This window comes from Alosa alosa, chromosome 9 (genome assembly GCF_017589495.1).
Source record: "Alosa alosa isolate M-15738 ecotype Scorff River chromosome 9, AALO_Geno_1.1, whole genome shotgun sequence".
Classification (NCBI taxonomy): Eukaryota; Metazoa; Chordata; class Actinopteri; order Clupeiformes; family Clupeidae; genus Alosa; species Alosa alosa.
In genome coordinates this window covers 27,279,238-27,346,564 of record NC_063197.1, presented here as the reverse complement: position 1 = coordinate 27,346,564, position 67,327 = coordinate 27,279,238, and the positions used below count along the sequence as shown (strand labels likewise).

The following is a 67,327-nucleotide window of genomic DNA, read 5'->3' as shown; positions in this document are numbered from 1 at the left end:
TTTGGAATCTGATCCCTTATCATACCTGTTCATTCTTACTCGTCGCTCGACTTATCGTGACTAAATTCAAGATGGCTGCAAACGCTAAACTTCGTGAAGATACTGTCTGTATAAATCGTCTTGTAAGTAAATGACCAGTGCTTTTTCAAAGTTCTCAATGTCTCGTTTTAAATGTCAGGGCCCTCGAAGTCTACCAAATGAAGTGTGGAGATACATTGAGCCTCGTAAATGGTGTAAAAACAGTGATTTATTTGCATGGCTAGCCCGATGCGAAAGCACCACCATTGAAAAAGCTGTTGGTAGCATCAGCTAACTAGCCAGATTTTTGGAGTGCAGGGGACAAGCGAGATGGGCTATGAGACATACGTTCACGCTCGGTATCATGTTTCAACACACTTTAGGTCAATATCACACCGGAATTATCCTTTAAGCTTGTTTTAAGTTGGCAAAAGTTTGAACTAGCCAACTAGCTCCGCTGGTGGGAAAATGCATGGGACTCAGCGCTGTCCTATTGTGTGCAGAGGGAATTTGAAAGACAACCGATTATCCCGCCCCTCGGACTGGAGCACTGCGAACGGTGAGTGCCCAGACTGGCTCGTCAGGCTAGTTCGCGTTAGCTGCCAGTTCGCAAAATTCGGTTTACGTTGTACCAAATGCTGTCATTCTTATATCTACCAGCAGCACTCGGTAGCTTTATATGCTAAAGTTTCTTTTAAGGCTTATATGTTTTATTGTAGTTTAACATTTTGCATCCCGTGTCACTACTGGTAGCATAAGCCAGTACCTGGAGCCTACAAATGTTGCACAGGTAGTCCAACCCCTCCAGAATGGCACACCAATATGTTCCAATCTCCAGAAGGATTGCTGTGTCTCCCAGCGCAGCATGGAGAATTTGTACATTTGTATTCAACAATGTATACATAGCCATAGCCTACCGGGAGTCCTATGAATTAAATGGGTTTGGAAGTGTTGTTTAGAGCTACTACCCATTTTCAGTTCAATTGTCCACATGAAACATCTACTGAATCTTCAGTGAGGTAAAGAAGAACCCAGGGGTACAAGCAAAGACTTGAAGGAATCATTGGAATTTGCCATTGCTTGTTTGTGAGTTTTATGAAAACATTGAACAGGTTGAACAAGTAGGGTTTCCATGACAGGACACCATAGAGGAAGCTGCTGCTTCATTTTTACTGCATGTGAAAAAGTAGACATTTGACATATCTGTCCAAATACGGGTGCTTGAAATAATTGAAAATGCTTGATTTTTAATGTTCCTTCAAGGTTGAATCTGTGGTTCCGTTCTTTCAAACAATCTGTGGTTCCATTCTTTCAAACATGTTTAAAACTCGAGCAGAGAAAAATCAATTCCGGGGATGTTCGTGGAACGTTCTTTTAACCATATTTAAAACTCGAGTAGAGAAAAATCATGTAGCCTATTAAACAGGAACTGAGTAGCCTATGATTTGATTTGGGAGATATCTCAGCTCATAATAGGAGAGAGATCAAGTGCATGTAGCCTATCAAATCTAATTGTCATTTATTCATAATTAATATTCATCATGCCCTTTGCGTGTAAACGTTTGTACTTAGGCTACCTCATGCCTGTGTGGCAGGATGGACTGGGGTTGAATCCATAATATGAGGTGCCGAATGTAAAAATTCGGTTACAATTTTTTAGATGATACATTCAGGGATGCAAACGGCGCGCCTTTTGGCGGATGCCGCCTTTTTCACGGCTGTCTGGGGGACTTGTGTGAATCATGCAGATCCGATCAGTTTTTCTTTGGGGGGGGGGGTTGAAGTGTCTGATTATAATTTCATCAAAGTTAATTCTGTATTAAAATGACTAAATAAACACATAGCCTACCGTTACAGTCCATGAAACATAGGAAGTGTAAGACAACACTAAATCAAAAAGCTGCGCACGTAAAAATCCCATTGGCTGCGCACCATTATCTGACTGCTACGGGCCGGCACTTCACTGCAAGGATTTAACGCTACATCTATCAGTCCAGGATCCAGTAATTTTATTTAAAAAAAAATAATTTAATTTTAATTTAAAAAAGACCAGTCGCGCCTGGTCTTTTTTGCAAGAAAGGTAAGGTAACCTTGATGTCTTCTAATCACATAATTTCTACCATTTGCATTGTGTAATGTTTAGGTTGTCCTAATGTGTCATTATAGTCTTTACAATAACTATGCCAGGTTAGTGCTAGGTAGCACACTAGCGCTACATTTTACATGACTAGCAAAAATACAGTTGGATTTTTTTTTAACCTTGTTTGTTGCGTCAGTCAGTTTAGTAGTATTCCGGACAGACTAGCAGTATTATTACAGGTTGAAACGGAGATTGAGGTCAAGACAGCCAAACACAAATTCAAAAATGTCAGACTTTTTTTTAAAAAATTGAGGAAAAAAAAGGGACATGCCAAATGTACTTTCTATGCTAACAAGGGAGTGCATGCTCTGTTGAATCACTGCCAGAGTGCTATACACAGAGAGAGTGGCTACCATCATATCTACCCAAAGTGTGGCCCAGCTCCTCTGTCAAGACAAGCCAGCTACCAGCCGAAGTCAGGCAGACAGAATAAGGGAAGGAAAAATACTATTTTGTAATTGAAACACTTGAAGCGAACACTATCATTAACTTGTTCAGAAAATTGAAATAGTCTGGCGAGGTGGGGCCACGGGTTGGCACATTCCCGGGATGGACCTGCTGCGTCTTCACCCATTGTTTCGTCTCTTATCTAAATCTGACCATGGAGCTGCACAATCCAATCACGTTTGAGAGGTAAACAACAAATTAAGGGGTTTCCGAGATTTTTCCTTTTTTTTAGAAGGGTACTCACGGTTATGGATAGAAATGTAGTGGAGTAAAGAGTACAATATTTGCCTCTCAAATGTACTTGAGTAAAGTCATGAGTACTCCCCAAAAATGATACTCGAGTAAAGTACAGATCCCTCAAAATTGTACTCAAGTAAATGTACTCCGTTACTGTCCGGCTCTGCCGACAGTAATGTAGTGGTTAAGGAGCTGGGCTAGCATTCAGTAGCCTGCAAAGTTGCAGGTTCAATTCCCTAACTGTGACCACATTGAATGTTGCAGGAGCTCAAAAAAAAAAAAACCACGGGAGTGAGCACAGAGTCGGGGGAAACCACTGCAGGCACCTGAAGTGGTACAGCCTGATGGATGAGGCGATGGGAGGAAAATCCTCCATCAGCCCCCCAGTCCTCATCACATCCGCGGGGGGTGACCACTTAAGTGTGTCTGCAGTGGTTCCACCTGAGCCGAGAGGTGAGGAAGAAGAGGAGGGAGAGAAGGAAGTGACCCAGAGGAAGAGGACAGGGAAGAGAAAGGTGGACCCTGTCCTGGACTTCCTTGAGAGGGATGCAGAGAGAGCGGAGGGGAGGCTCCTCAGTATCCTGGAGAGACTTGTGGAAAAGCTGTAATGTTATTTTATGTATTTTACTATTATTTTTTTTGTTTAATTAATAAATTATTATCTTAAATTACATTTTCAGTATTATAATTGCTTTATGTTTTACTGTAGATTTTTATATTGGCTTTGCATAAAGTAGAAACAGTGTTCCATACAGGGCTTGAAAACAAAATTATTTTTCAAACGTTCCGTGTCACGGTTCAGGTAGGCCTATGTTAACGTTTTCGTTCTTGCATGCGTTCCGCCACCAACATATCGGTCCTGAACCGGTTCGGAACGCAAAATATCGTTCGTTCTTAAAGTTCCGGCAGTGTTTGGCGGGCCTATCAAGTCTATTTTTGTAACTTTACCTTAGAACAGACGTACTCATTATTTCCCCTTGATTTAGCCTATACCGTAGCTATGCCCAAAAATAATAAATCGGCATCCAAAAACATTCAGATGGGCTATCCATCCCATAGCCTACAGACTTACTGTAGGCCTAACCTATGCCTATAAATCATTTCTTATCAAAAATATTTCTGGATACGTGCTAAACTCCTTACCTGGTTGTAGCCTAAGTTTTATGGGTGTGGACGCTCACCTGGTAACCTGGATTACAGATTACCTGACCGAGCGACCACAGTTCGTCAGACTGAAGAACTGTCTCTCTGACACTGTGATCTGCAGCACCGGAGGACCACAGGGAACTGTGCTCTCTCCAGTCCTGTTCACCCTGTACACATCTGACTTCTGCTACAACACAGAGTCATGCCACATGCAGAAGTTTTCTGATGATACTGCAATTGTGGGGTGTTTCAGGAACGGGCAGGAGGAGGAGTACAGGAGCCTGGTGGAGGACTTTGTGCAATGGTGCAAACTCAATCATCTTCAACTTAACACTTCAAAGACCAAGGAGATGGTGGTGGATTTCCGCAGGTCTAAGCCCACTCTGCTACCAGTCCACATTGATGGGGTCAATGGTGGTTAGCACCTACAAGTATCTGGGTCTCCACCTGGACAATAAACTGGACTGGTCAGCCAACACTGATGCACTCTACAAGAAAGGGCAGAGCAGGCTGTACTTCCTGAGGAGGCTGCGGTCCTTCAGTGTGTGCAGTAAGCTCCTCAGGATGTTCTACCAGTCTGTTGTTGCCAGCGTCCTCTTCTATGCAGTAGTATGCTGGGGAGGAAGCACAAAGAAGAAGGATGTGGGGCAAATTGACAGGCTGGTAAGGAAAGCTGGCTCTGTAGTGGGAGCTGAACTGGAGTGCATCACTTCACTATCTGACAAAAGGACCCTGAACAAACTGATCAACATCTTGGACAATGAGTGTCACCCACTCCACAGCACTATTGTTAAGCAGAAGAGCCTGATCAGCTGGAGACTAAGCTCACTGCCTTGCACAACTGACAGACTGAGAAAGTCATCTGTCCAGGGCCATTGAACTGTTCAATGCCTCACTTAAGGGAAGAGGAGAGATAGACTTCTCTGCATAGTCTGTCTGCCTCTTCACCCCCTCCATGTTTGGTACTGTCTGTCCACTAGCCACTTGTACCACTGTCTTTATGCCTCACTGTTTGTGTGCTATATTAGCACATATGCATAACCCCCTCCATGCCACAGCCGAACTGTGGCCACACTTATACATTTTCTTAAATAGTTAAATATATAGATATATTTACTTTACTTTATTTCTGCATTGTTGCACTGTTGACTTACTCATTTGCACTATCATCATGATCACTATCACCATTGCACTACCACCATGACACTCATTCACACAGAGCACCTTAGAGCACCTTACCATACCTTACTATGCACAGAGAATCACAGGCTCAGTCATTGCAAGCGCCTCTGATTTATTAATCACCACTATGTGGATACTGTTTTTAGAATTGATTTAGATTAAGTGTTAGTATAATTTGTATTTTAGTATATTTAGCATATTCTTTATCTTCTACTGTCCTTACTGCTTAGTTGTGTTTTTATATTATATACTTTAATTACTCTTTCTGCTGTTAAAGAATGTGTTTGTGTTGTATGTATGCTGCTGAGACCTTGAATTTCCCCTGGGGATCAATAAAGTATCTATCTTTATCCATATGGAGATCTTCAAAGGCTTGCGCTATAATTCCAACCCTGTTTATAAACGAACCTGTCTGATGCTGACAAGGCCTATCTCAAATTTCCCGTTTAACTCTTCTACATAGAATAGGCTATAATTGCGCAAACATTTCAAATTCCGACTTTAAAACGACAAGGCGTGGACAGGCAAAACAGGCTATTACGCATAGGCTACAAACAATTTCCAAATCAGTTTCAGTAGCCTACGCTACGAGCTGGCCTAAGATCCGAAGTGGCAGACGGATAGGTAGTTGGCTACATAGCGGCTTGTTAGCTCACATTAACAGTGTAGATGTGGGCTTGTTTTTCGCACAACCGGAAATAGTCTCCCTGACATAGGATATGCTTTTGTGAAATTTTATAAAATATATAGAGAACGAAAAAAAAACCTTATTAACCGGTTTTGTGGATTTCAGAATAACGTTTCTGTTCCGGAACAGTTGAAGACCATTTTGTTTTCGTTTCCGTTTCCGCTCCTCGTAAAATTCCGTTCGTTTTCAGTTTTCGTTCCTTGAACCGGTTCGGAGCCCTGGTTCCATATACTCAAAGCACATTGGGGTAAAAATATATGTTTTAATTTAGATGTAATCATGCCCTTCTGGAGCAACAGCCTGGATTGGACCCATCACAGCAGCTGCCAGTTGCCTCCTCACTTCCTCCCCACTAGGATCCCAGCTGCTGTTGGTGAGGCTGATCCTGGTCGTCATCCCTCACTATGATCACCTCCTCCAAGGGCAAGTCATCCAAATTCATAGCGATGTTGTGCATAATTGCACAACATGCTATCACCACCGGAGCAAAGGTGGGCTTCACCTCCAGGGCCTTGTAAAAGATTGTCCTCCAACGCGTTTCTAAGATGCCAAAGGCCCGCTCAATTATAGAACGGCTCTTGGCGTGATGGTAATTAAACCGTCTTTCTATTGCTCTCACCACTGGTTCCCTGTATGGGGTGATCAGTGATGGTGTACAGGAGTACCCGCCGTCCCCAAGGAGAAGGTAACGCTGTGGTGGGTAAAGTCTGTCCGGAAAAATAGGGCTGTTCCTGTACACACGGGCATCGTGGACTGACCCTGGGTAGCCAACACAAATGTCCAGGAACAGCCCCTTGTGGTTGCATACAGCCTGCATCTGCACTGAAAAAAAAAAAGTTTTCTATTTAAATAGCATGATTGGTTTTGTGATGGAGGCTTGATGCGAATTTGGCAGCCATCAATGCTTCCCACAACCTTTGAAAAGGCTGGGGAACGTGCCAGTTGCGCAAATCCAGCACCGATAGTGTCCAGCTCCATGTCATGGGGGAAGGAGATAATTCTTTCCTTGAGCCCAAGGATTTTACTTGACACCCTGTGGACTATATCGTGGATAGTGCTGCATGGCATGGCAAAGGCCCGTGACGCCACTCTGTAAGCGGTGGGACTGGTGAGCCAGAACAGAAATACTAGGACCTCTAGTTCAAGGCCCCAGCCAGAATACCGCCAGTCGTCAGTGCGCAAGAGCCTCATTATTGTTGGTTGGCCAAGGCGTATATCAGGTCAGAGGTCCCATCCAAAAACACTGACACAGTATCTTGCAGGCTCTGGCTGTAATGAGCACCAAATAAAGTGTCACTACTAAACTACTAAGTGTATTTTATTTTTGTAGTTTTTAAGTTTTCATAGTGAACTACTTAAACAAGAAGTAAGATGGTAATGTTTTATGTACAACACTTGAAATATAAAGGTTGTCGACACCTCATTGCATGGCAATTAAAAATATATTTGCTGCAAGCCAATTATGTGAAAGGCTTCTTGGCTCCCCACGTCAAGAGGAGAATCATGAGAAATAGGTGAGAATTCTGCAATATATTAGCAATATAAAATATTTGTTTTAACTTCTAAAAGGCACAGTCTGTTAGTTGTGGGATAACACATTTACGAACACAGTTGTTGAACCTAGTTGTTCCTATGGCTCCACCTTGTGGATATTTTAAAAAGAGGTGTAGGTCTATCGTTAAACCAACTTCACTGCAAGCCAGATCCCTGGCTCGTGAGATATTACTGTAACCGTAGCCTAATACTAACGTAACAGTTTTGTTTTTATCGTTTTTTTTTAAAAAAAAATCAAACTCAGAAATGACAAAGGGTGTCAACAGACTTTCTATAAAAGAACAAGCAGTATTAAGCTATATTGAATGAAATCGTCCTGCCAAGAAGGGCGCTAGCATTAACAGTAACGCCACTAATAATAAATGTGATATTTACCGTTGCCATTTCGTTGACATTATGTCTAGCGAGCAAAATACGGAGACGTCTCGCCCTTGCCGTGTTATTTCGCCTTAACCTGAGCACCAACACTTTGACCAACAGAGTCACAACTAAGGCCTGAATCGGATCCAATTCTAAACACTGTATCAATGTTAGCTCACGTTAGTCAAGACAAGACGCATACATGCACGAGAGCCTATGGAAGTTTTAAAAACGTTTAACTAACGGTTATATCATGTTATATAGTTGATAATATTTTTAGGATTACAAATGTGTAGCCTATAGGCCTATATTTTCGTAGGCAAATTCAGCAACGTAACCAATGTAACTCCCATCATGTTGTGTTACCCTAAATAAAGTTAGGATGAACACAGATCTAAGTTACACTGTTTTATTTCAATAATCAAATGTATACATATATTCAAATATTATTTCAATGCAGCTGAGAAATCCCAGCCTTATAGTCCGGCAGTCATGGGGTCAGACCTGGCGTTTGTTTATGCGACCGAGATAATTGACGAAAATCCGGTACATGAATATGTGGCAACAGCAACATTCTGAGTGTCCGAAATTAAAAATCGACAGGTTCACTTGTTCCCTAGATAGCCCCCTATATAGTCCTCTATATAGCAAACACTATATAGTGAATGAGTGAACTTTTCGAAGCCCTAAAGCTAAATATTTCGGAAATATTCAAATCCCCAAGGAAACCACGCCCACTGCGGTGGCTTCAATTTGCGCGGCACCGATTGCACGTCATCGCCTCCACCCAACATTTAACATTGTGTATCGTCCAGCAGCAGCCGACCCACAGGCACACACACTTTGCCTTCTTCAGCTTGTGTTCATTTAGTCATAGAATGCTGTTCTCCAATGTTCTGTAATGTTTTGTATCGCTTAATTTATTAACAACTTTTATTACTTTTTAGAGATGATTTTATCACACACACACACAGGCGCACATACACCTTCACACACACACATAGGCTTAGACACATACGTGCACACACACTGCCTGTCACGTACACACACAAACACACACAGAATGCTGTTTTTTTTTTTTCAATGTTGTTCATAATAATATAATATAGAATAATTATTTCCAATGTCTTCCACTCATTTTTTTCATAATGTTCCTGACGGGACTCGAACCCGTGCCTTTAAAGCAGGGGTTCTCAAACTTTTGTGGGCCGGGGACCCCTCGTGTAGTGGAAAATTCTCCAAGGACCCCTCATAATCGCAACACATAAAACTAAAACTTAAGTTAATCATGTAGCTGTATAGCCTTTTTTTTCTGTTAGATGCTTATGTTATATATATTTTAAAAACATAGAGTGCTAATACCACAATAGTTATGTTAGCAAATTATGACAGTATGTAAGATTTTGTGTTGAACACATAGTGTTTGCTTCACATAACTTTAATTTTGTTGGCGGTTAATTAATAGTAAAGTGTTTTGACATATTGATGTAACGTATCAGCAGATCAATTGGCCAAATACTGATTTTTTTGCCATATAAGACAATTTCATATTTTGTAGCAAACTTTGTCACTACACTACAGATGCAATATACTTTTGGACTGACTTTTTACTCTCCGGTAAGTTTGGTATAATTACGTACTATCCAATGAATGCAACTCGATATATCTTTGGATAATTTGTCTGATATTCATGATTTTACGAGATAATATCTTGTTTACATTAAAGTAGCTAGGTTCCATCTCTCTGAAATGTGTTTAAAATGCGATCAGACTATTGATTTTACATGTTGAGATCTTTGAGAATGTACTACTACGGTGTGGACTCGAAATATAAAGCTTAAATGTGCTTTAGATGCATTAGAATATCAACTGCGATTAGCATGCTAAATGCATTGAAAATGAATAAGCTACCAATCGCCACTGTAATGACCCGACGATCCCTGGAAATACTTTAAAAACATGATCAGACACCCTTGCTCACTTCTTAAGACCATAGAGATGGTGTTACAAATAATAATAACAACTGCAAAGAAATAAAATAAATAAATAATATTAAATAGGAGGAGGTTACTAACATGGACAAGGGCCATCACCTGAGTTGAGTGCCTGAGTGGTGAGAGCAGTAAAAGAGTTTTAGTATATTTAAGAACCATTGGAGTGCAAAAGTGTAAGGTGGTAACGGCATATATTCTCCATACTGTACATAGGTTGAGTGGGGTCCTTGCATATAGACATGGGTTTCTTTAACATCTATCTGCTTGTTAAAGGAACCACTCGGTGAGTTGCACAGTTTTGAAAACGAACGTTAAGGGTTGTTTTAGGACATGTTTGAGCATGCCTGTTGGCAGCCACTCTGAGTAGTCAAAGGCGATTCAAAACGAGTCAGAAAAGTCGAGACAGGACCAATCGTCAAAATTTCGGTGTCCACCACTCTAGTTCATCCAAAACAAACCAGAAAAGGGACTCAAAGTGCTAAATACCGGAATTTTCCTTTAAAAATGTCAGTAAGGCTACACACCCACTATCTTGCTGGCCACATTCACAATTTTTAAAAGTATAAGTAAGTATAAGTATATATACTCTTTTGATCCCGTGAGGGAAATTTGGTCTCTGCATTTATCCCAATCTGTGAATTAGTGAAACACACTAATCCTGGCACAGTGAGCTGCCTACATCAACAGCGGCGCTCGGGGAGCAGTGAGGGGTTAGGTGCCTTGCTCAAGGGCACTTCAGCCGATCCTACTGGTCGGGGCCACGGCTGCCCCACAAAAAAGTGAATTTTTGTCTTTGGTAGTGAGGTTTCCGTACCAGTAGATGATAGAGAATGCCATGCAGGACAGCCTTGATACAAGCTCTGTAATCATGCTTAGATACAGCCACAAGTCCAGTTCAAGGGGCAGATCTTTTGTAAATGGGTGACTTGTGAAGATAAATGAAGTCAGCAAACACATTACCACATCAGGATAGAGAGCAAAAGTGTGTGTGGTCAGTAGCGATGTTAAAAGACACTGCCGAAATGCAAGCTGTTGGGAGGTTGTTGGTTTTGCCAGACGCCACTGCTGAGCCTTCTGAAGATGTTGTGGTCTCACTCAACAGAACAATGATGAAGTGATGAAGGTGCTTGTGTGAACTGCAGTAAAATGCTCACAACGGCCGTTCTGTTGGTGATGTTGGCTGCTGGCAGCACATGTTGTACTGTGGAGGGCCCTGGCGGGTCCTGGGTGCAGCATGCGGTGTGTGTTGCAACTGCCACCAGCCAGTTGTTTGTGGTATCTGTTGTGTTATTAACTTAATTAATCGACTGGTTACCGACGATGTGTGTTGTGAAGGAAGGCCTGTTCAGATTGCAGGTGCAGCATGCAGCGCATATTGCAGTGCTCCTTAGAGCCGCCCATGGACGTTAAGACTCGCGTGTATTGTATTGCTTATGTTTTGGTACAACATAAGCACTCATCTTTAGGTGCTTGTTGACAGCCATGTCAAATGAACAGGAAACTGGTTTGCCGACTTCAAGTGAGCTAGTGCACAGAGCCCACAGTATTAATTTGGTTTGGTTGTTGCTCAGACACTGATGAAATAGCACAAGGAATTTATCATCTTTACTGTGTATGAATTTAATGGATTTATTGTGTCGAGCAACATACAACTCCTAATATTATAATCACCAGGCAATAGACAATAGACTGTTGTAGAATGTTGTAGGCAATAGAACTCTGAGCTTCACTCTTGCTCATTAAGTCCAACTGCACGCTACCAGTTCAGCAACATTGTCGTATTCATCAGCGTTGTTAATTTTGATGTGTGACTGATTGCACCTGAAAAAAAGTGATAAAAGTAATGTGGGAAAATGTGTTTGCCAATTCGTCCACATGGTTCTTCCTTCAATGGAAAGATGAATAAACTATAAGGGTCACATGACAAATGTCAAACAGTTCACCAAGGCAAGACAATCAAACAACCAGGTCAGGTTATTCCTGTGTGTAGCACAAACGATTACATTTTGCCAGAGGTGAATAGTAACATACTTGATTATACTGTATGCAGGTATGATAAGGGATCAGATTCCAAAAATAATTCTGTGGAAATGCATGAATTCTAGTTGCTTCCAGTAGCAGCAACTGGAATCCATGCATTTCCACAGAATTATTTTTGGAATCTGATCCCTTATCATACCTGTTCATTTGTACTCGTCGCTCAACTTATCGTGACTAAATTCAAGATGGCGGCTAACGGTAAACTTCCTCAAGGTACTGTCTGTTAGGTAGGGATGGGCAGAACGAGGCTTTGTGAAACAACGAAACGTTCGAAGCAATTATGCGGAATGTGTCGAGGTTTGAAACAATCCGACACCGCGTAACTCCATGGTGACATCTAGTGGCCAGTTTTGCTAACATCACATTTTGACCGTGAAGCACAACTGCTTCAGATGAAGAATATAAATAGCCAACATGGAACGCAACATTTCGTCCACAGCCACGTGGTTCAGTGGTTAACACACTTGCATTCGGCCGGAGTTCGACTCCCTGCTGGTGCTTAGAAATTTCAGACTTCGTTATATGCGTTCAGTAACTAGAACATTTTTATATCTGCCAGTTAGATGTTTTGTTATTTCAGTTTCATAGTACATTATCCTTTGGAATATGCTGGAGAGGAAAATGCTACAATGGTTTTAAAATGTAGGCTATGCTTATGGCCCAGGTTTTTTTTTGGGAACATGTTGTAGGGAAATAAAGGATACATGTGAAGCAGGTTAGACTAATCAGGTACAACATGGGAAAAATAAACAACACATTTTTTGTATGTCAACATACATTTTTATTTAGGAATAACAGTTGTTCTGCCGTCTTGGCATTTAATCTGTTTCTTGTTTTTGAATAAACCTCCCCAGCCTTGGAAAAAATTCTTTCACAAGGCACACTTGTTGCTGGCATGCACAAATATTTTTTTGCCATCACAGTTAGGTTTGGATAAACCACTCTCCTCTCCTGCCAGTATTTCAAAGGGTCAGCTGTTCTTGAAATAAAGGCATCAGTCATATATTTTTTTTACTTCTGCTACTATCTAAATATTAACGTCACTAGACTATATCTATCTAAACTATCGCTTACTGTCTGTCTCTAGCCTGTCAATTAATCTAGATCACTAACCTATCAAGAATGCACTATAAATCGCTATATCTCTTAAAATCTCTCTCCTCACAAAAAAAAAAACACGAAGATAGGATGTGTTTGAATGACTTTTAAGCATTCTGGGACTTTGTAATTTAGATCAAACAGGTGTTTACTCGGGTAATTGGCAAGTGTGCCACCTGTCCAAACCAAATTGAAACACCACGAAGCCTCACTAAGCCATGGTCACGTGACATGGGCATTTTGAACCACACTTCGAAACACTGTTCGAAACACTTGCGTTTCGGAAGCTCGACACTGTTTCGAAACGTCAGCTTCGAGCGTCACATCCCTACTGTCTGTATAAATCGTCTTGTAAATAAACTACCAGTGCTTTTTCAAAGTTCTCAATGTCTCGTTTTAAATGTCAAGGCCCTCGGAAGTTTACCAATGAAGTATGGAGCTACTTTGAGCCTCATAAATGGTGTAAAACAGTGATTTATTTGCATGGCTAGGCCCTCCTCCATGATGCAATCACCAACAGTCTACAAAAGTAAGAGAAAATACAATGTTACACTGCATATGATAATGTGTCATGTGACTTACAACTGTAGATGTACGTCTTTGTGCTGTTTTGTGGGTCATGTAGCGCAGATAACCTTGTCTTCAACAATGCCTGACTCCAGGTAAACATCAATTGGTTCTGCTGTGGGTGAAAGAGGCAGGGCCAGTGAGATGGTTGGTTGGAGACTGAAGACAGGACAGGCAGAATTATTTGCTACACCGAGTCCCCTGAGCGCAGCGGTGAACTCCCGTGCACTGGGGTTATACTTATGGCCACCTTTTCCCCGGACCAAGGAGAAGAGATTCTACCAAAAAACAAAAGGGGGAGAAAGTAAGCTGTTTATGATTTTGATTAGGTGAGGGATTTCCAATGCATTAGTTCACAGGGAGTCCCACGTGAACCACCGTAAATTCAGGTAGGCTTTGACAAACACAGGAGCACATACGTTACCTATTTTCGTCCTTGGGAAATGTGAAATAGGACAACCCTTGCCCACTATTAGAGCAATTAATCACTGCACACATGCGAGGCATTGATTTTACATGTTGAGACCTTGGAGAATGTACTACTACTGTGTGGACTCGAAATGTAAAGCGCAAATATGCTTTAGATGCGTTAGAATATCAACCACGATTAGCATGCTAAATGCATTGAAAAGGAATGAGCTACCATAATCGCCACTAATGACCTGACGATCCCTGGAAATACTTTAAAAACGGGATCAGACACCCTAGCTCACTTCTTAAGACCATATAGATGGTGATACAACAGTGTGGAGTTGGAATTTGAGGTGTAGATATGCTTTAGAAGTGTAAACATGTCAACCGGGAATTCCATGCTAAAAACAGAGTGATGAATGAACTATTTTTGTTTACTGCTTTTACAAGGGCTGGGGGTCTCTGTAAATGTATTTAAGCCCTCATCTGATCATCTGGCTAGCATGTTTAGACCCTCTAGATGTTTTTACTACAGTGTGAAGTCGAAATTCAAAGTGGAAGTATGCTTTAAACAGAACACCTGATTTTTTTAATGTGTGTTAATGAGTACACCACTATCAAACTAATAGTAATAGGCTATTATTACAACTCCAGGGATCTGTGTGTGTCTTCAAAATGGATTCTGTATGGTGTGATTAAAATTGTTTGTCTTTTCCTCGTAGAAAGGTTTGAGCCCTCAACCTCAAAACTGACCCTGTGGCCCTCCGCTGCAGCAGAACTGGTCCTTGAGTACCGCCAGAATGGGACCACTACCTAGAAGATCAAGAGGGTGGACAGGGTGTGCATGGAGGCAAGGGACACAGTGGCACTGAAAGGAGGCGACACCAGAGCGTGATGTGCGCAGGCTGATTGGCCGGGCGCCGATACAGCTGTGTGAGCTAAATCAAAGGATACTCTCCCAATGGTAGGTCAAATGTTTTAGCACAAAGGACTGTACTGTATTCAGTTACCCGCTTTAAGGACTGTACATAAATGGTGACACAGAGAGGACTGTGGTGGCACCTTGACCAGGCACTGCAGACGGGCTCAGCAGGGTCGACCCAGAACCCAGCAGCATCGGCAACGTATCGTCCAGCAGCAGTGAACCCACAGCCCAGCAGCAGTGGCGGTGTATCGTTTGACAGCAGCGGCCGGTTCAGCAGTGGCGGTGTATCGTCTGACAGCAGCCGACCCAGGGCCCAGCAGTGACAGCAGCGCACCCAGGACCCAGCAGCAATGGCGCTGTATCATCCAGCAGCAGCGGACCCAGGGCCAGCAGCAGTGTCTAAGTGTATCGTGCAGCAGCCGACCCGCACACACACACACACACTTTGCCTTCTTCAGCTGGTGTTCATTTAGTCATAGAATGCTGTTCTTCAATGTTCTGTAATGTTTTGTATCACTTAATATAATCCTTAATATAGTCTTCCCATGTCATTGTTTTTTTTTATATATATATTTTTTTTTAAAGTATATTTTTTGGGCTTTTTGCTTTTATTTGGACAGGACAGTGGAGAGTGAGACAGGAAGCAAGTGGGAGAGAGAGAGATGGAGTGGGATCGGGAAATGACCGCAGGTCGGATTCGAACCTGGGTCCCCGTGGGCACTCGGATATGGTATGGCCGCTGTAGCCTGCTGCGCCACAGCACCCCCCGTTTTTTTATATTACTGATTGAATGGACATTATTGTTTATTTTTGCTTTTCCCCTCATTTTCATTACTTATTTTATTAGGCTATTGATTGAATTGTTGTTTAGTATTGTTATTTTCCTTATTATAGTTTGACCAACATTCTAATCTGTTCCCTGTTAAATTTGAAATATTATGTTGTTTTTGTATGTGTGTGTCGCTTTCCAAGGCGTCTGCGAAATCCCATATTCATAACCATAACTTAATTCTTTAATTTAACAACTTTTATTACTTTTTAGAGATGATTTTATCACACACACACACAGACACTCACACACACGCTGTCACGCACACAGGCGCACGCACACCTTCACACACACACACTGCCTGTCACACACAAACACAGAATGCTGTTGTTCATAACTGTTTACTATCTGTGATTTATAACTTGTAAATAAAATGGAACCTTTGTTCTGAAATACTACACATAGCCTTTCTTTTTTCTTCTGGAAGACATTAATGATAATTAAACAAAAAATAAGAGAATAACCGGAAAAGTACTCTTCTCTGCAATGTTGCATTATATTATTATTATTATTATTGCAGTATTTTACTGTGCTGAAGGAGCAGCATTTCTTCCATCAAAAACAAATTATATAAAATATAAAGTTACATTTTACATATACAGTTGCAAATTTATTTAAAGAATAATTATTTCCAATGCCTTCCACTCATTTTTTTCATATTTCATAATGTTCCTGACGGGATTCGAACCCGTGCCTTTCAAGTAAATAATTAAATAATAAAATAGATGATGATATGATATGCACAGGGCAGAACAAAGCTTCAATCTGATTGGCTGTTTCTCCGTAACATCTATACACGGCTGGCCCCCGCATGGGAGCCGAGAATAATTCCGCTAAACGGCCCTAAACACTTTCCCATTCATTTCCAATTGTAGTGCCAAAGATCCTTAATATACCTTGAATTTAATATATCAGAAACCCTGTTCATGGCCTCAAAGAAGTCAGCTGTAGGGTTTGCCTCACTTGGCAGCCTCTCCAGCTCTATGTAGTCTTCATTCCTATTGTGTTAGCATATAAAGGGTCATATTAAGCAGTGAAATGTGCAGGTGTACTGACTTAATTTTAAGAACATAATTCCTTACCAGCAGCCACAGTGTGACTGAAGACTTGCGTAGCAAGGCGCACGCGCATGTTACTGAATGGTGGCAGTGAAACATGCTTGTCTGTGATTTTGGGGGCCAGTTGTTTTGTTTGTCAGTGCTGTAGAATGCAGCAAAGTGTTTCCACTGCACCTGATGTGGTCCGATCTGTAACATGACAGTGTAAATGTATGTTGCCATTTGGTTTGTTGGTGTTTTCTCAAACGATACAATTATTAGATATATGGAGAATTAAACTAACCTTCAGGTCACGTTTTTTAAGATTGACTTCACTAGGTGAGGTACGACAAACATTGTTTCCATATTGTGGAAACATTGTTTCCATCCACAGATATGCAGTGTGCACTCTCACTTGTGTCTTTTATATCGAGACTGGCTCCTAACAACTTCAGTGTTTTGTGGTTCGATGTTGATTGGTCACAGACCACAGAAAACACCTGTTGTGAGAGATTGGCTGTGTAAGCATGACCATCTCATGTAGGGATGTATGCAGAGAAGTTGCACTTTTCTATTATTTCATTGCATTCAAACTCACAGTGAACCCAATCTGTCTCAGCCTTCTCACTGCTATTGATATACTGCAATAGTTGCTGTCTCCTTCGAGGAGAGGGTAGCTTTAGCCAAAAAGTATCCCAGGGCCTGCAGAATGCACAGTGTTGATGGTGCAGGTTATGTATGAGTCTCTTGTTCATTTTCAGCCTAGGTGTAGTAAAGGTATGTGTAATGTCAGAATTGTCAATCTGTCCAGTCACTAAAGGCACAAAGCTCACCTGCTTCCACTTAGAAGCTGCTCCTTGAGCCATCAGCACCATTGCCTGATTGGCTACCTCACCTTTGGAGGTCAGCCCATCTACTTTATCGAAGGCACGGTTGTAATCAATGTGCTTTTTAATGGCCATTTCATCAAAAATGAATGACACTACCAGTTGGGATGGCTTCATCGTTTTTGCCATTAATGCCATCTGGTGAAAAATTGAATCAAGGAAACCTGGCTGCAATGTAAAGCAACACTAACCTGTTAGTTGAATAAGCATAATGTATGTATTAAAAAAACAAATGTCAACACATTTCGATATAAATCTTACTTTGAAATGGCCAACATTTGAGTTAATAAATCTTTGGAAGGTTGATTGACATGGAAGAATAAAATGCCTCCTTAAGGTCCGGTAGGCATTTGGACTGTGGTGGAATATTTGGACTCCAAGCTGCTTTAGAGATGTTGGAAATTTTCTGCCTTTGCTTTTTTTGCCAAAACTTTTTAGTTGAAAGCTAACAAACTCCGCTAAATCTGGTGGTAGGTTTGTCAGGGCATCAACCAGTTTGTTCTTTCCCTGTTCAGCTGAAAGTCTGGGTTGTTTGTTTTAATCAAAATAGATAAACAATCAAAACATCTAGATTATAGTCCGGAAGCCCAGAGCCTTTTGATTAAAGGAAGACAGCATCAACATTTGAACACAGACCCATCAGGGGATGAACCAGAATGATATCTGACTGGTGGACTTCAGACCAAGTTTATACATAGCAGGGTATTCTGATAAACAGCCATTTTCCCCTCCTTTATCTTGGAACATAATGCAGTAGGCCTACAGTATGGGGCCACATCCCCTGTATGGCCCCATGTTCAAATGCTGATATTCGTTTCGCTTGATCAAAAGGCTTCAAATTTCCGTACTAATAGGCAAACCCACTTTGCTTTAAGATCTCTAATTTGAGCGTACGTTTCCGACCTTCCCTCTCCCTCCGTTGCTGCTGCAGGAGTTGTGATTGCTCTCTCCATTTGGAGCTCTTTCTCTGACTGTCCCTATTGTTAAAATAGTCATGCGATGTCATCAGCCTTAGCCCTCTTTCAAGTACTTTTATCTACACAGAGGTGTTATGATGCCAGGTTTTTATATACCACCAAATGGCAACTACATACACTGATTGAAAGTCAGCCTTATGTTACTTGTACTTATGTAAAGCCAGCTACCTTACTGCTACGACTTACTTCTATGTCCTCTAGTATCTCTTCTGTTTCTTCCATTTCTGGTTGGTCTGCATCTTCCCCCATTTGGCCATTCACTGTCACTCTGTCCTCTCCTTTAAAAACATGTCTGTATTATATTATTAGATGTAATGCATGATGGATAAAAAAAATGTTTTGATGTTGTCTCTTTGTTTTAGGTAGGCTACTGTAGATGCTGGTCATATCAATTCATCACTACAAAGGGATGAAGAGATTCTACTCTCCTGCATGCACACTAATGCATTAATGATGTTAGGTAATTCAAAGACAAGTGCAGTATTTAGTTTTGTAAATGCTTAACTGCAATCTATCTATGTATAGGGTCAACACCTACCCATATTTCCATGTCTCTGCAAGACACGTCTACTGGCATTTGATGGAGGGGGATTAGGGCATTTGATCTTAGTGGGAATAGCATTATCTGTAACATGCTTTCTTTTTTGCTGTAAAATACATTATCATTATTGTCCTTACCCTGTGGGGAGACTGCAGAATGTGGATATGTGTGCAGGTGTTTAATTGTGGGATTTGATAAAAATGTGAATTTCAAATAAAAAACATACCATGTGGACAATCATGCTAGTTTCAAAGTGAGCCTCACACACTCCAAACCCTCCTTTTCTCAGGTTTTCCTGCTTGTAGCGGATGGACAGGTCGGCTCTCCTTATATTAACAAGCCACCTCTTTCTTCTAGTAGTTCAATAATATGGTATAGAAAAGATAAAAGTCAGTGTGTATCATATTTTAAGCTTTATGTTCATCAAGATGTAAGTGTTGTGGTTGTGTAGGCTTATTGTCTTTCCATTGTAATTTGCATGGTTGGTAGGCCTATAGATAACTAGACTGCATTTCCGGCGGGAACTGCGAAAGTGTGCTTGCCCTGGTCCGGTCACCAAAGTGAGCAGACAGTGGCATACGCTATGCTGAACCTGGCTTGATCCAAGCATTCTAACAGTGCCTTTCAGTGTTGGAGCAGTGGCAATACCTCAAAAGCTCTAGGAGAGGGCTATACAACCATTGGCTTGCGGGGTGAATGCGGTTCGAGGAATTTTACCTGTGGCCTGCCTTCGAATTTAGCTTCTATGACTAAGATCAAATCAATAAAATAAAACGACAGCATTGGCTGCAAAAATAAATAATGTCACGCGTCTTGCGCCTCTCAAACTAGGCTATCAGGTAACCTAGAGAACAATTGAAATTATGAAATATGACCAAGGCATTAAAGTGCTGCTTGTTTGTCAGGATACTTTTTCACTGATTTATTTTTAAAATATGAGCTATGAGTGTGAATGTTATTTATTCCATCCCCTAATTCTGTTTTACTGGTTTATTTGACAAATAATCCATATGGATTTGCTCTATAAAGACCTTGGGATTGTTTTGAGAGCCTACTGATGTATCTCAGAATAAAGGAATGTCCACAACATTAGTGATGTTTTTTTGTGTGTGTGTGAATGTATTTTACTTAACTCATTAAAGCAACACCAAAGAACTTTCCCTCTGTCGCACGCACGCTATTTGTTTATCCAGCACCGGCTTTGCAAATAACGATGTCCACAGACAAGGTAGAATATGTTGCATGACTTATAAAAGTACCATGTATTGCGACATCAGACGCAAGTCAAATTTGTAGTTTCTTATGTCTCATTTGGAATTCCATCGAACTACAGATCCGCTACCCGACCTGGCAAACTTACATAGTGCGGTTATAGCCGAAAGAGGGCCACTAAGCAAATGCAGAATTGCCGTTCACCCTGTTATGAGTTGATGAACCACTGAAACGATTTTGGAAACATTATTTTAAGGTACAAAAAACTCTTTGATGTTGCTTTAAATGTGGATACTCATGAACGCATGTCTCTAATAGCCACAATAGGAGTAATTTTAGCAACACCTTATTTTGAGTCATCGATTAAAGGTGCCTAGGAAGAACAGTACAGTGCATTTTCATGCACTGTAATAATAAGAAATCGGATAACAGTAGATTGCATTTTCATGCACTCTAATTATCAGGGTCTGGATTGTCCAGGCTAATTTCAAAACACCGCGACGTGAAATCAAAGATCCTTGATTACTAGCTCCGCTAACCCTCTCTGGTGAAATGCCACAAAAAGCAATGCCCACTCAGGAGATGGTTAACATGCATAGAAACATACTAAATAAATCATAACCGTGATGTCAATTTTCACCGCTATACTGACTATCATACTAGATATCAAATACATAGTGGAAAATAAAGAAAAGTTCGTTGGCAGACTTAGCTAGCAGTCTATAAACAAAGTAAACATATGCTAACATTCAGTCCCTCGTTGGCATTCATTGAACTCTTCATTCAAGTAGCCTACAACTGGTAGGCTACGTAATTAAAAGGTTCACGTCTAACTTACTTGATCAACGCACACCTTCACAAACTGTATTCCCGTCGTAGGCTACTGATATTGCAGTCGTGAACAGCCACAATCCAAACTCATTATAGCTAGGATGCAATTCATGAAAATTGGGCACTTCTGGATAAGTTTTTGATTTTTGGCAGGGTGTTAGTCTAGGTAACCTAAGGTTTTAAAAAATCCATGGATACAAGTTGGGGGCCCCACTAGTGGCAGTTATCCATAAAATCCAAAATGGCTCCCGCCGAAAAGAGAAAAGGTTATACAGTATCTCAGCTTCCTTTAGTCTTAAATTGTTGTAGGCTATAATGTATTTTCTCTACTTTGTTTGATACAAGGAATCCAACGTTGATATGTTCTGCTTATTTTAAGTCTATTTCCATGTAGTATTATAGCCATTAGCTGATAAACTGTCAATATCTGAAAAAGTCACATTGAAATACTCAGGTCCCTAGACCCATATTTTTACCTCCAAGGTATGCTTTTCTTTGTTGATTGGACAGGTCACTATCACTATAGCAGGGGTGGGCAACTAATTTCCCCAAGGGGCCACATGACAAACTGGGACTGATGAGGAGGGCCGGACCCAAAATACCGAACTCAAGTCTGAACTCAATTCTGTTCAATTCTATTCTGTTCTTGTATAACATTAAGTAAATCATATGGTTTTGTTTACTAGTCGTAAGATGAAAATGTGAGGGAGACAAAGGAAAAACAGCAATATTGAAGACTGATATAAAAAAGTACTACAATATCTATATAATTAGGCTAGGTCAGGAAAATGTGAAGGAGTCAGTACAACCGATAGGCCTGTGCCACCATTTAATCAACACTCAGCAATATTTCATCATTAAATCATTACCATCATAAATGCTCTATGCAGAATTAGACTACGAAAATGTGGAGCAGACAATAGTAGGCTGTCATTAGTTAATCAACATGCACAAAGAAAACTATTTTAAAAATGTAGGCTATGTTTTTGCTTTAACTTTATGCACATAACTGACATTGGTCAACTCGCTCTGTGTGTTGAGCCGGCTGCTTCAAGCAACCTGTGGGTAGCATCATACTAGTTCGCTAGCATAAGCTTTGCAAATAAACTCAGACACATTTTGGTTACAATTACGGGGTTATCCGATTGTAAACTGTCTATCTGCCAGTAACGTTTTGAAATGAACACTTCGTATCGCCAACGAGCAGCAGTAGGAGTTCGTTCTAACAACCTTTATGCGGTGGTGAGCGCAACATAAGAGACACAAAACTTTGAAAGGTTTACGCCGACGTAAAAGCAACTGCATTGTGTCGACGCAGAAGCATACATTCTATTCACCAGCACATCAGTGAGGGTGTTTACGTCGTAGGCCTATGCATCCACGCACAAATGTATGGGCGTACAAATAGCAGTCGCTTTCAAAATAAAAACAACGGTATTGATTTCCATGCATTATCTCTATGCTAGGCTCTTGACTATTGTTCTTTCACGGACCTTACGCGGGCCGGTCAGGGAAAGCCGTATGTTGCCCATGTATGCACTATAGACTATAGTGTCAAAAATCACATGTTGTGGGGGACGCTGTGGCACAACAGGCTACAGCGGTCATACCATATACGGGTCCAAGTGCCCACAGGGACCCAGGTTCGAATTTGACCTGCGGTCATGTCCCGGTCCCACCCCATCTCTCTCCTCCTCTTAGTTCCTGTCTCACTCTTCACTGTCCTTCACAAATAAAGGCAAAAAATATACTTAACAAAAAAATCACATGTTGTGACCAAAAGGACCATTGTTGAGGCCTTAAATAAACACAACTTCAGAACTATGCCACAGTGAAAAGTTATATTAGGCTTTTCACCATGTTAAGGGTCAATATTACATTTTAGTCAAATACTTTAAATACTTAAACATCATGTATTATTCAAAGATTTTTGGTTTCACTCTTCATCATTACAGCCTCCCTCACACTTGCACAATGTGGTACAGCAAAGTCCAGCTCAGTGGCACAGTTGCCCATACAGGCAACCACACAGCCACAGTTGAGGAGGAGTGAGCATCCCTTGCTGGCATCTTCCAGATCTGTCCAATATGGCACCCAGACTTTGGTTCTGTCATTCCATTCCCAACCCCACTCACTGGGGTCTGGAATCTCTGGAGTTTTGGAGAGGGACTAAGATTAGATTAGAGGTCTTTATTGTCCACTACTGTGGAAATTCATCTTTGGCCCCACAAACATGTAACACACACAAGCAAGACCACACAACAGGTACATCATAGAGCAGACACAAACAAAGACTACACAGCAGGTACACAACAACATAATGCAAACACACACAAAGACTATACAGCAGGTACAACATACAGTATAGCACACACAAGAAAGTCTACACAGCAGGTACAACATATGGAGACATGGAAATGTGCAAAAGAGGTTGATTTCAATAAAAAAGCAGTAAATAATATAAGTTAATCAGTTAATCATAAAACTCATAGATTATATTGATTTAGTAAAGTAATAGATGATGGTATAAAAGATTTCTTAAAAATGTTTCTGCTTGATGTAGGCACTCTATATCTTCTTCCTGAAGGGAGTCTTTCAAAAGTGTGATGTAGTGGATGAAAAGGATCCTGGACTATCTGTAGGGCTTTCCTCTTAGTGTGTGTTGTGTACAGTTCCACCAGCTGCCTCTGGGGGTTCAGTATGATTTTACTGGCCATATTTATAATTTTTGTGAGTTTACTTTTGCTTCTAGCCCCTAGATTCCCATACCAGCATGTGATGTTGTATGAGATGACACTTTCCAGCAGACTGGTATAGACCATCCTCAGGACCTCTCTACTAACATCAAAACTGTTAAGTTTTCTTAAAAGAAACAGTCTTTGGGTTGCCCTTTTAAAAATATGATCTATATGTTTAGTAAAAAAAACCTGACTCCGCCAGATGGATTGCTTCGCATTTGCTCCGCATATCCATCTGGGAACTTTCCGTTGGAGAAGGGGCGAAAATACTGGTTAGCTGATTGGATAAAGCATCTGTCTATCACCACCTATGTTGGTCGGTCCAAATCAACCAATCAGATAAACGAAGCATTCTTCTAAAGCCATCTTTTAACATACAAGTTAGATAAGTTAGTTAGATGTGACATGAACCTCATCAACGACAATCCCCCACCAAGTTTTCATGGTAGGCTACACGTCTGAAGAAAGCATATTCCTTCTCGTTAAAGGAACCGTATGTAAGAAATGTATTTCAATTAATCATAAAATGGCCCTGATATTTCACTACACATTAAGAAGTCATGTTCATTTCAAATACTTATATCACTGACAACAGTAGTCCGGCCAGGATATTGTCATTTAAAAAGTGCAGCCCTCAACTGATGTTAATGTTGTGCTTTGTCATGTCATGTTGTGTTTTGGCCTGATGCGCCACCCTCCACCTATCTACGAATCACAAAGTCAGTAGTGTTTCGGCATCAGGTTTGGCAATCTCGAGTCAGGGGGGAGGGGGAGGGGATACACCGTTCTACAGTAATTTGAAAGTGATTGCAGTATCAGTTTTGGCCACAATCTTACATATGGTTCCTTTAAGTAACTAAGATTCATTGCTACCAAACACTAACTTGAATTGGCCGTGGAGGATGTCTGTGTCCTTCATTCCTCCCAGCTACATTGCAGAGACTCCTAGCTTCCCCAGGAATACTAAAATATATTCGGATAAAACTTCAGCGATAGCTATGCTCATCTCATCCGTGGAAGTCGCCATGTTTTTCAGATTGAACGGTAGCTTCTCGTTGCGTCACACTAAACCCGCTTCAAAACCAACGCTGATTGGATGTTCGTTTGGCGAACTGCTCCAAATTTTCTTTATCGGAGAGATGCCAGACTGATCTGCGAGTGAAAATCTGAAACTCGCGAGATCAGGATGGTCTCACGAGGTTTGAGTGGGACTGCTTCTAGACAAAAGCTGCAGCGTGCAGGGCACACTTTCCATGCTGGAATAAGGCATGATGGGTCGGGGGGGTTTGAATCCAGGGATTTGAGGCCATGAGTGAAAAGAAGCTTCCGGGTTTCATTGACTGACTCGACACCACAGTGTGAGGGTGCCGGTGACTTCTGGGTAAGCTGCCCATGCATTCCATGCGTCACATCATGTGAACGCGTGGAAGAGGGGCAGTGCTTGACATTTTTGAGGTCCCAGCATTTCTGAGATGTGGTGGATTGGAATATCTTTATATGCCTTCCCTGATCCAAATTCAATCCCCCCGACCCATCATGCCTTATTCCAGCGTGGAAAGCGTGCCCTGCACACTGCAGTTTTTGTCTGGAAGCCATCCCTCTCCAAAACTCCAGAGATTCCAGACCCCAGTGAGTGGGGTTGAGAATGGAATGATAGAACCAAAGTCTGGGTGCCATATTGGACAGATCTGGAAGATGCCAGCAAGGGATGCTCACTCCTCCTCAACTGTGGCTGTGTGGTTGCCTGTAAGGCCACCGAGCTGGACTTCGCTGTACCACATTGTGCAAGTGTGAGGGAGGCTGTACTAATAATGATGAAGAGTGAAACCAAAAATCTTTGAATAAATACATGATGTTTAAGCAAAGTCCTTTTAGGCAAGTCCCTCCACTCTGCGGCCATATTGCAACGCTTTTTGGGCACTCATCGGGTATCCATTTCGGCAGAAATGCGCGTGCGCAAGGCTTCACGACACCAATCTTGCTCCAGTGGTGAGATCACAACACATGATTGGCACGATGTCTTCACAACACACCACATTATTGGCTCAATGTATTCACAACACAGCACATGATTGGCTCAATGTATTCACGTCAACATTTTGCCGCGGAAGGGGTGTGATTTGCGTAGACAACTGCCATATTGCCGTTACATTCTATTGAGGATTTTTTGAGTGCTGTGTCTCCTCATTAGAAAGTCTATGGTTTAAGTACGAATTGTTTTTTTTGTGTTATTTGACTAAGATATAATATTGATCCTTAACATGGTGAAAAGCCTAATATACTGTAACTTTTCACTGTGGCATAGTTCTGAATTTGTGTTTATTTAAGGCCTCAACAATGGTCCTTTTGGTCACAACATGTGATTTTTGACACTATAGTGATAATGACCTGTTGGTCATTGCTGTGGTCATGTACTCAGTTGAATTAAAACAGTCCTTGGTGTGGTGGTCATCCCAGACCTTCTCTAGCAGACGTCCAGATCTCGATTATATTCAGTGCCATAGAATGTCAGTGGCATAGAAATATTTATATAATATGACACTGTAGCTTTCCTGAATATAGTTAGAGAAGAAAAATAAAATACACTTCTATACTGTAAGCTTTTGGGTTTTATTTGTGCAACTGAAAATATCTATACACACTATAAAAATAAACCATAAATGATTAACAAATGAAGACTCCTTCAAGTGTAATTGGGTGTAAATAAAAAAAATAAAAAAAACACAATATTCACAGCTAAATGATGTGTAAACAAATGTAAAGAACAAGTGTGACTCCTCAAAGTGCTACAGACTCGTTAAGCAGTTAAGTAAAATTAGAAAATGTGGAGATCCTGTAAGTCCTGTATATTCTATTTCAAATCACAGCCAGAACAGGTTGGAATGAACATCAACTAAGCTTTGTATTTGTGAATTTATGTGTGCGTTCAGCCATGTTTTGCACCATGCAAATTTGAGTCTAAATTGTGTGGAATTTCCACATCCCAGTCTTCTGTGGTGACGGAAGCTGTCCACCTTGTCTCTGTACCTTGCCCGTCTTCATCCTCCTCCTCCTCTTCTTCTTCCTCATCATCCACTGGTATGATGACAGCCTCTCGGCCAGGGGTCAGAACCACACGCGATTCACCCACCAGGGCCTCCGTGAACCTCCGCAAAGTGCCGCACAGAGACCTCACTCTGGGACAGGACCACACATCCAGTAGGGACACACACACAGAACTCCCAGTCATGTACGGCTCCGGTGCCGTCTTGGCAACCCACTTCCCACTCAGCCACGATTGCTTGACCAGCTCGGCCCTGCACAGCACTTCATTCACCAGCGTCTTCTGCAGGATGTTGTTATCGCTCAGGCTGGGGTAAACCACAGAGTACAGCTGAATCAAAGACATTGGAAAAGGGAGAGATGACACAGGGAGTAAACAGGAGAAAGTAGAAGAGAATTAAATATTTCATTGGGCTTTATAGGGTATCAAAACATTTAAATAAAATGATTTTTTGCAGCTCGACAACAGAGGAGGGTATGCAAAGTATATCTCAACTTTCATTGTGATGTAGTGTGGAAGAATATCTGTCCTACAATCAGTGGCTGAGGGGATGATGACAATATTAAAGAAGACATGGAATAAAAGTGTAGTTGATACCAGTTGGTTACAATGTTCCAATCACACCATGCCACACCTGTTTCATTCATTTTGTTATAATCCTTGATGTCCTTTGATCAAGTTTGTAGCATTATTTGGGTTGGAAATGCCTTGGATGGCTTATTTCAAGCTATTCTAGCATTGTCTGAAAAGCCGACTTCTCATGTAACTTACATTACAGCCAATAGAACCTAAAACATCTGATTTGTACCATCCAACTGATTTTGACAGCCAAACCCTTCTGTAACAGACAACTTTATTTAACCGCGTGATCATAGCTTCTGCTCGCCTTGTGACACATTAGCTAGGAGACACATTTAGCTATTTAACTATTGGTGGCCATTTTAAAAAAAAAATTATGATGATCAAAACCCCATTCATTCGCTCATAGGGATTTTTTTTTACGAATCGGAACAGGCAAAAATGCTAATCGAACGCATACAAAATTACGGTAGTGTCTACCACACTCTATAGGTCATGTAGTTACATATTACTTTTTTTAAATAGGATTTCCTTGTGTAGATAAAAGTACTTATGGCTGGTGGAGAGGTGGGCAACCTCTGTGATTGCACAACTCCAGGTTTCAATACCAACTTTGATGCAAACCCCCTGCTGTACTCCCTGAAGTCATTGTCTTTGAAATGAGCTGAACACAGCACTTTAATTTGGTATCATAGTGTTCCGATTTTTCTCCAAAAATAAATTGTAACCATTTCTTCCTCAACTCCTCTTTCTTTGGCAGGAGATTCTGTAATTAAGCAGCAACTATGTGTATTAGCACTAGCTCAATCTAGATTCTGTCAGAATTTCTGTGGGTGGTTATGAACCAACCAAGTGGGCAGGACCATGTATAATTTTTCTGCCTTTTCTTTTCATTGGTTATTGCATACAGCAGACAAACTGCATAGATTTCAAACTTACCACAGGTCACAAACTCATTTTGACCTGTTATTTCAAAACCAACAGGGAAATGGGATTTAAATTGCATGGGACCTTTAATACACAGTCAAAGACCTATAAAAATGATATGTAATTATAACCATACAGAATTTTTAAGTTAACAGTTGTCACAATTCAGCCATATTGACCACAACACTAGATAAGCCAGGCAAAGCCATATCAGTTTAACAGTCATTAAGCTTGTAGTGTCCTCCACATGGTATCGGCACACATGCTAATTCAAGCACCACGTCAATCCATACCAGCCTGTAGACAGTGGGCTCCTCTCTTGAGCGATATTGCACAGCCGAATCCTGAGGCGAGGGATCTTGATTGAACACAGCAATCTGGGAGCAGAATCCAACATCTGTGTGAGGCTCAGCTAGTGCTCCAACACCTGTGAAGTTCACGGTGTAGCCGAAGACCTCACACTGCCTCAATGCCCTGTAGAGGGAGACAGGGAGAGGAGAGAGAAATTCAGAGAACAGGTAGAGAGAAGAAAATGTACAATACTGTGTATCTAAAAGCAGATAACGAATATACAGTGGAATGCACAATACATAGGCAAGGGGATGTAATCAGAGGAGAGGGGTTAAAAAAGCATACCAGAGCTGGAACTGCTCTCTGCTCCACTCAAACTTGTGGTCAGGGTGTCTGAAGCCCACCAGGCCAGGCAGCAGAGGGTTGTAGTCAGCATTAGGAGTGCTGACTATCACTGCACTGGGTGCCATGAACCCAAAGAGCACTTCTGAAAACATCTCCACTTCTTCTAGGTGCAAGTGTTCGATGCTAAAATGAAGATGAGAAAGTGCTGCTGGATTATGGGAAAAAATAATAATCACGGTTCTTTTGGTAAATATTGAGACGATTTAACACAATTACTCAATAATTGTACAAACAATGCATTTTTAAATTTGGAAAAATAATGATAGATTCAATAGAATTTTTATCCCGATTCAACTGAAAAACTATTTAAAAATAGACGTAAAAACAAAAGAAATTATACATAAGTTACCACAGCAAAGCAATGGGATGTACTTGTTTACAGCGTACAGCAAAAGTATAAGATTGTTGAAAAACTATCAAAATAATCATTATATCTCAATTATGTTGTTTTCTTAATCGTTGGAAATCAATTCATTCGATTCACATATTGTAACAGTGGACAATAAAGGCATGTTTTCCACATCCATTTACTGATAACAATCAGACAATGCATTTCTTACCTTATGAGGATTTAGTCTTAACTTCACACTGTTAACACTCACAGTTCTATACAGGTGACGAGATCGAAGCCACAGGTGCTGGGGTCTGGTTGGGTCACAGAGCCCTCGTAAAGCTCGATTGCCAGAGGTCCAGTTCTGGGCTGCAGGTAGTCACTCGACAAAGGAGCAAAAGAGTACCTGTTAATCGCATAGCATATGATATTAACCAGACTGCAGCGGTTGCAAACTACACAGTTGATGGATTCAAATGTCATAACTTAACAAAACAATTAATGAAAAGAACTTGCATTCTTGTTCGCATGGCTGAGCTGTCCTTGTCCACTCCGACAAGTAACTCAACTCCATTGCCATGGTATTTCAACTTCTCCAGAAGCCTGCACTCTGCACATCCAAGGTCCAGAACCTACAGTAATATTCTTTCTTTATTCTTTATTTCAAGGATAGCCCCTTGAGATGTACCAGCTCATTTTCGAGGGGGTCTTTACAATAATGACAAACAGTACAAACATAATGAGTAAATACTAAACATAATTCCAAACACATAAACACAAGGACACACACACACACACACACACTCCAACAATGCTCCCCAAAACTACCGCCCCATCCACACCCCTACCAGCCAGTATTACACAAACAGGGTACGATCAAAGAATCCCTCTGCAAAAAATAGAGGTGGAATTGTACACATATGCATACAGTACTATAAACCCATATGAATACATTTGCTTGCATGCACAAGTAAGGTATACAGTACATATTTGTACACAAATACACGCGCATATACATATACACACGAAATTTGTGCACAGATACACACATATACAGTACAGTAGACAAAAGGAAAGCATGAGTAAAATGAGTCCTAGAGAGAAAAAGGTAAGGCAGATCAGAAACAGGAGCAGGATGTTAGAAAATGCATAGTTAAATATGATCTGAAGATATGAAAAGAAGTTATTGACCTAAGTGAGGAAGGAAGGTTGTTCCAATCTGATGGAGCTTTAAATTTATATGCACGACGACCAATTTCATTGCTGATTCTAGGTGTAACTAGAAACAAATGGTCCATGTGCCGTAGGCTGTATTGAGAACTAAAAGGGATTAGAAGTTCTTTCAAATATGAAGGGAAATTGAAATGAATGCATTTGAAAATAAGTGTTGACCAATGGAGTTGCCTTCTGGACTTGGGGGCAAGCCAGTTCAAGACTCATACATTAGATAGTGATGGGTTCTATAAGGACATCTGAGCACAAATCTACAAAGACTATTATATACTACATTAAGAAGACAGAGATTTGTTTCAAAGGTGTTACCATAGATCACATCAGCATAGTCCAGTGTGGGGAATATTAATTGAGTTATAATTCTTTTCTGGACTTCTTGTGAGAAGCAGTCAAGAAGCAGGAGGTGGCAAGCTCCTAGTGTTCAGATGAATAACGTGTAGCCCTTTAGCACAATTCATTATTCCAAAAAAACTGAATAAGTATGCGCTAGGGATGTAACGATTACCAGTATAATGGTAAACCGCGATAGAAATGTTGACAATAACAATTACCATTTTCTTTTCAAATATCATGAATATCAGGGTTGATTACCACGGTGTGGAAACCGTGTGTTTAATCCTTCCCAGCTACATCCAAGCCTGTTTTTGAAATACAGTAGGCCTGGTACAATGAAATAAAACTGGTACCCTACTGATTCTGTTGTCTAATTAATGGTTTTAACTACGATTCAGATTAGGCTACACCTGATTTTAAAAGGCGGAACATTTTCACCGTAAAATGTGCACTGCATCATGTAGCCACTCTGCGTCTTTTTATGTTTGCGTCCACATTAAATCCATTCTACTCACGTTGTCAGAGAATACAGTAGTCTAAAGTTTTATTTCGAACACTTACTTTGGTCTCACTCATTGGATCCAAATAACAGAAATAGCAAACTGCAAGTTATGGTAAAGTAAGTTAAGCTATAAACACATAGCCAATTAAACATGAAGAAAAAGGTGAACAGGACACTTTTTGAAACTATTTCAGCTTGTGAAGGCCTATCAGTGCTTTCTGAACATATTGAACACACTTTTAGAAATACCGTGATAATACCGAAAACCGTGATAATTTTGGTCACTATAACCGTGAGGTTAAATTTTCATACCGTTACATCCCTAGTATGCGTATAATCTGGCAGTAAAAATGCACACAGAGCATCATCGCAGGTTGTGGTATATAGCAGGCAGGAATAGGTGGAGAGGCAGAAGGAGAGCAACAAACACAAACACAGGCACGCACACACACACACACACACACAGGAGCGCACATACGACATTGGAGAAAGCACATACCAAATAAGTAATAATAATAATTAATAATAAAAAAAAGATATGCAGCTCAGTCTGCATAGCTCAGCATAATGTGAGCATATCAAAATGAAAAGTTCTAGACTACTAAAAGTGAAATAGGCTATAGGGCCTTTATGAAGTCGTCAGATCATAGGCTAGCAAAAATAAAATAAAAATAATAAATAGCAAAATAAACTAGAATGTAATGCCAGAGGAATTACAATAGTGGATGGAAATCTGCTGGCTTAATGTTGGTGGGGAAATTCCTTGAAAAAAAAAAAAACATTAAATCTCATTAAAACATTTATCTTTGAGTTCATACAAACCCTCGTACCAAAAGACCTTGTGTGTCAAGGCGTTCTTGAGATATAACACTCAAGGTGTTTTTCACCTTGACATTTGACCTCCAACATCAATTCACTTCATCTTTGAATCCATCCATAATAGTATTTTATTGACTGTCTATGCACAATTTCAACCAAATTTTGCTGCTCTTATTTTTTTCATTATTATATGTGCCCTCTTATTTACTTATTTACTTACTTTTTTGTTTACTTGAATGTTATGTTTGTCTGTGGACTTAAATTGGTAAAATATGTCTTGTCTTCACCGTGGGATAGTGAGAAACGTAATTTCGATCTCTTTGTATGTCTGGAACATGTGAAGAAATTGACAATAAAGCTGACTTTGACTTTGACCTTGATACAAATACTCATACCAAATTTAAGGCATGTATGTCAAGGCATTCTTGAGATATCGCACTCAGAGTGTTCATTGACTTGACCTTTGACCTCCAACATCAACTCACTTCATCTTTGAGTCCATACAAACACTTGTACCAAATTTGAAGCACATGCGACCGTTCTGGAGATATAATGCGCAAAGCATGAGATATGGCTGTGACTTTTATTTTGACACACGGGAAACACTTAAACAGGATGTGTAGTTGTAGGGAGCACCAGATTGTATGCATTAGAAGCTGAGACAGTTGATTTCACAGGTGACACCTGTGTCAGTGTTCTAATTAGCCCGGGAACTACTCTGGGAGCTTAACAAGCGCAGCTGCCTTTAGGCCATTATGACATCACAGCCTTTGAAGTCTAAGGGCTGAGCTACACCAGGCGCGTAACTGAAGCGTTCCATTCACGTTGCGTCTGCTGCAACAATTAGCTTTCATTATAATCAATGGAAGTGGCTACACCAGACGTGACAGTGGGGCTTACGCTCGAAAAAAAAATAGACCATTCATCTAAAATGGATTTTACGTCAGCGAATGGATGGAACGCTTCAGTTACGCGCCTGGTGTAGCTCATACCTAAGGGCTGAGCTACACCAGGCGCATAACTGAAGCGTTCCGTTCACGTTGCGTCTGCTGCAACAATTAGCTTCCATTATAATCAATGGAAGTAGCTACACCAGACGTGACAGTGGGGCGACGCGTTCGAAAAATAGACCATTCATCTAAAATGGATTTTACGCAGCGCCGCGAACGAACGCCTTCAGTTACGCACCTGGTGTAGCTCATACCTAAGGGGGAAAAAATTGCTTTTTAACATTTTTAATCCCCTATTTCTCAAAAAGTATAAACTTTTTCAAAAAATCTGAAATAATAACTCTCGTGCCCCACTCCAGACCTTCAGAACGGTTATTTCAACATTTCTGTACGTTAAGCGGTTAGAGTCGCATTAATTCTTGAAAAGGTAAAAAGAAAAAAAGGTTATAATAATAACTAGACTGCATTTCCGGCGGGAACTGCGAAAAAGTGTGCTTTGCCCTGGTCCGGTCACCAACGTGAGCAGACAGTGACATCCATGCTGAACCTGGCTTAACAGTGCCTTTCAGTGTTGGAGCAGTGGCAATACCTCAAAAGCTCTATTCAACTATTGCCTTATGGGTGAATGCGGTTCGTTGGATTTTACCTGTGACCTGCCTTCGAATTTAGCTTCTATGACTAAAATCAAATCAATAAAATAAAACAACAGCAGTGATTGGCTGCAAAAATAAATAATGTCACGCGTCTTGCACCTCTCAAAGTGGGCTATCAGGTAACCTAGAGAAAAATGTGAAATTATGAAATATGAGCATTAAAGGCATTAAAATGCTGCTTGTTTGTCAGGATACTTTTTCATATGAGCTATGAGTGTGAATGTTATATATTCCATCCCCTAATTCTGTTTTACTGGTTTATTTGTATGGATTTGCTCTATAAAGACCTTATAATGTCTGTTTGGGATTGTTTTGAGAGCCTATTGATGTATCTCAGAATAAAGGAATGTCCACAACATTAGTGATGTTTTTTTTGTGTGTGTGAATGTATTTTACTTAACTCATTGAATGTGGATACTCATGAACGCATGTCTCTAATAGCCACAATAGGAGTAATTTTAGCAACACCGTATTTTGTGTGGCCCATAACGACCCAGTGGATCATGAAAATGTGCCAAAATTCACATTCCTTGCTTGTTGTTGGTACATTAATCCCATTCAGATTGCCGCTTATCTGAGATGTAAGATGTAATGTTCAGTATAGGTTTAAGGTCTGGGGCAGGGATTTGACATTCTGTGACTTCTTCATTGAGGGCTTGCTTAGCAGCACTGTCCGCTTTCTCATTTCCCCTCAGACCAACATGGCCTGGGACCCAGCAAAAAACTACACTCAAGTTCTGGTTCTTTAGACGTTCTAGTTTATCAAGCTCAGCTTTGGTTGTACTTTTTGCGTGACATTAAAGCCTAATGGAAAGATTTTTAATTGCAATTTAATTGAATGCAATTTACTTTTACGATTAAATAAAATTAATTTATCCCTCTCACCCATAGTTTTCTATTTATTTACAAATGTACATACACAGTAGGCCTACTGTAATTACATGTATACATAGTTATTCTACTGATCTTTATACTATTCATCCTGCACATAGACTTCTTACTACTCTTATAATGTTGTTTCTGCACTACAATGACACTGTTTCCACACTGGACAAAAAAGAGAAAAAGTCTGCTTCAACCAGGTTTTTCTGCTCTCACTTGTTTTTATTTTTCCGTGACGTTTCGGGTAATCACCCTTCTTCAGACGTCTGCTGTTTCCACACTGCACATAGCTGTATGTTATGTACATATCTGTTATATATTTGTCATATTGAATATCCATATTTATTCTGTTTTATTATATTCTGTTAATACACTGCATATATCTATATTATTATTTCTACTATTATAATGTTACTGCTACATCTACATACATTATTCTACTTATTATGACCGCCGCGCAGCGAAGCGGCGGTCATATAGGTTTAGTCAGATTTTTTTTTTTTCTTCTTTTCAAGATACCCAAATTTCCGGCCAATGATTCCCGGACACTGAAAGACCGGGTACACTAAACTTGGTGGGCATGTAACCCCACATGGATAGCATGGAACCATCGTTTTTCGTTTTGATCTGTAGCCCCCCCTGGACTGGACCCCCGAAAGGAGGGTAGGGCAGACACAGTTTTCTGTGAATATCTCAAAACCGTAGGGTTTAGGAGGACCATTTTTTTTTGTATGTTGATCTCAAGGGGCCATGTCAACCCATTCCATAACCACTCATTTCATGTATAGCGCCACCTAGTTAAACACATAAAAGTAAAAATGAGGTGTTGTAATTGAAGGTATCTGTGACCTAACATAGTCAAAACTGCACGAAATTGGAAGTGTAGGATCATTATGACACCCTCTGTATGCACGCCAAGTTTTGTGGAATTCCGCTCATGGGGGGCACACAATAAATTAATTTATGTTACTATACACCAACTGGCCTGTAGGTGGCCGGAGACAGTTTTCTGTGAATATCTCGAGAACCGTAGGGCCTAGGAGGTCCACCTTTTATGTATGTTGGTCTTAAGGGGCATGTCAACCCATCCCATTACCACTTATTTCATGTATACCACCTAGTTAAACACATAAAAGTAAAATGAGGTGTTGTAATTGAAGGTATCTGTGACCTAACATAGTCAAACTGCACGAAATTGGAAGTGTAGGATCATTATGACACCCTCTGTATGCACGCCAAGTTTTGTGGAATTCCGTTCATGGGGGCACACAATAAATTAATTTATGTTACTATACACCAACTGGCCTGTAGGTGGCCGGAGACAGTTTTCTGTGAATATCTCGAGAACCGTAGGGCCTAGGAGGTCCACCTTTTTTATGTATGTTGGTCTTAAGGGGGCATGTCAACCCATCCCATTACCACTTATTTCATGTATAGCGCCACCTAGTTAAACACATAAAAGTAAAAATGAGGTGTTGTAATTGAAGGTATCTGTGACCTAACATAGTCAAAACTGCACGAAATTGGAAGTGTAGGATCATTATGACACCCTCTGTATGCACGCCAAGTTTTGTGGAATTCCGTTCATGGGGGGGGCACACAATAAATTAATTTATGTTACTATACACCAACTGGCCTGTAGGTGGCCGGAGACAGTTTTCTGTGAATATCTCGAGAACCGTAGGGCCTAGGAGGTCCACCTTTTTTTATGTATGTTGGTCTTAAGGGGCATGTCAACCCATCCCATTACCACTTATTTCATATATAGCGCCACCTAGTTAAAAAATTAAAAGCAAAAAAATTAGGTGTTTTCATCACAATATCTCTGGCTGACAAGGTCAAAACTGCACGAAATTAAAAGTGTAGGATCATTATGACACCCTCCGAATGCATGCCAAGTTTTGTGTACTTTCGTTCATGGGGGCCTTACAATAAAATAATTTATGTGTACATTTAGTGACGCATTACCAACAAGGATTCCGACACTGAAAGACCGGGTACACAAAACTTGGTGGGCATGTACCCCACATGGATAGCATGGAACCGTCATTCTTCGTTTTGATCTGTAGCCCCCCCCCCCGCTGGACTGGACCCCCTAAAAGAGGGTAGGGCAGACACAGTTCTCTGTGAATATCTTGAGAACTGTAGGGCCTAGGATGACCAATTTTTTCCCGTATGATTGTCTCCAGGGGTCATGTTAACCCATTCCATGTGCACACATGTGCATAAACAGATACACACGCACACACATACATTTACAGTAATCATACGTATGACACATACTCACACAGTAGACATATGTACGCATGCATGCACATGCACAAACACACATACGCAGGCAAACACACAAGCACGCACATACACACACACACACACACACACCCACACACATAAACATAAATTTGTACACGCACACATGCACACAATTCAAGAATTTTTCCCGTCATCTACTCCCTGAATTTTTGGTCATTGATACCCGGGACACCGAACCACCGGGGTACATGAAATTTGGCCCCACTAGACTTTTACGGAAAAATTTCATTTTGTCCCCGGGGACCACCACCAGATAATCTTGTAATATCAATAAGGACCTACAGTGGGCATCGCTTTCAAATGACCACTTCATTCGCGCATTAGGCGGCGTGAAGCTGCGTGAAGCTTTAGTACCACTTTCAGCCACTGTACCATCGCTCTGCCTGCCGTCCCTTACATAATTGTTGCCGAGAGTAATCCCAGCCTACGAATTCAATAACAAAATAAATCATGCATAATTAAACATTACCTCGATTTAGGCTACTTGGGTATGGCTTAAGGCTTGACTACACGAAAATAGAAATCGAAATTTGCTGTCTACATTATTGTCAGTGTTGGGGTTAACGCAACTACGCAAATCAAAACAGTGGTGTGATAATTGAGCCAGTAGAGAAATAACTGTTCAGAATTAATCTGTAGCCTTGGGTAGGCTTCTGCAGAAAACAATGTTGTTGTCGATTTAATACTATCTGGCGACGTTTTTAACAGGCTACGCAATAGAGGCTTAGACAACTATGACCCACGCTTTGGTTTCTCAAAATTAATTTGCCCTACTTCTTGACTGCAATGTAGTCAATTGACTGCTTGACATGTCATTTTTATTTTTCTGTACAATAAACAATTACATCTGCTTTATGCCGCAGAATTACATTCATATTTGGCTGAGTGCACGCGCCACTTCCCTCCCCATATTCCAAGATTAAGATAGTATGAAGTGCTTTTTGTATAGGCTACTATCATAAAAAAATAGTTAAAACGAATAGCTATTTGCAATTTGACAAAACACTGGTCCTCTTTTTTTTGCTAATGCGAGGGACGATATGAGCCTGTTGCATTTAGTTAGATGTCCGAAGTCAATGCATAATGTTTGAAAACCACTGGCTCGTAATCACAATAATTTAACACACGACAGTTGGATAACCTACTTCATCATGTCCCCATGCCTACATTTTTGTGAGTAGCATAGAGATCGTTAAAAACAATAAAGTATGGCTCTCCGTTTGGGACATCGAAAACTTATATTTTAATAGACTACCGCCGAAGATGCTGACTTGCAAAAGCCTCGGGATAACACGTTATCTCCACTATCATCAGTCATGCCCCTTGATCAAAGTGGGGAATGAAATAAAAGTTTGAGAACCACTGGCTTAACAAGTTACCTACAGTCCAGAACACAGAATCTGTTGCAATATTCTGATGATCGGCGATGATATCGGCAAATGTTTGTTTTCCAAAGTAAGAATTTCACTTCACCATGCACCTTCGACAATACCTGGCCTACCTGGTATCATTACAAACATTATTACAAACTGTGTCCTAAAACTGGCATATTTTATGGCATTGTGTCATGTAAGTTCGTTGCAAAATCTAGAGAAATGTGTGAGGTGGTCAGCGGGAGACAATTGAGACACACATTGGATTGTGTTATTACTTGAACATTCCACACTATCCACAGCTGTGGTAGGCCTATCAGGGGCAGGAGGATTACTGTCAGCGCAGGCTTTATATAAAATTCTTCAACAGAAGGCCTCGAATGATGTCTTGTTTGTGGAGCGCTTTGCTTCGCTTCTGTAATTTCGGCTTCATTGAAAATGAGGGCTTCCCTCAATGACCCTCCGAGAATAAATAAAGGTTGAATGAATGAATGAATGAATGCAGGCTTGCCCAAAATAAAGGCATGTGGTTTGCACAGCCTACAGTAAATAACAGACCCGCCAGAAATGTAATGCGTTATGATGCTTTTACGAGCAAGATGTTTTGGTACCCTCGCGACACTGCATGTTCTTAAATAACAATGATCATCAGTAATATTCGACCATTAATTTGGGTAAATGGGCAAGCGTGACCACCTTGATTGGCTGATGATTGTAACGCGGGCATGATTCCAAACACCTCCCTTACGATGATAAGTGACAGGTCTCAGAATGTGTGCGCTACACAAGGACGGAAGATGATGAATAACTGGAGCCGTAGGCTATTCACAAAGGCTTTTATCTTACTACTAGGAGTAGGCTACTCCTAAATCGCACTTAAAGATTTTAGATTGGAGTTTTCTCTTAAAAGTTATTCACAAAGCCTTTCAGACAACTCCTAAACTAGGAGTGAGTCTTCGTGGCTATGGATGACGTCATTACTCATGCACGAGCTTGACTGAAGTGACCACCTTGATTGGCTGACGATTGTAACGCGGGAATTCCAAACACCTCTCTTCCGATGATGACTGACAGGTGACAGGTCGGAGAATGCGTCGCGCTACACAAGTAGTCGCGAAGGACGGAAGATGATTAATAACTGAATAAAAGGCCTAGCCTAAATGAATAAAGAGTAAGGCAAAACAAATAGCTTAGTAGCCTAATGAAACATAGGCCTGATTGATGCAGTAGCCTACCTTTGCAACATTATTAAATTAATCTGTCACCATATCCCTAGGCTACGTTTGCAAAGAGGAGAACATTTTAATTTGATTCACAATGAAACGTTACATTTCATTTACATGTTAACAATGAGTAGTTTTGGTTGTTGTTGGTGGCTGTTCCCTCGCAATTGAAGCTCCTGTTGTTGCGCATAGGCTATTTCAAAACATCGCAAACGTAAAATGCCACAAAAAAAACTGTTTATGAATAGGTCTTAGTGAGTTAGGAGTCCTCTCGACTTAAGCTGTCCCAGACTTAGGTGCTACTTTTAGGTCTAAAATGCTTCGTGAATTACTTTTTGTGAAAAAATTAGGAGTCCTAAAGTTAGGAGTGACACGCCCATTTTTGTTGCTCCTAAATTCGCCAGTTAAGAGCTACTTTTAGCCTTACAATTCTTTGTGAATATGGCCCCTGAATAAAAAGGCCTAGCCTAAATGAATCAAGGCAAAACAAATAGCCTAGTAGCCCAATGAAACATACGGATTGATGTAGTATCTTTGTAACATTATTAAATTATTATGTTACTATGCCTACGTTTGCAAAAGAGAACATTTTAATTTGATTCACAATAATGTTACATTTAATTTACATGTTGACAATGATTAGCCTACTTTTGGTTGTTGTTGGCGGCGTTATTGCATGTTAGTTATGCCTACAATGCAAAATTGCTTCCTCGCGATTGGAAGCTCCTGTAGCTGCATAGGATTTCAAAACAGCAGGTTTGTGAATAGGTCTGTGAGTAAGGAGTCCTCTTGACTTCTTTTAAGCTGAGGTGGGAAGGAGTGATTTTTTGGGGGAAGGGCCGGATTAACTGGGCACAATTGTCTGATGGCCCCCCTTCCCCCCAGCCAACGTGAACCGGGTGGTTAGTTAATAGGCCTATCGTGAAGATTTTTCCTGCCATCTAAAGGCACGAAGCGCATCTGTGAGGCCAAGCCTCACCAAGTAGCTCGTTTGTTTACAACTAACATTCCATTTAATTAAACTGCTTTATAGGCTATGCCGAAATAGTTTTCAACATTTTGAATATTAGTGTCGGGTGAATTGAAATGTTCTCAAAGTAGCCTTATGGCTGAAAGCTGCTTGGGACCCCCCCCCCCCCTGTCAAGCAATATAACCATACAAACGCGCTTCCTGCGCTCATTGTTTCAAAAGGAGTAATTTTGGCTTTGTCAGAACTGAAGAGCTGTGGACGGACACGGCACGGTATGCCCAATGAAAAATAAATTAACGCGAATGCAACACAACACAGACCCTGCTTCTCTCGGCCAGTCACTGACATCAACGAAACACAGAACCCTTCTCTCCGGGCAGTCACTGACAGTAACCTAGAATAAATGCATGGGGAAAAAACACTTCCCCATGACAAAGACATCGTAAAACACTGAAAGTTAATATTTTGTCACTAGCAACATACATCTGTCCTTTGTCAAATGTATTATGTTCCAAGTACCCTATCGTAATTCTGCTTCATAAAGTTGAACAAATACATTTGCTTATTTCACAGAAAAATATAAATAGCCAGTCTACAATGCAGAGTTGGTAAGTTATGGTAGGCCAACTTGCAGTGAACATACAAACAGGGGAAATTATTTCTCTTGCAGCCGAGTAGCCTCAGGTGTGCACGCGTGACATAAGGCCGAATATGCAAGCGCCAATGAATCGTGCTCTCACGACAATCCCCGCCCGTTAAACTTAAATAGGTTAACATCACTCTAAGTTTGCCTTCAAGCAAGGAAAAAACGATGATTTGAAGACATCTGTTTCGTTGGAAGGGCAAGGGGGTAGCAACAGGGCAACACAGAGACAGGCCCGATGGCAGGGCTGTTATGAGAGTATTAAAATATGGGATATTCTGGGGAAAACATTAAAACGGCAAGACAGCGGGGAAAGTTAAAATATGTGATAAACACGGAAAAAGTTGGCATGCATTGTTTTAGGTCCCGTGCACAGGGATTATTTGTCATACTATTAATCACATATGATTATTTGTGAAATTGTGCAAACAGGGCAACACATTTGAAAAGGAAGGACTGGTAGCATGCAAGCTCACGGGGAAAGATTGATTTAAGAACGTTATCACAAAGTGTGTGGCTGTGGCGCGGGCGGAAGACAATTGGCAGGGGAGGGTCATGTCTTTTTTAACAATTCTGTCGGAGGGTCATTGAACAATTTCTAGCAGGCAAGAGAGGGTCATGCAACTTCCAACTGAAGCACTCAAAATTCCTCCCGTGGCCCTTTCAATAAATAACGATCAGTCCCTAGATTGCTGCTGGGCTATATGTCTTGGTTCTGTTAACAACTCATTGTCAAACGCATAGCCTATCTCATGGGTTGCATCCATTACAAACAAACATGCAATGTGAACGTCTGGGATTGGGGAGAGCACTAAATGCTCTACTGAATAAGCACGAAGTCAAACCTTTAAATGAAAAACACTCTTTAATAATCCAAAAAAATAAACCGCTAATGAAGTAAACTTGTGACCATCAAAATCGTTTATCGCTTGTAACTCCGTGATGCCAGGGCGTAACAGGAAGGCATTTGGCTGAGCAACGGAGGTTAATATGCTCCATGTTTTGTCCAAATGATGACTGTCTATCATCGTTGCACTTTCGGAGAAAATCGGAATGTTTCATTAGCCCCGTTTCAATCGTCCGGTTGTACCTACTCAAAACGCAGATAGAACCTTATTATTCTAAGGTAGCGAAATAGCGTTCAGCATGATTCATGCCCAATCAAACGGCTTATGGCCAAATATGTGACAACGTTAAAATACAGTAGGCGATAAACCCGGAAAAAGTTGACAGTGATTTTTTCATAATCGCTTTGGAGGGTCATAGAAAAATGTAGTATTGCTGGCGAGGGAGGGTCACGTCTTTTTGGACAAATGCTCCCAAAACTCCTCCGGTAGCCCCGGACAGTCCCTAATGAAGTAAACTTGTGACCATCAAAAATCGTTTATCGCCTGTAACTCCGTGATAACAGGACGTAACAAGAAGTCATTTGGCTGAGCAACGGAGGTTAATACTCTATATTTTGTCCAAATGATGTCTGTCTATCATCGTTGCACTCGGAGAAAACCAGAATGTTTCATTTGTCCTGCGTCTGTACGGCTGCAAACGGGATTCACTTTCGCAGTTAACCAAATATTTCTTTATTAGGGCAGGGCAGGCATATTTCTGGCTATTACATTATTTCTAAACCAGTCTGCTAAAGTCTGTAGTGAAGTCTGTGTAGGGTTTTCCAGGCTCCATTTCTTTTTACGAGACACCCTGCTCACTTGAGCCATCTACCGGTTGTTTGGGTTGTTGCAGCGTCTCACTGGAAAAATACAAATTAAAGTCGCGTGATACCGCGTGATCCCACGCGCGGACCGCGAGTGAAGCTGGCCAAATCGAAGCACTGCCCACTGTAGGTAATGTTACCGTTAGCGTTGGTTGAGTGATGGAGGCATTTGATTTATTGCATTTGTAGAAAACTATAAATGCGGTTATACCAAGCAAATGTATAGCAGCACTGTTTGTATCTTTCGACTGTCATTTATTGCACGTGCTACAAAATCATTCTGTGCAATGGAAGATTTACCAACGCATACACGGTCTGATACAGTTTTGCCTATACATGCGTGAGACTGAGACGCCTGTTTATTTTGTTTTTAAAGTGCGTGCAGGGTGTGAGAGGGGAATCGATGTGCTTTGATTACAGCTTGGTAGTTGTAGTCTGTGAAATTAAAAAGCACGTGTGTGTGAAGTATCCAAACAATGACACCTTCATTTCATTATGGCTGCTTTAGCAAAACACCTTAAGCTACTGTGTAGTGGGTCCCATTTAAAGTGGCTACTTCATTCGCTTTCCTTGACTCATGGAGCTGCGTGAATGTTATTACAACTTTTCAATACGATATGACAGTTTAAGTCCGCTTGATCCTGTAAGGCATAAGCCATTGGTTTCAAAGGAGATTTTATTTGTGTCGCCAGCATAGCCTATTGACAATTTATGTTGTAAATAGGCCTACCTTATAATCCTACCTGTAGCTTAGGGAAGCTAAGTTTTCTATTAGGATCTAGTTTGTTAGTTACCGTTTTGTCATAACTCCCTGATGCATTTTTGCATTTAGAATAGCCAGAGCGTGTATATCTCAATCGAGAAAATTAAACAATATCGGGTGCCTATGGACTAGGCTGGGTGAACCCCAGCCTGATCTGCCCGCTATTTATTTTTGATTTCTTAAAAGATTGAGCTTGGTCTGATGAAAGCCAGACTAGCCATGGACCTCAGTTAAACAATGCAAGGGAACATGAATCAGCCTATATTTGCACTAACAATAACGGACAAAAGCTCTTCAACTTTGGCCCGTTAAAATGTGTATGAACAGTCTAGCGACGCATTTCATCAAGGCCCATTTGGACATGTCAGTTATTTTCACCACTGGTTAGATGTAAAACAGCATTTCGTTTCAGACTAGGCTACTGTTACTTAATTTGTGCATTAACAATAACGTTTCAGACTACTGTTACTTAATTTGTGCATTGACAATAAAGTATTACATGAACTAAAGATGACTAAAATCTTATGTAGAAGAAGAAACATTCACAAAAAAATCCATCCATCCAAAATGACCTTTGTTTTTGATAGCTGTTGAAAACGGCATGGAACTGACAGAGATGTTTTTGTTTAAAAATACACTTATCCATTCACATACATATCTATTCACCTTTTCAGCACCAGTAGGCTACTTTCTGTGCAGCCGCACACTCACACTCAGGCATGCCAAACAAGCATACACAAAAGTTCCAAGAGTGGGGGATGGATTAAAATATGGAGACAAATTGAAGTGTGCTTTATTTTCGCGGAACGGATGTACAGGACTGAGCGGCGGTCATATTTTGTACCGCTATGCGGTACATCTAGTTGTATCTTTTTTGATTCACAATGAAACGTTACATTTAATGTACATGTAAACAATGAGTAGGCTAGTTTTGGTTGTTGTTGGTGGTGTTACTGCATCCCTTAGTTATGCCTACAATGCAAAATTGTTCCCTCGTGATTGTTAGACGCATTTCAAAACATTGCGACGAAAATGCCACCACAAAACATTGTTTGTGAATCGGTCTTATTAGGAGTCCTTGCTTAAGCTGTCACAGACTCAGGCGCTACTTTTAGGGCTAAAATGCTTCCTGAATTACTCTTAGTAAAAAAAAAAATAGGAGTCCTAAAGTTACGAGTGACGAAGTTACGAGTACAAGCATCTCATATCAAATGACCATGGCATTATGCTAAGCAACATAAATCCCATAACGTTACAGCAACATCTCCTCCCTATGACCTAGCTAGCTAGCTTCTAGCCACACAAGAAATGAATGATGTTAAATATCCGCTTAGCATTCTAATAACAGAAGGGGCACATTTATGTGGCCCACTACAACATGACTCATTATGTCTGTAACTCTAGAAAACACTTACTTTCATAAAGGAAGCACACCATCCAGCACATACACATGGAAACCGATATTTTAGGTACTTGGCCACGAACTCAAAACGTGTCTCTCTGAAGCTCTGTTCTAGAATCTTTGCCCTGAAGTCTGTTCCAGTTGCTAGGCAACATCAAATAAACAAAATGAGAGTCTTTTCAAGGTATTAAAAGTGTACGTGTGATTACGAATGGATGTGTGTGGTTTGCAATTAGAATAAACAAGAAATAACATTTCCAATAATTTCCCATGATAAATTACATAATATTTGCACCTTCCTTACTTGTGAAGCTCACACCGTATTTCAAGTAGGCTACACTAGTGAAATGTAATACAACGTTGCCACCTAGCGTTCAGATGTAGGCTATTTAACATTAACGTGACATTGCTTGCTTATTCTTTCGTCAACTCCATGCTTTTAGGAAAACAATCTTTTTATCATAGTTCCCTCTTCAATGAGCGATTACCAGCTCGTTTTTGTAACAGAGATAGCTGTTTACTGTCCCTAGGTTTACAGAAACACCTATTCATATTAATACGTAGCCTATGGAGTGCTGCCGACCACTGTTCATTACGGCCCAGAATGCCTTGCATGTCTTTATAACAAAACAACACAGTAAAACCTAAATGCCCGTAAACATATGCATTTGCATACCTGTAACATTTTTAATAATATTCTCCCATCATGATATTTAACAATAATGAAAATTTTTCTTTGAATACCGTCAATGTGAAAACAACTCTATTATGTAAGCTATATATAGCTACTGTTCTCCTTGCTATTTCAGTTCGGAAGTCCATACTATCCCATGGCAGAGCAAGGATTTCATGATTGGGCAAGGTTGCCCGGAGACATTGTGGACATTGTGCATACTTGAAAGGCATTGTGATAGATGTACCAGAACAACTGCAAATGTGGAAGGTGATAGTTACCAAATACGGGTGGGTGGTTTACTAAATGCTGGAAACTTTTGGAATGTTTTCTTTTTTTTTTTTTAGCTTATGCACCCTCACATTGGAGTCCCGAGTTCAAACACAAAATTTGGTATCGATATGTGACAGTGTTCCTGAGATATGGATCGACTTCCTGTTTCGAGACTTCGCCGCCCGATTTCGTTTTGGCTGTGACGGGCAAACGCTTTCGAAAATCAAAAATCCTTCCGGTAACTTTTGTGAGGCTTGGTCCAAGGATAATGTACGTCAAGTTTCGTGGCGTTCGGACCAAATTTGTGACCTGTGAAAATTTTGTTTTGCTTTCTGTTCAATCCAATATGGCGGACGAACGACATGCCCACCTGACGTCATCTTCGCGATTAGGGAGACGGGAATAATAATAAAACTTAAGAAGAACAATAAGTGTGCTGCTTTGCAAGCACACTTAACTAGAAAACGCAATTCTAGGGAATTACCAGTGCATGAAAATGCAAAACATATGGTGTGAAATATATTGTTAAAACAGATGATGTGCTAATTGGCAACCAACATGATGAGGTTTAATATAGTTGGAATGATTGAACAGTTAAATAGGTGGATGGCTTAAATGGTTAAATTATTTGCTAGGTGGATGAGGTTTAATATAATTGGAATGATTGAACAGTTAAATAGGTGGATAGTTTAAATGGTTAAATTATTTGTGAGGTAGATGAGATTTAATAAAGTTGGAATGACTGGACAGTTAAATAGGTGGATAGTTTAAATGGTTAAATTATTTACTAGGTAGATAAGGTTTAATGTAGTTGGAATGACTGAACTAGGTAGATGATGTTTAATTTTGTTGGAATGACTGCACTAGGTAGATGAGGTTTAATATAATTGGAATGACTGAACAGTTAAATAGGTGAAGAGCTTAAAAGGTTAAACTATTTGCTAGATAGATGAGGTTTAATATAGTTGGAATGACTGAACAGTTAAATAGGTGAATAGTCTGAAGAGAATGAGACTGTATGCTTAAAGCCTGAGAAACTGACAGTTGATCCAGGTGGCCTGGCCACCTGGCATACGATTCTAATTGCTATGATGTCATAAAGGCCAATGTTAAGTTTATGGGGAAATTGTCAATAGTTTTTAATTAATAGTTTAAAAAGTATAAAAGTTACAAAGCACCCATGTCCTAAGTAAGACCTACGTAACATAGTTTGAATGAAGTTTCTACGTTAAACGGTTGAAGCTGCATTAACTGCGTTAGAATATAATAATAAGAAGATGACTAGGAAGAACAGTACAGTGCATTTTCATGCACTGTAATAAGAAGCCAGGAGATTTCAAGATAGTGGATTCCATCCACTATAAATACAAAATAGCCAAATAATATTTAAATTACAAAATAAATAGCCATCACTGAGCAGCTACCGCCACGTCGCATAGATCTTATTCATTCTCTATGGATTTAGTCAAGCGTCGTTGACACCTCTGAAAAGGATCTTGGGAAGGTGGTGCTGCCATCTGAGGAGCTCCAGTGCATCTAAAAATTGGGCTAAAGAAATCAGATTTTATGAAATTGCTTCTAAGCCGTATGGTGCTGATGCCATAACAGGGATGCAAAAAAGGGGAGGACATTCACTACGAAACAAAACCCCTTAATTTCACCCCTTATAAATGCCTTACTTTTGACCTTAAAACCCTACAATTAAGTAGTTTTTATTTAGTTATACATAGTCTTGTCTAAAAATGTCTTTTAAAAAATGTATATGTACAAATGAATATGTTTTACAAATCCTACGGACAGTTCTTCAAAATAAAGTGTACCCATATTAAGCAGGCTCCTAATTATGCCTCTCCCACCCACAAGCGTGTCATATTACGTAGGAGAAGGTAAAGCACTTGAGCTCTGCTGTCATTCCGTGTAGTGTGTAGTTACTAGTCTGAGCAGTGGTTAGAAAGAGAGTGGATAGAGATTTTTTGGAAAGTCATAATGGTTAATCATTGTGTTTGTGCTGGTTGCACTAATTCAAGCCTGTCAGGATATCACGTCCACCATATTCCTAACAAGAAAAGCAAGGGTTTCCATGCTTGAGTGTGTTGTGCAGGTAGTAGAGGGGACTTCACTGCCTCATCCATCACAAAACGTTTACACAGGCATTCATATTCAGAGTATTGACCATATTCAGTATAACACAATATTGTGAATATGGTGTTTACATGAGTTGTTAATAAAAGCATTTTCTGACTTTATCAAAGTTCTAAACGTTCCTTCTGTGTGCGGTCAGATACCTGTAAGTATTGTACATTGTGATTGTTACATATTTGTGCTGACATTGCCAGTGGTATTTAATTCGGTAAATGCCTTGTTAGAGTGTTTGTTTACCGGCCTTGCTTGTTATTTCGCTAGTAGACCTACTGTTTTGACACTTGCACTTGTAGCTAATGTGGCAGCAGCCAATCAGATGTCCTTGTTGGATTCTCACAATTTGAGACGAATTTTAGGCTACTGTGAAGAAGTACGCCACTAGTCCCCTTATAATTATAAGGTTCTATCTGACATGTCAAAAGTGAGTAATTGACATATTCTTATTCTGTGACTATGTAAGAAGGTGAGGTGAGGTGATTCTTGTAGAGTGGGAACTCCGACTCGGGCTCGATTTACCCCAACTTCAAAGAAAGGAATGGCAATACAGTAGCTTCTAGATAGGAGAAAAAGCAGTTGAGTAACTGCTGCACTATCCAATATGGCCCTTCGGGGCGTCCGTACGGATCTTAGGTGAACTATCAAAGGGTTTCCTAAAGTCAGAGAATGTCTAATAGAAGAGAATTGGCACTGTCTGGTTACTTCCGGTTTCTGGACTGGTTGCAGTTCCTCCTCAGATACGTTAGACCGGCACATCCGGGAACTTGACTCGTGACAAACGTTCCCGCCCCTTTCGGGGGGAAAACAAACAACCCCTCTCCTTAACTCCAACGCAAATTAGGGTCAATAAACGTAATTCGTACAGAAATCGCAGGAGTAAATAATAACAAAAAATACCACAAATCAATATGACCACTCAATACATAACCACTTTGCGGTCGTTGACCGTGAAAGATACCTACAAAAGCTTAATTCAATTAATATAAAAACATGTCCCTTCAGTCTCCCCGAAAGTACAAAGTGGTGCAACAACCCCACTCAGTGACCAGAAGTGTCATACGGTCTTCTCTTCTTATGGCTTGTAGCCATAATTTTTCTTCTGTCAGGATTGTTTTTGAGGACATGGTAGGCAAAAAGAAACTCAGGGAGGGTTCTTAGCTGTGTGGTTGGTACATGTCTACCGGTTCACTCTGGCTTGTTCTGAGGGAATGTTTTCCCCTCAAAAGGGGCATGGCGCAAACAACCTGCTCTGTGTGACGCGGGTCCGGTTGTAAGTATTGCACTTGAGGGCGCTCGCAGGCGAGTGCAGAATGCATTGAGGTCTATGGAGCTTTACCCCTCAATATCCACTTTTCTCTGGATATAATTTTTTGAGTAGTAATTTGAATGTTGCATTCGCTAGGAGGCAAAGAAAATACACACTGTTGATTGTTATATTTTTTGAAGTCACGTAAGTCTTCTAAAAAGCCTTTCAAATATGTCAATGACGTCATTCATTAGCACAATGTTAGCGTGATATGGGCAACAACGACCCAACCTGTAAGAAATGAAAAGGACATAAGTACTCGTTCATTCAACTTTAGATCTAAAATCTATATTGAACTTGCATAAACTACAATAAAATCTACGATTCTTCCACGACAAGCAGGTGAGAGATACATTTAGCCATCTAGCTCCATAGACCCCCATTCAACCTGCACTCGCCCGCGATCACCCCTAGTGGAATTCAAATGGAACTGCAACCAATGTCGATACAATGAGGCTTATTAGGAAGTGCCAAGGCTCTCCGTAGACGGGCTCTGTTAAAATGGCGTTTGCATCCCTAATATTGGTCAAGGAATCATACTCCCGTGCAACTGTAACAGCCATCGTCTCAAACACAGTACAACATCTGCATTCAGAAGTGACAAAAAGTTGTCTACTACATGCTGTACTTGAAAATTAAAAACGCTAACGTTACGAATAGCCTACCAGAGAATGTCTAATAAGGGGCTCTGAGCATCCTAAAAGGATGCCTGACCATGAACTTGACCAAGTCCCTGTTTTCGTGCTGAACAGGGAAAAAGAAGAAAAGAAAAATACTGCTAGGCTGCTTTTCAACTGATGACTTCTAGAGTTGTGTACAAAAATCCTGTGTAGGCTACTGTCTGTATTTTAAATAGTCTAGTAGTAGTAATCTATTTAGACGGTATCGTTAGGCTAATCAGCCCCTAATCATCCCTAGCTTTCTGACACTAGCACACGTCTATAGTCGAAACGCGGGGGTCAATGAACAGCAACAAACATTTCATGGTGGTGCCGTGAGATTTTCTCATTGTAGGCCTATAAATTGTGTGCAGAAAAACGTACACTAAACCTAACAAGTCAAAAACATGCATTACCTCATAGAAAACTTACCTCGTGGCTAGTATGGTTAGCAATAGCGAAGTTCTTAGTTAATAAATGCAAAACAGCAAAGCTCTTATTTTACCTTTTTTGGTTCGTACTTTTGCACGAAATCAACCACAAATTGATACCGTTGCATGAATAGCGGAGGAGAAAATAAGGGACACATTGCCAGTTCCTGTTCGCCATTCGTTGATGGTGTCCTCCTGGCCCAAAACCCTAAGGAAGCCCGTTTCCGCCACGTGGGGAAAAAATCGGTCACAAAAATCTAAAATGTAAGCTATGTTATCAGAATTTCGAGATAATAAGTCAGAATTTTGAGATAATTAAAAACTATATAGATATTTTAACGTTTAAATGTATCAATCTGGTGCACTTTGCAAAAGAAATTCAGAGGATATTGCTTATCAATGGATGGATATGTGTAGCCTGAACTTTTTTTTCACTTCAGAATTTGAATCATGTAGGCCTACAGGTGAAATTATTAATGATATTGCAATAAGTTCACAACCACAAAATATATTTGTGAGTTTCACAGTTCAGAAATGCTCAAAAATAATGTAGGCAGCACTCCATGAAATTATACAGAAAGTGGCTAGTTCTCTTGGTCATTGTATGCCATCTACATGTGATAGCCTATCTTACTTTTTTAGGACCGTTATCTGGGAAATTATGATGTAATAATATTTGCACCTGTCTTATGTCAGATTTTATATCAAGAAATCTCATAATTTTTTCCCTTCATATTTTTGCATGATAAACCATGCCAGAGTAACCTAATATTGATGGTGGGGTAGGCTACAAGAAAATTTAAAGTTTTTGTAGCAAGTGGAGCAGGAACCCTAACATTTAATTTAAAACCTGGATTTTCCTCATTTCTGTTGCAGGTTTAAAACACTGATTGTTTGTTGGTTTTATTTTCACAGGTTGACAGGCCTCAATGAACAGGACAGTGATGGTCTACCTTTAGATGGCACCCACCAGACATCACCAGAAATGGACACTGAAACTTGATTTATATATTACTTGATATATCTTTACAAGATGCAACACATATTATAAAATACTTTACAGGTGACAAAAAAGGAAGCTTAGCAAACGTCTCAGCTGCATACCAGTCGGAAAGAAGAAGCACAGGAATGAGAGGGTTGACACCAGCAAGAATAGCAAAGAGAAGAGCAAAGAAAAGGAGGCTAAGTGCCTCAAGAAGGAGATGGCAGACAGAAGGAAAAAGGAGCACTTTGAGATGGACATCTCCAAGATGCAGAGTGTGGAGACTGGTTATGTCTCTGGGTGAGGTGAAGGAGAGAGTGGAGGATGAAAATGCAGCGATGGCTATCCACCATGCTGAGATCCACCATCCTGATCCAGAGTTTAGCAAAGAGGACTAGTAAGTATCACATTTTCAGATAGACACCTACATGCTGATCTGACCTGACCTGATCTGAACTCAGTTAGACAGCACACTTTCACAAACTCACAAGGGGGCATCAGCTGATCGGGAGCTGATGCTTGCTTCGACTTGTTGGCTAGCTATAACAAAGATTACAGTATACATGGCAGAGCAAGATAGTTGTTGTAGTTCATGGCTATGGGTGCGAAAGGGGAACGAGTCCTGTCTGCATAAAGAGGCATGTCGTTGACGTATTGATGTGCATACGTAGCAACCAACCAAAAGCAGCAGAATAAATAACAAGTGCACACCTGATATAAGGTCGATTTTCTCCAGACTGGAATGCTCAAAAATGCTAAAAATGTACCTGAAATTGTCAGAAAGGGTTTGAGGATCATGAAAACGTGCCCAAAATTCACATTACTAACTCTATAGAACCAAGATCTTATACCATATGTGGTGAAATTCTGAGCTATGGCCATAGACTTCATGTGTCTCCTGATGAAATGTCTTTCTCCGCCATGTATAATCTTTGCTATAAATGCAGAGAAAGACAATTGACACGGGAAACGCTGGATGCTGTAGACCCACCACTCATCAATCTGTCGGTTGTTCAGCGTTTAGCTAAGTCTGGAGCCTTACTGGAATTGTGACCTTCCTCCTTGCGGATTTACTTTGTTTTTGGGCCCCTTCATGTTTGTTTGTTTGTCTATGGTGGAGATTTCCTTGCTTATTGAACGGAACTAGGCCTACACAGAGTTTGGGGAGCTTGAGTTGGCCCCCACCAGAAGGCCAAGCGTGAGCGTCAGCTCCTGAAAGCAATCTATGATGAAATTGTTTCCAATGCAAGCTCCACCGTCTTGCACTAGCCTCACATTGCACCCGTCAAAACGCAGCCAGAGCGCATTATGGACGCATCATCGATTTTGCAGTTTCAGAAAACAATTCCGCCACAGACCAGGAAAAACCTAGTCTAAAGTCAGTGGCACGTTTTTCAGATGCTATTTTAAGGACGCATGCTTGGCAATAATGTAGCGTGTGCACAATTTGGTTAAGATGCACTTGCTCATAGCATAGAATAGAATAGAATAGAATTCTTTAATGTCATTGCACAGAATACAACAACATTGGATAGCAGACCTTGTTGCTTATAGATTAAAAAAATAGAGTTCTAATATAATATAAGACAATACAAAACATATATGTCCAGCTGTTCACAGACAGCCCCCCTCTCTACCCTCCCATTATCCCCACATATATTCACATACATTCTCCAGTGCCTGTTTTAAAGTGACAGCGAGGTAGAAAGTGAAAAAAGTCCAAAAAGTGCATACAGTCCGACACACAGAGGGGCTCAGTCTCTAAGTGACCGTGTGTGAGGGTGACTGGAAGTGTTCAGTGTCCGTATTGCGGTGGGGTAAAAGCTTTTGAATCTGTTTGTGTGTGTTTTGATGGACATGAAACGTTTGCCGGAGGGCAGCAGTGCAAACATATGATGACCGGGGGGTGAGGGGTCTTTCAAAATGTTTGCAGATTTTTCTATTGCCCAGTGAGATGGCAGTGTTTCCCATACATTGACTAATCTGTGGCGGGGCCCTACGAAATAAAAATCGGCCGCCACAGATGAATATTCTATGTTTAATTTAATTTAAGTTTAATTTGCGCTTTTTACGCACGCAGCCTTTCCTTGCCCCGCCCCGCTCTCTCTCGTAGCCCGCTGCCACTCCTCTGCATGTGCATTTAACAAAATATTCACGATTGTTGAAGGATTGTTGTTGCCACATAGAAGCATTGCATAGAAGACGTCTGGCTATCGTGACCATGCTGCGCAAATTTGTTCAAAACTGCTGCATTGAAGTGAACTCTAAGGTCTTATCACAACATAGTAGGCTACATTGAAGAGACTAAACTAAGTTAAGTTATGAAATCAAGCAGTATCTCAAAGCTAACGTTAGAATACTGTTTGGATGTCGAATTTAGCATGCTTAGCCTACTTACAGCTGCTTGTCAATTTCGTTGAAGGGCTCATTTTATTGACTCTGACACTGAATGTTTGAAAAAAAAAAAAAGTGTTTTCCAAAATTCAAAAGTGCTTGTCCCAAGGAGAAGTACGAACCTTTTTTAACTATGTAGAAAACGTTATGAATTGCATCCACACATCAGCAGCCTTTCAACTGGGTTACAATTGCAAGAGTTCCCTCAAACGTCTTAAAGTAACAGGCACTCAATTAGACCTACACTACCAAGACGACCCCCCCCCCACCGTTGTCAAAGTCAGCTACCGGCACAAATTGAATCCAATTCTGTGGGAAACACTGGATGGAGTACGTCTTGGGACAGAGAAGTAGTCTTTGTGCCATTTCTTTATTTACATGTTGTCAAAAAGAAAATTGCCAGCCATGGAAACAATTGTAGCAATTTCCTCCCATGCCTATTTAACCAAAGCTAATTTGGGTGGGTTTCTCCCATCCCGATACAATGCCACTTCTCTGTCTTTTACGGCCCTGACGAGAACGTCTGTCTCATCGGCTGTGAACCACTCCTGGCGTGTACCTGGCAAATCAGCCATTATAATAGCAATACGCCATGGGACAAGCGCGCCTGTTTTTAAAGGGAATGTGATATGACGCTCTGATTGGTTTATTGTATGTGACACCCAAACCACACATGAGTAATGTAGCTACTTCGACCAACCCATTTTAGATTTGCGTCGGGCACCAACGCTACTTGCGTTTTGCATTTGATAGGCTACTTGTGTTTCCGATCGTTAAGATAGGGCCCTAAGTCTTCTTTTGAGTGGACAATCATTTGATGTGTTTGCTGTGGATGTATACTACCATGGAAGCTGCTACCTGTCATTTACCTTCCATTATAGCCGCTCAGAGACTACACTGGACAGAGAACAATGGAAAAATGTAAATATTTTATATTTTATTTTCGGTATGTCCAGTCCACATTGGGGTGGTTTTGTTGTCAAACGTCGGCGCCTAGAGCAAAAAGATTGGTCTTATGTTTCTTAATCATTCATGGGTGTGGTTTGGTTGTAGCATCCTTTAAACTAATGAAAATTACATCTGTCATTCCCTTTAACAGCAAGCAGCGCAACTTCAAACAGCGCATCGGTATTTTGATAGTTAGCGGCGCAGTTGAAGGAATCTGCTTGCACGCAAGACCATATATTAGGTATTCCACTAAACCATGCTTTACTTAAACCTAGCAGAGTATAGCCTACACGCATCTGCATTCGTCTATTATTTGAACTCATTGACAAAGTGAAACTAATTACACCGTGGTGTCATAGTCAAAGACAAAACATTTATACACAGTTAATTACTTTCACTATTAACTGACAACGTGCAAACACTGCTCACCACTGGCAGAGTTTATGATCATAAAGTGCCGTCCTTTTTACCTGCCAAGGGAAATTACTGCGATTCTGCTAGTCGCAGTATACATCCCGCCTACCAACAACAACAGCGATAAGAACGCGGCTCTTAGTGAACTGTACCAGGCTGTCAGTGAACAACAGACGGCACACCCAGACGGTTTCACCATCTTCACTGGAGATTTTAACCATGCTGATCTCAAAACTGTACTTCCAAAGCTACACCAGCATGTTGATTGTCCAACAAGAGGAGATAACATCCTGGACCTGGTCTACACTACACACAAAGGGGCATACAAAGCCACCCCCCTCCCCCACATTGGACTTTCAGACCATATCACTGTTATGCTAATGCCGCGCCATACAGACAAAGGGTAAAAGCGAACAAACCGGTTAAGTAAGCAGGTAAAAGTGTGGCCTGAGGGAGCCTCCGATGCTCTTCAAGACTGCTTTGACACAACAGACTGGGAAATGTTTAAGCAGGCAGCCACTTACAACAACCGGGACAGACATAGAGGAGTATACAGACACTGTAACCTCTTACATCACCAAGTGCATCGATGATGTGACCCACACAAAAGACATCATCACTGGGCTAACTGGAAGCCATGGCTGACAGGGGATGTCCTCAGGCTGCTGAGGGCCAGAGACAAAGCCTACAGAGCTGGGGATGAAGCTGGCATGAAAACAGCGAGAGCCAACCTGTCCCGTGGCATCAAGGAAGCAAAAAAGGAATACACTCACAAGATAACCACCCACTTCAAAGACAGCAGGAACGCACAAAGCCTATGGCAGGGCATTCAGGCCCTCACGGACTACAAGCCCAAGGCCACAGAGCTGTGAGAGCAACATCCCTCTGCTCAACAACCTGAACCGCTTCTTTGCTCGCTTTGAAGCACAAAACAGCACCTGCCCACAGAAGACCCATCCCCTCTACATGAGCAGCCCCTGTGCCTCTCTGCCGACAGCGTGAAGAGGACACTTGCTGCTATCAACACCGTGAAGGCAACAGGTCCAGACAACATCCCAGGTCGTGGCGCTGAAGGACTGGACGCAGGGAGCTTAAGGATGTCTTCACAGACATCTTTAACACTTCCCTGAAGCAAGCCATCGTCCCATCATGTTTCAAAGCTGCCACCATCATACCTGTGCCGAAGAAAACTGCTCCATCCTGCTTCAATGACTACCGCCCTGTGGCACTGACACCCATCATCATGAAGTGCTTTGAGCGGCTTGTCATGTCACATATCAAAGCCATTCTCCCCCCCACCCTGGACCCCTTCCAGTTTGCATACCGAGCCAAGCGGGCTACAGAGGATGCAATCTGCTCTGCCCTCCACCCAGCCCTCACCCACCTGGAAAAAAGAGACTCATATGTGAGATTGCTGTTTATAGACTTCAGTTCTGCATTCAACACCATAATACCACAACAACTCATCTGTAAACTTGACAAACTGGGACTCAGTACCTACCTCTGCAACTGGCTACTGGACTTCCTCTGTCAGAGGCCCCAAGTAGTACGTGTTGGCAACAATACCTCAAGCAGCATCACACTGAGCACAGGGGCCCCCCAAGGCTGCGTGCTCAGTCCGCTGCTCTTCACCCTGCTGACGCATGACTGCACTGCAACCTACAGCAACAATCACATAGTGAAATTTGCTGACGACACAACTCTGGTGGGTCTCATCACTAAGGGCGACGAGACTCAATACAGGTTAGAGGTCGACCATCTGACCACGTGGTGCAGGGACAACAACCTCCTGCTGAACGTCAGCAAGACCAAAGAGATTGTTGTTGACTTCCGGAGAGGTCACACCCAACACCTGCCACTGACCATCGACGGTGCTGTGGTGGAGAGAGCGAGCAGCACCAAATTCCTGGGGGTGCACATCAGTGAAGACCTCTCCTGGACCACCAACACTGCATCACTGGCGAAGAGAGCTCAGCGCCGCCTGTACTTCCCATGAAACTCAGGCGAGCAAGTGCTCCACCAGCCATCATGACCACATTCTACCGAGGCACCATTGAGAGCATCCTCTCCAGCTGTATCGCTGTGTGGGTGGAAGCTGCACTGAATACAACAGGAAAGCCCTGCAGCGCATAGTGAACACAGCTGGAAGGATTATTGGTGCTTCACTCCCCTCCCTGAAGGACATTTACACCACCCACCTCACCCGCAAGGCGACCAAATTGTGAGTGATGCAAGTCACCCCGCTCACAATCTGTTTGATCTACTGCCCTCTGGGAAGAGGTACAGAAGCCTGCGCTCCCGCACTACCAGACTCACCAACAGCTTCATACACCAAGCTGTAAGGATGCTGAACTCTCTCCCTCCTCTCCCCTCCACCCTCAGCTACATAACATCCTGGACATTGGACCAAAATGGCCAGCCTGCACTACTCCACTTGCACACTTGCACACTTGTACACTTTACAACTTGGTGTTGTTGTCCTGAAAACACAACACTTCTGCTGCTCTTACATAACTTGCACCACTATGCCACTTTCTTTCTTACTTAGGTCAAAACAGAACTACCCAAGCCTTTTATTGGCCTGACTTTGCACTAGTATTTTATTGACTGTCTATGCACAATTTCAACCAAATTTTGCTGCTCTTATTTTTTTCATTATTATATGTGCCCTCTTATTTACTTATTTACTTACTTTTTGTTTACTTGAATGTTATGTTTGTCTGTGGACCTAAATTGGTAAAATATGTCTAGTCTTCACCGTGGGATAGTGAGAAACGTAATTTCGATCTCTTTGTATGTCTGGAACATGTGAAGAAATTGACAATAAAGCTGACTTTGACTTTGACTTTGACTTTGACTTTAACGTGTCACCATCGAAAACATTGCCTGAAAAAAAAAACAACACTTACCCCAATAATATTCTAATGACTGAACAAAAAAACAAAAGGACATTTAAAGGACATTTATCCTGCAGAGGAGTTGCTGCTTACATCTCGTGACAGTGCGTCTTCAGCTGTGCTCCATATGCGCCTCGTCATATTAGAGCCCATAATGTTACTGAGGACGTTCTGAAATTGATCGAAAGGAAAGTGAAGGATATGTAAGCGTTTCTGATGAAAGATCTGCTGGAGGACATTGAACATTTGATCACTGAAAAAATGGGTTGCAAGAGCTTGCTATGTGCTTCCTATGAGTCTGCATTGGCATTTTTGTTATATGTGCATTATTTATGTAAATTTACTAATATAAAAATGACCAGAATTTACACTGCAGACAACTTTACACCTGAAAGAGATAGAATATTCTTTAACTAATCATAAAATGTCACCCAAACATAAGTGGGACAATCCATACCCTTTATTTCTGATAATTAGTCAAAATATGCAAAATAGCTCATTAACTATGCGTGATATAAAAAAATGGATATTTACTATTACTGTATACTATTTCTATAAGCGTTTTACTATTACTAAATTAAGTGGACAACTGGAGGGGAAGATCAGTTAACACAGCATGAAAACAATATTTGTAACAATACGAATATTTCTTCACACACCCATTCTTGTATGCAAATTAGTCAACAAAATGATACCCATATGTAAATTAGCTCTCACAAAATAATGCAAAGAGTGTGTATTTGCACTAATTAAGTAAAAACATTCATAATTGCTTTGCCATGATGTTCTTGTAAAGGTGAAGTGGCACATGAACAAAAACGGTAAAAGAAAATCTAATTTGCATAATGTAACTGCAATATCCTATCCAAAAACATACTTTTGTATGATCATTTGTTATATTTGATACAATTTCAATATTATTTGGCCATAAAGCCATTAACTTATCTACTTACAGACATATTATCAATACATTTCTTTATTATGCATTTATATTCACTCTGCACCCTCTTTCGCATGCAACATTCACATTTCTGGGCAAAAAATGATATCCAGAGAAAAGTGGATTTGAGGTGTACAGCTCCATAGACCTCCATTCATTCTGCACTTATTCATGAGCGCCCTCATGTGTGGAACCAGAAGAGGAACTGCAACCAGTTCAGAAACCGGAAGTTTCCCGAGAGTGGAGGTTCTCCCCTAGACATTCTCTGACGCACCCTAGCGGCAGCAAATTACATTTGCTTCCAGGGCTAGTCTAGCAACTCTCCGTTGGCTTGTGAGCTGGAAAAATTAAACTTCTATCAGGCCAATCAAATCGTGTATAGAGTCGTTAGGCGGGCTTAACATAGTGATTGATGGCAGAGTTGCAACGGTTTGGCTTGAATTCCCTGCTACTTGAAAACAAAGAAGATGGATGTTGCTTTTGGCTAACAGTGTGACACGAGTTAAGCTTGTTTTAAGTTGGCAAAAGTTTGAATTAACCAACTAGCTCTGCTGGTGGGAAAACGCATGGGACTCAGCGCTGTCCTATTGCGTGCAGAGGGAATTTGAAAGACAACCGATTATCCCGCCCCTCGGACTGAGCACTGCGAACGGAGAGTGCCCAGACCCTACATTTTAATGTGGGTCTGGCTTGTCAGGCTAATGGGTGTGGTTTCCTTGGGGATTTTAATATTTTCTAAATATTTAGCTTTACACTTGGCGACACATTTAGATATAACATTTAGATATAATATTTAACATGTATTTTTTACATTTGAACATATTGTTGACAATTACATGTAACGTGTTGTTTTACATGAATTTCTGTCTCAAGTGTGAGGAAAATATGCTAAATGTGAGGAAAGTGAGCTAAATGTTAAAAATTCATCAGCTAAAAAATTGTAACAGAATTTTATCCCACCAGCGGAGCTAGTTGGCTAGTTGATCAAACTTTTGCCAACCTAAAAAAAGCTTAACTCTTGCCTCGCTTGCCAGCAGCAGCATCCATCTTCTTTGTTTTCAGCTAGCAGGGAATTCACGCGGAACGGTCGCAACTCTGCCATCATTGTCTTAGGCCCGCCCACCGACTCTATAAACGATGTGATTGGCCTGATCGAAATAGTTTTTTTCCAGCTCGCAAGCCAACAGAGAGTTGCTACACTACCCGCTGCAAATTACATTTACTGCCACTAGGGTGTGTCTAGATTTCTAGGCTAGTCAGTATTCAGAGCATCGGTTTTCTTCATAGTACTATATGTCATAAGCAACCTTAACTTTTGTTTGCCTTTCTAATATCGTATTTTCACTTTCATGACATACACTTCACAATCTGCTAGACTATGTCTACGTGCAGTAAATAGTTTTTAAATATTTTTTTAAGTGGATTAGTAGAACTACTAGGCCTACTCTGTATGTCGCTGCTCGTTGACATCTTATTATCATGTATGATCGCTAAACTTTGATTCTAGGTCTCAAAGAGTAGGCCTACTCTTTGATGTCGCAATTGGTTAACTCTATTCAACTGTATAGTGTAAGTGCATGTTCTGTGTGATGTCTGTATGCTACTGAGACCTTTAATTGCGGGATCAATAAAATATCTATCTATCTATCTATCTATCTATCTATCTGCACTTGTGGTTCAGCTGTGGGCACGCAATTAGCGTTGTAGAGGGGGCGGGGACGGGTGGTGATGAGCACGTTTTATGTAATGAAGTGACAGCTTAGTAAATTCCATGCAATATGGCAAACACAGAGTCCGCTTTCTGCGCATAGAAAAACTTGGTATTAGCGCTTTCTCTGTACATCCGGCCCTGAATTACTGAATTATACTTTTCCAAAGTGCTTTATACCAATATCAATTTGCCCATCCTTATTCAGTACCCTATAGTGCAGTGTGTATCAAATGGTGGTCCGGGGACCACTGGTGGTCCGCAAGCTTTCCCAAGTGGTCCGCAAGCAGACGTGGTCAAATATAATAAAGATGAGTTGTTTACAATATTGAACCAACTTGTATGTAAATCAAAACAGTTCTGCAATACTGCCTGTAAACGATGCCACTTTAAATCATATGAATCCTCTGACACAGTAAGCAAGGTAGTTCAGTGAATAGGCCTGTTGTGTAATATACTGTTGAAGTAGGTCTACCTACTATTTTTTTTTTTTTTTATTTTTTAATTATTGGTTAAGTGGTCCTTGGTCTGAAAAAGTTTGAGTAACACTGCTATGGATCTTCATTGCTGCTATTGCCTTAGATACATGGAAGGGCAGGGAAGACTCAGAACAGAGCTACATATAATTTGCTGCAAAAGGAGAAACATTTTCTTTCACTTAAGTTGTCCTGGCTGAAATGAAAAACTGTATATCTGAAATGTCAACAAAAAATAAAACAAGAATAAAGACATGTTAAGCTTAAAGCAGTTTATTTAATACCAACACCCAGATACAGATACAGTAAGTAAGGGGCCTACACATAGTACAGTAAGTAAGTTTAAATCAGAACTTATTCTTCCACTTTGTCAGGCTTATCATTGCTATTGGTATAAATGTGAACGATTTATATGATCAATTAAATTGAATTCAAATCAATTAAACAATTTCAATCTCAATGACTATTAAATAAACTATTGCATTAAATCATTTTGAATATTGATTTTTGAATCGATTTTCAAAAAACATATATACAAGATAATCAAATCCAGAGACGGATTCTGTTCAATTTCTATTAAAACCATTGTAGGCCTAAAATGTCTGGATGGGGGTGAATGGATGTTTTATAGTTTAGTTTAGATTTCAAACACTGGAACTCCTAGCAATAGTCAGGTCTTTCTACTAAAGTCTAAACAATCAGAAATAATATAATTTTGAAAGCGAGTATGCATATCAATGAGAAAATGTTATGATGAGTTGAATAACGGAGACTGCCACCAATCTTCAGATTTTTATGCAGACATAGAATTTGAAGCGACGATCCCTATGAAGAAAAAAAGAAAAACAATTTTACCTTGTTTTTACTCACAGTCTTCACCAATTACCTTTATACAGATAATACTCTATTACAGTTTGGAAATCATTAAATTACATAAAATACTCTCATTTAATTTTCAGTCAATAATTCACATATGCACTAATAATTCAATAAATACACATGTGCAACATAAAGAAAATTAGAAAGCCCTTTACTCTGCATTGTTGTCGTGGTAGGAGGAGACTCCAGCAAGGTAGCTGCGGCTGTCGGCCAGCCACTCGAAGAACTGATCAAACCAGTTCAGATACGCCGTCCAGTAGCAGTAAGTGTGGCGATGGTCAGGGGCATTGCAGCATCTGAAAGAAAATCTAAAAAAAAGACAGAGGGCATAACATTTTCTAAGGCATACATCAGAATTGATTCAAAAATGAAAATGTGACATTTGAGCCCATGAACACTTTAGCTACCAAAATACAAAAAATATCAGGGCATTACCGGCGGTCCTCGTAGTGGTTATCATGGTAACTGATCATGCCTGTCATTGCGTAGTTACTGGGACAGGTGTAGGAAAAAGGTGCATCAAAATTGTTCACCCAACCAGACTCCTGGCAGCGTGGGTAAGAATTGAATGTTCTTTTGCAGCTGATACTAAAACGTCTGTCTTCATAGGAGTTGCTGTGATAACTGCAAACAATATTGAAAGAAAATTGAATTCATTAAATGGTGATCAGATAGCTAAAGCAATACTAAAGTACAATAGAGCACACAGTTTACCTAGAAATCCTTGAAATGCTGTCAGTGTACGGGCAGATGAAATAGAGAAAACCGTCAAAGGAATTGGCATATCTCTTGGCTCTCTTGCCAATGGATCCATCTAAAGTGGTAGAGAGATCATTTCAGCTCTTCGGCTCTACATGTTCTTCTATTTATTAAATAGTCTATGGCAATGTTCATAGAAGTGAATTACTTTCCAGATAATGTACCTGTGTCATTAGTCAAGGTAGGGACCAGAGGGTCATCAACCATCACACCAGGAACTTCATATGGGCCCTCTGTTTAATAAGCACATGCAAGTCTTTCATTTAGGGCCTCAACTATGAAAACATACCATATTTGCATAAGATGCGTTGTGAAAAAGAGAGGAAGCCCCATCATTTGTGTCATGATAAATGGGTGCAGTGTGTAGGTATCAACTGAATAAATTAATTTCTAACCATAGACAGGTCTACTGGCCAGTTTTTCAATCAACTCCAGGTCCATGTTTTCATCTGTGCTGGAGGTGGGAGCCAGTGCCTTGGCAGAGGTGGTTGCTGGAGGACACACAAAAATGGAAATACATATTAAAGTAGACTTTATAACTACTCAAGTAACAGATGTACACAGAACGACTATCAAATCATTCTAATAAAAAAAATATAATTTGTTACATTACCTGTAAGTAGATGTGATAAAATTACCATTTTAGTGGCATAAACAATGATATTAAAATCTAGATTTGTTTAAAAACATAGATACACACACATATGCACAGACATACACAGTGTCTTAGTGCTGTAAATACTTTGTGTGTAAAGCTAAATATGATAAAGAAGCATTTTGAAAAGAGTGCTTACCTGCCATGCCCATCAGCAGCACAAAGGAACAGGCAATGAAGAACTTCATGATGCAAGTGCAGTCTACAGACACCCTTACCAAGTGATGCAGGAAGTGAATTTACTCAGCAACACAGATGACACTTGGAGAGGTTGTTGTCACCCGTCAACTGATGCTCCTTATATCCATCTGAGGATCCAACTTGCCCCACCCCCAACAGGAGTTATTCTGTTACAGCAGTGGGCCTTCAACTGGGGGACGGGAGGTTGGCAAAAATATGGGAGGGCATAAAATGATTGTCTGTCAGAATTAAAGAAAATTGACGTTTTATAGACTAACCGGTTTAAATACTGGAATTGCCAGTAGCCCTAGTTGTAGGCCTACAATTCACAGTGTTTCCATAACGTTCCTCTGAAAGTGGATGCTCAAATCTCTACCTGTGCCTCTAGTAATGATCCACCATTTGAGCTTCAAGATGCGGTGTGCAAGCTTAATGTTCCAATGACAGAAAACGAGGCAGCCTTAGTTTGCCAGTATTACATTGGATGAGTGTTAGTTATCAACTTTGACATCTGATTTAGGCCTAGTATTTTAAAGGCTTTCAGTTGAAAAGTTCGGGGAGATCAACCTACCATGAAGGTGCTCTTAAACAAATTTCTCATTTAATGGATAAGGGGAGTTTTTACAATGCCCATCAGTTTTTCAAGCATCTGCCTCTGTGCCGTCACCTCCAGTAAAGACAAACTTATGCTTCTGTGTCGAATTGATGGTGTAACCCCGCAGAGCCCTCTGTGTCTAATATTCTACCTTTATTGTTTGTAGCCGTTGTCAGTCATTACCATGAACATAGAAAATAAGTTGAAGTATACATACTCTTTTGATCCCGTGAGGGAAATTTGGACTCTGCATTTATCCCAATTCGTGAATTAGTGAAACACACTCAGCACACAGTAAACACAGGTTCACTGGGGTGAAGCACACACTAATCCCGACGTAGTGAGCTGCATGCTACAGAGGCGCTCGGGGAGCAGTGAGGGGTTGGTGCCTTGCTCAAGGGCACTTCAGCCGTTCCTACTGGTCGGGGTTCGAACCGCAAACCCTCCAGTTACAAGTCCGAAGCACTAACCAGTAGGCCACGGCTGCCCCATGTTTATGTGACAGGTCAGGTTAGCAAGGGCGTAGGTTTGGTCTCAGCTTTGGTGGGGACACATCCCCAACTCCTGTTGTCACAATACCAACATTAGTGTTTCAATACCAATACTAAGTGAAGAATCTTAATTTCGATACTTTTGCGATTTTTTAAAAACTTGATTTGGTTTGTGTGATTTGTGAGATCATTCACATCAGTGGCAATCATAAAATTTGATTGACCCTCCACACACACACACACACACACACACACACACACAAACACAGACATACATAGAAAGTGATGGTTGTCATCAGTGTTGGGCAAGTTACTTCAAAATCGTATTATGTATTACTCATTACTGTCATTTCAAAATAATTTGTTACTTTATAATATGTATCTGATATGTAAGGCATTACATTACTATTGTATTACTTTTGAGTTACTTTCACCAAAATATCTAGAAATATGAATTTGGAATTCTAAATGCAGTTTATTATGCTCAATGCAGCTCATTGCACTTCTAATGGAGGGTGATGTGGTATAACATAATGACTGAGCTAGGCTTAAGGCTAACAACAGTAGAATGCAATAGGCACAGTGATGGCTCATGATGCAATACAAGGAACAATCATAGCCAGAATTTTGTTAAAAGCAGACCAAAGGTCAAAGTCTGGCCAATTGTGATAGAAATTCTGTAACTTTAGGCTTAGGCCTACTCATTAAAATTAACAGAGAGCCCACTACCTGTATATTGCAACCCAAAACTTAGACATGTCAAGATTTCTGAAACATGTAATATGTATTTCAAATACAAAATAGCATTTTGAAATTTTTATTTTATTGGGTTGAAGGAAATGTATTTTGTACAAAATACTTTATTGGTGTGTATTTTTGTATTTGAAAAATACTGCAAAATACTATGTGAAAAACACTAAAAAAAGTAGATACTACTTGATGAATAATTGGTAATTAGGCAACAATGGTAAATGTGTATCGCGATCAGCTAATGTGAGAACAGCTGTGTTCAACGACATTCACAGCTTTTCAGTGACGGCCTTTGCTGAAGCATCAGCTCTGGTCTGAAGTATAAGTATAAGTATAAATACTCTTTTGATCCCGTGAGGGAAATTTGGTCTCTGCATTTATCCCAATGTGAATTAGTGAAACACACTCAGCACACAGTGAGGTACCCACTAATCACGGCGCAGTGAGCTGCCTGCAACAACAGCGGCGCTCAGGGAGCAGTGAGGGGTTAGGTGCCTTGCTCAAGGGCACTTCAGCCGTGCCTACTGATCAGTGTTTGAACCGGCAACCCTCCGGTCACAAGTCCGAAGCGCTAACCAGTAGGCCACGGCTGCCCTGATGCACTCGTGTGAAGTCGTACGCAAGTAAAGATGAGCAAGGTTACCTGTGCAAGTTCACATAAGGACACCGACAAAGGCAACAATGTCCTTTTGTATCCAAGCCAATTAACAGAAAAAATGTCAGATATCTCAATGAACCACAATGACATCAATAGGTGGTAAGGTGTTGAGTGTGATTGAATTCACTTCCTTATAGCATCCTTTTCTGCATTGCACAGTGGGGAGAAGTTCCCCTTGTTTAATTAAATAACAATTCTATTTCCTTATTTGCTGCATACTTGAGGTTGGAGATATTAAAGGAACCGTATGTAAGAAATGTATTTCAATTAGTCATAAAATGGCCCTGATAAGTCACTAGACATTAAGAAATCATGTTTATTTCAAATACTTATATCACTGACAACAGTAGTCCGGCCAGGATATTTGACATTTAAAAAGTGAAGTTGTAGCCCTCAACTAATGTTGATGTTGTGTTTTGTCATGTCATGTTGTGTTTTGGCCTGATGCGCCACCCTCCACCTATCTAGTAATCACAAAGTCAGTAGTGTTTCGGCATCCGTGTTGGCAACATCGAGTCAGGGGGAGGGGGAGGGGATAAACCACTCTACAGTAATTTGAAAGTGGTTGCAGTACCAGTTTTGGCCACAATCTTACATATGGTTCCTTTAAGGCAAGTCAAGTTTCTCACATACTGGAAGTTCAAGATATACAGCCTTATGATTTTCTTATCAGTTCTACGCTGGACTTGAATTACGAAACTCGGCACAGATAGGCCTACACAATTATGATTTGGCCTATTGATTATAATGTGGTTAATTGTAAGTATAAGTATATTTTAATCTCTGCATTTATCCCAATCCGTGAATTAGTGAAACACTCAGCACACAGTGAGGTGAAGCACACACTAATCCCGGCGCAGTGAGCTGCCTGCAACAACAGCAGCCCTTGGGTAGCAACGAGGGTCAGGGTTCAG

The 67,327-nt window shown here is 40.7% G+C and overlaps 2 protein-coding genes and 1 long non-coding RNA gene across 5 annotated transcripts; 1 reads left to right on the top strand and 2 right to left on the bottom strand.

Moving 5' to 3' along the window:
• Nucleotides 1–13,072: 13,072 nt before the first annotated feature.
• On the top strand, nucleotides 13,073–15,455 carry LOC125300941. Of its 2 annotated transcripts, none has more exons than XR_007194640.1 (3): nucleotides 13,073–13,433; nucleotides 13,567–13,775; nucleotides 14,605–15,455. It is a non-coding gene; the product is annotated as an uncharacterized LOC125300941 (long non-coding RNA). The 2 variants fall into 2 exon arrangements; XR_007194641.1 differs by having other exon boundaries at nucleotides 13,567–13,860.
• A 10,995-nt stretch (nucleotides 15,456–26,450) lies between these two features.
• henmt1 (HEN methyltransferase 1) lies at nucleotides 26,451–50,958 on the bottom strand. Of its 2 annotated transcripts, none has more exons than XM_048253065.1 (6): nucleotides 50,762–50,958; nucleotides 29,952–30,067; nucleotides 29,707–29,841; nucleotides 29,045–29,227; nucleotides 28,702–28,882; nucleotides 26,451–27,232 (listed from the first exon to the last, which is right to left on the bottom strand). In XM_048253065.1, exons 1-6 carry the CDS (start codon nucleotides 50,843–50,845, stop codon nucleotides 26,786–26,788), a joined length of 1,146 nt encoding a protein of 381 aa, XP_048109022.1. In that variant the 5' UTR covers nucleotides 50,846–50,958; the 3' UTR covers nucleotides 26,451–26,785. The 2 variants fall into 2 exon arrangements, with proteins under 2 accessions (XP_048109022.1, XP_048109023.1); XM_048253066.1 differs by having other exon boundaries at nucleotides 50,689–50,807.
• Nucleotides 50,959–61,743: 10,785 nt separating this feature from the next.
• LOC125301153 (dermatopontin-like) lies at nucleotides 61,744–63,962 on the bottom strand. The gene is made up of 7 exons (XM_048253486.1): nucleotides 63,879–63,962; nucleotides 63,480–63,575; nucleotides 63,249–63,317; nucleotides 63,040–63,139; nucleotides 62,761–62,949; nucleotides 62,481–62,633; nucleotides 61,744–62,271 (listed from the first exon to the last, which is right to left on the bottom strand). The coding sequence occupies exons 1-7, from the start codon at nucleotides 63,925–63,927 to the stop codon at nucleotides 62,232–62,234; spliced, it is 696 nt and encodes a 231-aa protein (XP_048109443.1). The 5' UTR covers nucleotides 63,928–63,962; the 3' UTR covers nucleotides 61,744–62,231.
• Nucleotides 63,963–67,327: the final 3,365 nt, after the last annotated feature.

Bases quoted from the DNA above. Each gene is read 5' to 3' on its own strand.
- LOC125301153 (XM_048253486.1), bottom strand. From the start codon at position 63,927: ATGAAGTTCTTCATTGCCTGTTCCTTTGTGCTGCTGATGGGCATGGCA. The intron at 63,140-63,248 runs GTACATTATCTG...CTACCACTTTAG, and splicing joins TACCTTGACTAATGACACAG to ATGGATCCATTGGCAAGAGA. The intron at 62,272-62,480 runs GTAAAGGGCTTT...TTTTCTTCATAG, and splicing joins TACCACGACAACAATGCAGA to GGATCGTCGCTTCAAATTCT.
- henmt1 (XM_048253065.1), bottom strand. From the start codon at position 50,845: ATGTGTCCCTTATTTTCTCCTCCGCTATTCATGCAACGGTATCAATTT. The intron at 30,068-50,761 runs GTAAAATAAGAG...ATATTACTGTAG, and splicing joins AAAAGTACGAACCAAAAAAG to GTTCTGGACCTTGGATGTGC. The intron at 28,883-29,044 runs GTATGCTTTTTT...CTCCCTCTACAG, and splicing joins AGAGAGCAGTTCCAGCTCTG to GGCATTGAGGCAGTGTGAGG.